The sequence below is a fragment of the Gorilla gorilla genome, chromosome 5 (genome assembly GCF_029281585.2).
Source record: "Gorilla gorilla gorilla isolate KB3781 chromosome 5, NHGRI_mGorGor1-v2.1_pri, whole genome shotgun sequence".
Classification (NCBI taxonomy): Eukaryota; Metazoa; Chordata; class Mammalia; order Primates; family Hominidae; genus Gorilla; species Gorilla gorilla.
In genome coordinates this window covers 188,700,397-188,772,485 of record NC_073229.2, presented here as the reverse complement: position 1 = coordinate 188,772,485, position 72,089 = coordinate 188,700,397, and the positions used below count along the sequence as shown (strand labels likewise).

General features: G+C 36.6%; 1 long non-coding RNA gene across 1 annotated transcript; it reads right to left on the bottom strand.

Moving 5' to 3' along the window:
• Window positions 1–34,222: 34,222 nt before the first annotated feature.
• LOC109027201 (uncharacterized) lies at window positions 34,223–60,004 on the bottom strand. The gene is made up of 3 exons (XR_002006301.3): window positions 59,854–60,004; window positions 59,666–59,744; window positions 34,223–34,404 (listed from the first exon to the last, which is right to left on the bottom strand). It is a non-coding gene; the product is annotated as an uncharacterized lncRNA (long non-coding RNA).
• Between the last annotated feature and the right edge of the window lie 12,085 nt (window positions 60,005–72,089).

Here is a 72,089-nt window from a genome sequence, read left to right as displayed (position 1 = left end):
GCACCTTGCTTCCGCATCCTCATATGAATGGGACAGAAGAGGGGTGTGAAGGCTGTGTCATCTAATGAAAGGAAGGGGAAGGAGCAAGCAGGTTCCCTCAAGCTTTTTATAAGGAAAACTAATTCCATTTGTGAGGGCAGAGCCCTCATGACCAAATTACCAAATGACCCATCTCTTAATACTATTGCATGGAGTAGCAGGTTCTAACATATGAGCCTTAGGGGGGCAAAAACATTCAGCTATACAACCTGCCAAAATATTAAAATGGATTAGGTGGAGGTGATGGGACATTGGGATCTTTATCTTTCCATTCATTCTTCTCTTTATTTTCTATATTTCTTTGAATAAACTTGCATTTTTTACAATAAGTAATGTAATTCTTACAGTCTTTCTCTATGTCCTGTAGTTAACAAAATGCAAAGGATACAAATAATATGCCGAAGAGCTAGCCCAGTGGAGCCAGTTAAGGGAGTGAACTATTTTTGTTTAGTTAAATATCAGAATTGGCCATGAGCTGGATGCACTGGGATTGAGAGGAAGAGAAATTGAAACTGCTGTGCATAATAAGCGGCCAGGACATGGTGGATTTGGGAGTTGACAGGTCTTGGGAAGTAACAGGGGGAGATCCAAAAAGGAAGAAATGGGAATTAGCCACATGGTGGGAGGCTGGGTCTGTAATGAGGAGCAATGAGCAACTTATTTCAAGCATGAAGCAAAAAAGACATCTGGGATGCAGGGCCCATTATTACTTGCCATGGTTGTGCTGAGCTGCAGTGCATACCAGCCCATCCCAAGCCAGCTCACCTCTCACCATGGCACTGGTGACACTTCAGCCACTGCAATGGTGTTCTGCTGCCGACGACTCATGAAAAATGGTCAGCATATACAGGAGATGAAATGCAAATTCCATATACGCAGAAAATCAGAAACACAGATGGCTAGGAGAAATTCAAATTCTTCCACTCCCCCATCCACTGTCAGCCCCTGTCTGTAATCATGCAAATATGAGAAGGATTTTCCTCTCTCCATCAGAGGATAATGGCAGGCTACTTGTAAAGAATAGGCATGGGGCTTACCTACCTTTTAAAGTATGCACCGACCCTGCAAAATGGATTTGGAGACCATCAAGAGATTGGTATGTCAAAAACAGTTCTTATAAATATATCCTCAGCACCAACTATGAATTAGGTCTTGTGCCAAGGACCACAGTCACAAAACGGAAGTGTAAAACATTTTCTCTGAACAAGTTACTTACAGACTAGCAAAGCCAATAAACACTACATTCTTAAAACGATTAGAACACATTTAAGTGCTCTGCTTCCACATATAAAGAATGGCTTTTCAGTTGCAGAGGCAAATCTGTAGTACTACCCACCTGGAAACAGGGACAAAAGTGTTTTAAATGCAGCAGAGTACTAGTTACATGAGCTTACTTCAGAATATATTTCTTGAAAGTCTTAAAACGTAATTTCTTTTCTTAAGGTTACCTACACCTTTCTCTTAATTTAGCTTTCTTTTTGCCACGTCTGGTAATTTGCTCACATGCTGAATTTCTGCTAGAAATATCAGTCTATTCTTTAATTTTCTATTACACAAGCTGGAGTTGGGGGCTATTTTACACATCCCCTGCAAGCTACAGATGCAAATTACATCCTCCTCTTCACCAAGGTTCTGTGGAGCTCATTGTCACTTGGGAGGCTGGAGCTGAGGAGCCACCTCAGGCTCTCCTGGGCACCTAGCTCAGAGGATGCACCATCCAGGGCCTCTGGAAAGAAGGGGAGGACACTGAGCATTCAGGGCAGCAGTAACACTTAGTCTATTTGATTGCAGCCGTCAACCCTGTGGCAGGTTTCAAATGGAAGGAGACTGATTGTAAAGATAAGGAGGACTACTTCAAATGGAAAGTCTCTTTTCATTAAAAAGTAGTACAGTGTGCGGAAGGGCCGAGCAGCAAAGGGTACTCTCGACTGGTTTAATGTGCACATCATCTATTACTCTGCTTCCTTCATTCCTAGATGGTAATAAGAAGAGAAAATGGCATCGATGAAGCAATCCTTTCCATGATAATAGAAATGGTATCTGAGAATGGTTATAAGATTAACTTTCTCGATAGGGAATAGGGAGACACATTTTGTTATTCTTACTTTACTAAAATTATGTAACATTTTAACCTGTAGTAATTTTTTTAAGTTTGGATAAAATACTTGTTCTATATTAAATTTGCAGAGTAAGAGTGAGTTAATTAATATAATCAGAGACAGAGAGAGAGAGCACCACCAGCTCTTATTACTCAGGGGCCAGCTAAGTCAGGAAAAAAGTTTCTAATAAAATTCAATCAAATGTTGCATTCACTAGTTAATTACCTAAAAATAGAGTTTCTGAGATGAAAAATCGGGTTGTTTCAATGAAATTTAGCTTCACATAGAGACAAAAAAAGACTAAAAATAGAAGAATAAAAAAGAAAAAGTTATTTTTTCTAAACATTGTGACAGTATCAGCTCAGGGGTTAGATCCAGACAGGGAGTCTTTACAGCTCTAATCAGCTTGCTACCAATTGCTGCATTTAAGTATTTCTATATTTTTTAGGAATTATTATTGAGAAGTAAAGATATTGATACTTTTTCTGGGTATTTACAAAAAGTTCTCCTCTGACGCAGAATATCAGTGTGTCTGGATCCACCGTGATGTGCCTCCAGCTCATTACAAATAATTAACTTATAAAAACAAATATTTGGGAATAATTGCTGTATTTTCCTATATATTACAGCATATTCAAATTTTAAAATTATCTCACACACATGCTGAGAAACTTCCTGAAATGGGAGAAAACAGGTAAAGTCAGTCCCAAGGTAGCCAGGAATTGCCCAGAGCCACCCCCGTCGCACCCCTGACCCTCCCTAGCTGACATTGTTTATCATTCCACATGTGATACGGACCAAAGGCTTCCTCACAAGTGCTGCTGAAGGAAGAATAGAAGCTGTTATTGCATGTAATTTATTTGTTTTGATACTGATTCTTTTCGAATTCTTTTCCCTGCATTCATCTGTAGTGACCACATGGGAAAGCTCTCTGCAATGGTAAACAGTCATATCCTAAACTTCACACTTTCTAGCAATCTAGGACACATAAAGGGGTTGCTAAATGGAAAGCCTCTCATTGCTGAAATCCACAGGACATACAAATATTTATTGAATGTGTGATATGCAATGTGTGTTATACAATCTGCTAAGCACTGGGTGTACATCAATTTTAACCAAAAAGGTGATCCCTGGCCACTTGCAACACTTTTTGTGTTGTAGCGGAGACAGACTAAAACAAGCAGGCAGACAAAAATAAAAGTATAGCCCAATTAATACATTAGCACACATTCTGATAAGTGTTAACAGAGGAACACAATGGATATGCAGAAGGGAAGGAATTTAGTGGTTTGGGCAGGCTTCTCCAGAAAGTGACTCTTTATAAAGCATGAGTTGTCTGTGAGACAATCAAAGGGAGATGTCAAGTAGAGAACTGAATTGAACACACAACTATGGAATCCTCGACATATAAATATTGACACAAAGTCATATGAACAGGACCACCAAGAGATTAAAAAATAAAAACGGCAGAGAATAAGACCATGATTAAGCTCTATGAAATTTTATCGGTATACGATAGGTAGAGAAATTAGAATTGGCAGGCAAGAATGAGATAAGAACACCGAGAACAGTAAAAGTAAAAATAGGGGACTGTGATTTCATGAAAGCCAAGATAAGATTGGGTTTCTGAGCGGAAGGACTGCTCAGCTCAATTCGGCCAAGAGAACAAATTAAAGCTGGTCAGACCACACCATTTCACTGGGTCACATGACATTGCAGTGATCCTAACAAGAATGGTATCAGTGGATGTGTGTGTGTGTGTGTGTGTGTGTGTGTGTTTGGGAGTGATGGGATGAGGGTTGAGTAGAGAAAGTAAGCATAGAAAACCATTTCTGGATGTTTAATTGTGAAAAGGTACAAAACAATGGATCGTGGCTGCATATGGACTTGGTCAGAGGGAAAAAACATTATTTAAGATGGAACATGCCACAACTTATCTATACGATAGTAATGATTCCACAGAGATGTAGAAACTGATGATGTCAGAAATACAAAGGTGCACTGAAGCTGGGAAGCCCTTTGGGAGTTCGTGGAGATGAGGGTGCGGCACAGCTGCAGGGTTGGATCTCATGTAAGAGGAGTGATGCCTCGCTTAAGGAGTGGCTGAAAGGAAAAGCTCGGTGCAGAGGCTGAGGCCGTGCCAATTTATAGGTGGAAATATGAGAGAGTTTTCATCTGCTGGCTGCTATTTGTCTACTGAACTTGTTGGGTTCTGTTGGAAGTAAGTTTTGAGGCTTGAAGATGTAGTGAGAGACGGTCATTGCAGCGTAGGGGGGCACAAAAATTTGAAGCTTATTGGATGTTTGGTGAGTGGAGTTGAGTTCCCACTTCAGATTAGGGGTCATAAGTTACAGCCATATTAAGTTGCATAAATGCCGAGTTTTCTTCACAATGATATATATGCCAAAAAAGCGAATGTTTGGTTTTATCGGTAGGAGAAAATCTTTACAAGACAAAAAGTAAAAAATAAAAAAAGGTCTGACAGGAATCTTTCAATTAACCAAAAAGTCAACATCTACATTTTACAGTCAAGAATAAAATAGAGATATTTTATTTTAAAAGACAAAATAGTAAAAAATAAAAAATGACTGACAGGAATCTTGCAATTAACTGAAAAATCAAAATACCTTTTGCAGACAAAGAATAAAATCAGTATTTTGCAGAAGTTTGCACATCCAATGAATGGCAGAAGTGCAGCTAGAGCCTAGCTTCAATCTTGCTTTGGGTGCACTGTTCATTTCAGGGACAGGGAGAGGGTCTTATCTATAAAGGAATGGGAGAGAAACAGGGAAACAGTATCAGTCATACTTAGTTGTTTGTGGAAAAAGAGTAAACATTGGATGGAGACACAAAGAGGAAAATCAGTGGAAAACTTGAGGCATTTTCTCATAAAACTGAATGAATGGGTCAAAAAGAAGCTGATTTTTAAGATGATTGAAGTAAGTTAAGAAACGAGCCCTTTCTATAGACTGGACTAGCATGTAGCTGAAAGTTTTTTTTCCCCCTGACAGGTCTCATGTAAATTCATCTTTCCCCTTATAAATTGAGCTGAAATAGCAATAGCTGGAATAGCAGTGGGGTGCAAAGTTTGATAGTTTTTTTCCACTGGATGAACAGAAGAGATTCAGAGAGATTTTACGCACCACGTTTATTCTAAGTATCTCTGGAGCTGAAGTCTACCCAGATATTTATGCTTCTAAATTCTACTTCAGGAGAAGGCAGAGTAAGTCTGTGGCTTTTAGATATGAGGCCTAAAGTTAACTGATTAGGAATGGCTACAGTGACTGATTTGACCCACTGACTAATCAGCAGGAACAGGGAGTTGAATAATTACTTGTACTGTGCTGTGAACTGAGAAGAAAATCTTCAGGCTGTGCAGAGTTGAATCTACTCAACTCAAGCCTTTCACCTGCCTAATGGACCTTTCCTCTGAAATGCCGTGTTCCCACTTAGGAATGACTCTACAGACACATGTGATACCTTCCTCTCCACACCCCACTCCCCACTTCCAGGTGCTCCTTCCTAATTTCACACTTACTGTCATCACTACCATCTTTCTCCAAGTCTCCCAAATGTGCAACTTTCAAATGTTAGCCATTGTATCCAACACCACTTCCCCAGGGGATTAGCCTAATATCACGTTACTTCTTTCTATGTCTTTTTTCCTTAACATTCTCCATTTCTTTTTTCTTCCTACAGAAAAACTTTTAATTCATGTCTGCTTAATCATCCAATTCTCTCCACCCTATCCTACATAGGTGGCAATACTGGCATTATTTTTCATTTCGTCATGCTACTTGTGTATCTCAAAAACCCTCAGGATAGCCCCAACTACACAGGGTAGAATTGAATGTTCTTAAACTAGAGTGTAAGGTCTCCTCTACTTCCATTTCCAAACTGGCATTCTACTATCTCCAAAAAGAACATTCTGATCAGGCCAGACCTGTTTTCCTATCCACAGAACATGCTGTATGCTTTTTCACTTTCATAGTGATGCCTTTCTTCTGGCAGAATTTCCTCTCCTAGTCTTCCCTGTTGACTCAAATCTTACCCAACACTTGAGGCTGGACTCAAGTTCCAACTCCTATGTGAGACCTCTTCTGAACACTACAGTCAGTAGGGTCTCTTCTGCCTCTGATTTTTTGTAGCAGATGTAGTATGTTTCTTTTATATAACATTTTCTCATCTTATGCCTTTATTAATTTTCGTTATATGTACAGCTTTTTAAACTAGATTTTGAACTAACTAGTAATTGCAATTTTATAACTTTCACAGAATTTAATGCACAAGATAAATGTTAAAAGCATGCTTATATTTTGAGAAGCCACAGGAGTCGCCCTTTGTAATATATAATTGAGATTGGAGCTTGAGTCTCAACAGGAAAAGTAACAGCAAAAACTACAGTCGCTTGCCAAAAAAAGAAAAAAAAAGAGAGAGAGATTTTAGAGGAAACTATCTCAAGTGAGATATCAACATGTTAAGTCATTTCTTGATATTGACATTTCTACAAGCTTTTGCTTTTCAGACTTACATTTTCAGTGCATCATAAGAAAGGGTAAGGTCATTTTGTTTTTTCCTGGTAGATCTGGGGGAAAACACTTTACATAAAATATGACTGGGACTTCATAAATTCTCAAAAAGTTGCAAGGGTAAGTTCACCTAAACTCTCCAAACCAGTACTGTGAGCTAAAGATGGCATATGCTATAAAGGAAAACTTTGCAAACTTTTGCAAAAAGCTCAACAGTTGCCACACACACACAAAAAAAAATACAGGAAAGAGTAAAACTTAGAAAGTTGAGAGGATGAATCCAATCATTTTGGACCTTCTGTTTCATGTTAACAATCAGAATGTTTAGCAGAACTCAGCTTTCATAAGTTAATGGAATGTCTCATGGTGATTGTGATGAAAATTACTATATCTATGAGTCTTAATTGTAGTGCACTAGAACTGAATAAATATCCTGCATAATATTATGCTTGAAATGTTATGCACACAGGCTTAATTCATGGGATGTTAAAATCTTACTGAACTAAATCTTGTGTATGAGAGTTTAAAACAAACTCAAAAACCTCAGGCAGTAGATTAATAAATGTTAGCAATATTCTTTCCACAGCTAAGTACAGAGTTTGCTATAATTAATATTTATGATCCTAAATAACTAAAAATTTTGTTTTCTTTTATTTTCCGTATGCACTCTGATTTTAAAATATAATTCTAATAATTCTTTCTCTGCTAGGAGACATTCTATGAGCATGTGTTAGTTCTCTTCAATTCTGCATCTTATATGAGTTTCTTGAATGTGTTAGTTTGGCTGACTGATGACATACACACATCATGTGTAATAACCAAACTTTTTCTTATATAGAAGATATGGCCAGAAGAGTTAAAATAGAATTTCTTAAATAACTATAAACATGAAATATCCAAAATTATTTTTATGGAGTATAGTATTTTAAATAATTAGGAGAAGAGGATATGAAAATATTTGAGTCATTCATAATTAGTTCAAACTGAATTAAATATTTGAAATATAGAATTCAAATGACCATAGCCTCACAGCTTAGACACTTCCAAAAGAGGCCTCACAAATACAAGGCAGCTTGTATAACATATTTAGGAAACATCAAGCTCTTTATAGAAGGTTCTAAAGGGAGGTGGTATGATGCAGATGGAAGTGAATCATCTAATTGATAGTAAATTATAGGAAAAGGACGTCAGAAAGGATGACTGAAAAATCTAAATTTATCGTGTTCTTCAAATCATTGCTTCAAGTCAGTGCTACTGCTCCACATTTAACAAATGTGGGAATGAAACCAACATGGCTTCGTAATATTGAGATCTTTTACTTCAACTGCAGAGTATATGGTACGAGACCTTAAAACAACCAAGTTATTGTTTTATTGCTTCCTCTGAAAGTAAATATTATATTTAGAGCTATAAATTGAAGTATATCACAAAAGGACCAAGACATTCTTCATCAACATTCAGCCTTGGCCAAGTTTTGACTGCGTTTCACCTAACAGTTGCAGTGTCTAACTTCAGCAGTCCATGGAAATTGTTTTAAAAATCTTGAAATATTTGCTATCTAATATTACCCCAGTAGATTTCAGAGATTAACTCCCTACCATCAGTAGAAGATACAGGTCAGTATATGGTAGGAAAGAGAAATGCTGGTGTCATTATATAAACATATGCTTGAAGACTTTCTGAGTGCTGAGTCCTCAAAAAATCAAAGAAGCAAGCAATACAACAACAAAAAAACCACTTGAAGAAATACAGTTATTCATCATTTGTAAAGCTTTTGAGCTGAACAAAATGTGGTTTGTTTCAGCTGCTTCTAAGTTAATTGGGGGCCCAGTACTACCACTGCTTTCCAAGGAATCTGTGGATGGCCCTCTGGCCAGGTTCTCCCTGACACTGCGGCCAAGAGATTCCGCTGCCCTCAGAAGGCTTTCTATTCCTATAAACAATGATAATTCTCTCCTATATTTCAAAAGCATTTTTCAGACTTATCAGCCTTCATTGATCTCATAATATTGATTGTAGACCATATATATGTTCTCCATGGTCCCTGGTTTGCCTTTATACTTTCAGAGTGACTTTTTTTCATACTTCTTGGCTTTTCAAATTTCTCCCACCCCAACTCCCTGTTACTACATTTTGACTTACACTTACTTGAAAAAATAGAAAATACAATATTCGGCGTTAGTCTGAATGTTTATGTCCCCTCAAAATTCGGATGGTAAAATCCTAACGCTGGCTGGACGCAGTGGCTCACACCTGTAATCCCAGCGTTTTGGGAGGCTGAGGCAGGTGGATCGCTTGAGCCCAGGAGTTTGAGACCAGCCTGACCAACATGGCAAAACCCTGTCTCTACTAAAAACACAAAAATTCGCTGCATGTGGTGGCACATGCCTGTAGTCCCAGCTACTTGGGAGGCTGAGGCACGAGAATCGCTTGAACACAGAAAGTGGATGTTGCAGTGAGCCAAGATGGCGCCACTGCACTCCAGCCTGGGTGACAGAGCAAAACCCTGTCTCAAAAAAATAATAATAATAAAAAGAAATATCCTAACCCTCAAGGTGGTGGTATTAGGAGGTATGGCCTTCAGGAAATAATTAGGTCATGAAAGCAGAGCCTTCATAAATGGAACTGGTGCCCTTACAAAAGAGGCCTGAAAGAGACCCCTTGTCTCTTCGACCATGCAAAGACTGAGTAAAAAGCCATCCATCGACTACTAAGCAGGTCCTCACTAGACATCACATTCACCAATGCCTTGATCTTGAACTTTACAGCCTCCAGAACTATGAGATGTATATTTCTATTGTTCATGAGCTACACAGTTTATGATATTTTCCTATAGTGGCTTGAATAGACTGCAACACATCCCTTCATCTTTAAATCAACAAATCATGAATTCATCTGCATCTGAAACTATTTTTTCTTCCCTTCCTCTTGGAGCTATGAAGGAATTCTTTCCATTAAAGCTTATCTTTGCAAATGCCCAGTAGATCCCATCCCCTTCACCTGATTACTGCCTTTCTTTCTTTGGTTTTGTACTCTGTTTTACGCATCATCAATTTCTATCTCTCCTCTAGATATATTTTCCTCAGTGTACATCATATAGGCTTTAATTTTCCATCTTAAAAACATTTAATAAATAATCTCTCCCTTGAGTCTAACATCTGTCAAGCTACCTACCTCCTTCTTATAACTGAACTATCCACATTTGTTGTATATACAAACTGATTCTGGTGTTTTGCTTCCTATTATTCTGCAACCCATTCCATAAAATTCCTGTTTATCATTTTTTTTTTTGCCAGCATGTTGCCAAAACAACCTGTTGATCAAACGAAGCTGCATTTATTTTTAACCATGGTAAGAAATCTGACTCACAGTCTTAATAGCTTCTCTCACACACACACACGCAAAATCAAAGTTGGGATATTTATTGACACTTCGCAGTGTGGTATATTTTAGTCTTTCAATGTGAAAGCTTTGCTAGGATTGGGTAAGTGTCATGACATAATAGGATTGGTGAACACAAGGCAAGACTTGGGAGTAAGGTGTTCAAGGGTCTTGGTGTGTAATTCATTCTATGTTTCAAGAAATTTATGAAATAAACAATACAGTTACTTGCAACTTTTATCTTTCTGGGAAAAGTTTCCTGGAATAGGAAAGTTATGTTGTTGAAGTGAGTGGATTATTAAGATCATGTAAATGCAGCCAATTAACTATGTAGAAGGTTTAAATTCTCATCATAATTGCCTTTGTTGAGATCATCATTTGACCAAGCATAGTGGCTACTTGCTCTCTTCATCCAACTCAACATCTTTACACTCAGTTAAACATTTCCTCTTCAAAATCTTTTCATCTTTGGCCTTTTATGGTGATATATTCTTATTGTCCTTTTATATCACTTGCTATTCCTTCTCATCTTTTCTTCTGGATTCTTCTCTATCTGATTTCTAAATACTGGAAATCTTCTGAGTTCAATCAGGGGACCACTTCTCTCTCCTGTCTGCATCCTTTCCTGAGTGATCTTATGTACCTCAATCATTTTAAATAAAGTCTATATGATAGTAATGCCCGAATTGGTGTCCATAAATCAGGAAAAGCAACTTAATTCTTTACATTCCTTTATTTCCAACCCAGAGGTACTAGGGACTTAATATGTTCAATTGCACCCATTCAAATCTTTTTCTTCCCCAATTTTTATTATCTCAGTACATTTGATTACAATATACTGAGTTGCACAAGCCACCATGTTCTGCCTCTCCAGGGCTGCCATTCACTTTTCATTCTTCTCTTGTGAATGGTACACGGTGCCTTTTGGGCTTAGGCCGCTCACCTGGTCCCACATGCTGGGCACCCTTGAGTTTATGCATCTGTCTCTAAATTTATTGCTAATTTTTTTGAAAAATGTTCTATCTGTCCAGTATCAAATTCCTTGCTTTTCATTTTCTTCTAATCTATTACAATCAAGTTTATATCTTTACCATTCTATAAAAATTGTATGAAAAAATCTGGTAAATATCACCAGTAAATTTCTTCTTGATAAATTCATTAGATACGTTTCATCCACTCTCATAGTTAATGAATTTGAATTATTCAGTCCTATTGAAAATTCATTATTTTTTCTATTCTGTCTTCCATGTTTGTCTTAAGCATGATGGTCTCAGGGGTTTTATCGTCTTCTAGGACTTCGACTGCATGTATCCTAAGTGTTGGTCTTTGCCCTTTCCTTTTTCTAATTCTTCACAATTTGTCTGAAATACTATTACCTCCCTCAGTTTCAACCATCATCATGCAATTCCTTGAAAATTCTTCATCTCTAGTTGTGAGAGTCTATTGAGCATTAAACCCTATAATTTCAATGTCTTGCTAGATAAACTATCCAATAGTTACAAAGACATTGCAAACCCCAAATGTCGCAAACAATATGTCTTACTCTGTGCTGCTATAACAAAATCCCTGAGACAGAGTAATATATAAAGAACAGAGATTGATTTCTTATGGTTCTGGAGGATGGCAAGTCCAAGATTAGAGGGGCACATTTGGCGAGGGCCTTCTTGCTGCATCATCCCATAAGGGAAAGTCAAGAGAGTGAACATGCATAAGAGGAGGGGGATGAACTTACTTTTTATAACAAATCACCTCCACAATAAAGACATTAATCTATTCATGGTGGCAGAGCCCTCATGATTTTTATCACCTCTCAAGGGTCCCACCAATCAACACTGTTGCTTTGGGGATTAAAGTTCCAACATATTAATTTTGGAGGAAACATTGAAAACAGCACCGAATTATTTTATTTCCTTCTTGAATTCAAAACTGACTTTATCTCCTGCTGTTCTTATCTTCTACAATGGCATTATCTTTCACCTTGTCTCTTAGTTGGGAAAAGTGATTGATAGTCATTATTAATCAACCCATCTTCTTCCTCAGCTTTCATATTTCAGCAATCATCGAGTCCCATAAAATACTTCAGAATTATTTCAAAGTATTTTCTTCTCCTCTAACGAATTATCAATTCCAATTATTAACTGTTTCATCTCTTACCTGAGTAATTTTAATCACCTTTAATTAATCTTTTGGATTTTCAGTTAATGCTTTTTCTGGTCAGTTTCTATTTTACTCAATATTTTATTTTATAAAACATGAATGTCTTCTGACCATGACATTTCTCAACTAAAACATTTTTGACAGCTCTCAGTATGGGATTTTTCTCTGTCTAGTTTTAATGTTCTCCTACAGTTGTATTTCTGACCACATCTCTCCTTGACACACTTGAAAAAATAGCCATACTTGGGACCATTTTCGGAACTTGGTATATAAATTAATGGTTTCATATTGTGTTCACTTTTCTCTTTTCTTCTTACATACCCTTTTGCCCATTGTTGACTTGATAAACTCCTACCCATTGCTAGCAGTTCAACTAATAGGTGTTCCCTAGAAAGTTATCTTCCACTCACGTAGGCGTTCTCTTTCTTAATGCACTCATGTAACTTTTTCCTCCATGACGGTACCCATTTCATTGTATTGAAATATTTATTTGCATGCCACTATTCCTTATTGATTGTGAGCTCTTATGTTCACTAATGGGTTTTGTAATTTTTCACATGAATATATTGGTGTTAATAAATGCAACATCAATGAATTACTGTATAAAAATAGATAATAGTTAGGAAACAAAAGTTCAGAAAGTCACAAGGCAGAATGCCTGAAAATCATGCTGGGTGTTATTATAATATTACTGTAAGCAATAGTGAGACATTGAATGTCTTTGAGCAGAAAAATAATCATTGTTGTAGCAATTACAGTATATGACTGATGGGCTGGAAGGGAGAGATTTGGAAAACAGAAAGCCACCTTAATGGATATGTAAGCAAAAAATTTTAATCCTTGAAAATACAAAAGAAAAAACAAATTGCTTCATGGAAAATATTTTTCTAAACATATTCATATCAGCAACTGGACTACCCAGGGAACTTTTATGGTCTGGAACGTGCTGTTCCTGTGATCAGCAGAGTGGAATAAATGAATGACTACATGTGTGGGTCACATCCAGGTATATTTCATTGTCTAAAATTTGCCTGTTACCATGTTAAGCACAGTAGAATAAATAGACAACGGATTAGTAAAATGTTTGAAGTTTTTTGAGAGTATCAAAAGAGGCATCTAAATATAATTATGGGTGCATAGTAGGCAGCTGGACACCAAACTACTCATTTTATTCAATGGCTATTTGCTTACATTTTAAAAGCAAAACTTTAAATGCAAACCAAACAAAAACAAGAAGTCTCAAATATGCACCTCATGATAATCCAAATGGAAGTTTAAAGAGGCACTTTCTGTATGCATCTTTCTGGTAGGAAAGGCGTTAGAGAAATGTACTCAAGTAATAACAGATGATCAGTTTTAGTGTATCTGGAACTGCCATTTATGAAATTCAGATTCTTTATAAAAATACGCTGATTTTGTACTCTCTGTTTAAAATGTGCATCTCTTCTTTTATTGGGGACCCATTACATTTTTCTGAATTCCCTTTGGCTTTGAAACTTAAGACGTGACCACGATGTTTATGAATGCAGGTATGTGTATACTAGTTATATAGACTCAAAATCACACTCCTTGTTTACATAGGGTATGCAAATGAAAACACTAGATTCATAGGTATATATTGTTTTAATAGCCTTTACAAATGATCAAGTCCTCACGTTAGCTGTTCTTCAGAAAAATAAAGCTATAGGTATAAAATAACTAAAAACCACAGGAGAAGATGTTGATGTTATTACACTTAAATGGGGAAGAGTATATCTACAGTGGATTGTAAGTGGGTCTCCTGAAAACCTATATCAGGGGGTTTTTGGGCTAGAGATAGGTAAGGAGTTAGAAGAGTGAAATAGGAACAAAAAGAATTTTAAAAGCATTTTTTGGAAGAAAATATAATTTTAACATCTAGATATTACATTTTTTCCTTTACCCTGTATTTATTTTCAACCTGACATTTTTGTGTTTAAATGTTTTTTCTGCCATATTCTGCATCACAATCAGTGGCATGCATATGACTGGGTAAGGCCAGGTCTAGGTACCTCCCTGAAATTCATCTGCCATCTTCTGATCTGCTCTCAATCAGAGTGAAAGGCATGCAGAGAGGAAAACTTGGGATGAATCAACCAGCCTCTCCACTGACAGAAGTTCATAACTCACAGGAACCACCTTGAATTATGACTGAAACCAAATGGGAAGTGGGTGCATAAAAAGCCTTGAACGCAACGGCCCTCCCTCAGCCTTATTGGATTATTGATTTTGTTTGTCATCTTAGTTTATTTTGGGAATGTGTCTTAAGCCAATGATCTCATGGGAGAGAGTAGGGAGTGCTATTTATTTTAAATAATGAAAAAGAAATATGAAAATGCTTTAATCTGTTATATTAGAGTAGGGCTTATTCCAGTATAACAAGTACCAAGAAGACTTGTCACACTGAACTTTATTTGAACCTCAAAGAGTGTGGAATTAATTTACATTTCATTATAGTCTGGTAATTCCCTCAGCACTGCATAAGGGGGTTCTAGAATGAACAAACTGTGTACTTCCTTGCTGCTGTAAGATCTTGTGAGTACCAATCCTACAATCCCAGCCAGAAAGGTCAAACGTGCATTGTTTAATCAATAACAATCTTACTCTGTACCTTTGGAGAGTGATCATTCTGCAAATAGGAATATTTTAAAATCAAATTATTGAATACTTATTGCAATCACCAAGTTCACCCGAGATCCAATAACAAATACAACAATAGGTTAGAATATGCACTAATTCACCATCTAGCAATTCTTTCATTAGCAAAGTAAAACAAAAATAGAGGTGGCAGTGAAATACTAATAATATTTATACTATTTAAAAAATTTTGTAACAATAATTATTTATTATTATGTTTTTTATAAACAACTCACATGCCACTTATGCTCCTTACCACCCTGATGTTAGATGTTACAAGAGAACTGCTGTATCCCTAGTCTTACTTGGTAAGCTTCCTTTAAGAATTTGCTGTGTGTTTAAAGATTTTCAATAGCTTCTTATATTTCCTCAGTATTTCTAGGGTTAGTGTTTTCTTTTTCTCCATAGATTCTTCAAAATAGGTTATGATATTTTAAATCATAGGTAGCAATAACTAATAAGATATCATTTTTCTGAGATAGGAGCAGAGGTTAAATTATAGTTTAAGGAAATGACCTGACAAGATGTTTGCATATGCCTCCATATCTCAAGTGCCCTGGAGTTCATGAGCCTTGACCTTGCTTTAAGCATTCTAACACATCTTTTTGAGCCATTTGCCTAGGATATTTGTAAATATCTTTGTATTTTTACGAATGTCTCAATTCAGAGGGTTAGCACTCTCCAATATGAACTGGAATTGTATTATACACTGAAAGATATTCTACTAAAAGCAACAGTTGCACCTCTGCTAAATTCAATTTATTTGCGAGAATCAGTTCTAAGTCCCAAAGGAGCAACACTTTAGCCACCAGCAATGGTGCTTGTGAGGCCAATGTAACAAGTTAATCAATATTATATTACTTCATGGGGAAAGCTGTTTTTTCTAAAGGCAGCCAACAATAAATCCCATCCCATAAACTATTCAACAATGCAAACATAATCTCCTCCCATTCAGAGGTGGTGTCTATGTCCTTTCTCCTTGAATCTTGGCTTCTGACTTATTTGAACTAATAAGAAGTACCCAAAATGTTGCTGTGTGAATCTGAGGCTATGTCAGAAAAGGGGCTGCAACATCTACCTAGATGTTTGGAGTGCTCATTATGGTGCCCTGAACCAAATGGTAAGTAGTCCTATTGCTGTGAGGTTACTAGGCTACAAGTTAACCCAAACATGCTTATGCAGAGAAACCAGAAGAAAAAGTCCTAAGTCTCCTGAAAAGAAAGATATCTGGCCAGATCCCAGCTATTCTAGCTCCCCTTTGTCAGACGGTAACCACAGGAAAGAGCCCAGATCACTATACATTAGAAGCAAGGTGAGGAAAATCACTCAGTTACTTTCATGGAAAAGAAGAAAGACCCAGAAGGAGAAACTAAAGGCCCAGAGAACCAAACCCAGAGCACAGTAACGGACCCTAACCAACTCTCCAAACCGTGTAAGATAACTTTGTGCCGAAACTCAATCCTTTGACCAATGCTTCAGTCACAGAATTTGGTTTTTACTCTGTTGCCTTTCCCTGCAAGAAAACAGAGGGCTAGGATAGTCTCTAAAGTTAGTGCCCACTCAGCTGGGCACGGTGGCTCATGCCTGTAATCCCAGCACTTTGGGAGGCTGAGGTGGGTGGATCACGAGGTCAGGAGTTCAAGACCAGCCTGACCAAAATGGTGAAACTCCGTCTCTACTAAAAATACAAAAGGTAGCCAGGCATGGTGGCATGCGCCTGCAATCCCAGCTACTTGGGGCTGAGGCAGGAGAGCCACTTGAACCCGGGAGGCGGAGCTTGCAGTGAGCTGAGATCGCACCACTGCACTCCAGCCTGGGTGACAGAGCAAGACTCCGTCTCAAAAAAAAAAAAAAAAAAGTTAGTCCCCACTCAACAATGAGAGGTATGAGAGGTGAGATCCAGGGTAAAGGGAATTATTTGAGAGTCCAGGCAATCAAAGCATATGTAGCAAAACCTCTTAAAATCTTACTATCTTGCCCAGATAATGAACATACATTTATTATACAATAAAATAGAAAATAAAACATATAAAACAATCTTATTTTGATTCTACAATGGAGATAGACATTTATAAATAGGGGTCTCAGTTGTTGACAGCATAATCAACTATAGGTAGTTTAAGCAAAGTTTTTCAAAAATAAGACACAGTTTGGCGAGTAAAGAAATATTGCTTTTGGTTTATTATCTTGATGGGTTGAAGAGCTATAGAGATGCTCACTTGACATTTCTTTTTAAATCATCTTTACTACCTAGGTCAAGGATCCAATATGGGCTTTCTACTAGTTGCTTAGTGTATTTACTGCAATTAAACTCAGAAACTGGAGAAGTAATCAGATTCTCTGTAGTACATTTTGAAATTGGGAAGTATTAGTCTTCCAATTTTGTCTTTTTCAAGGTTGTTTTGGCTATTCTGGGTCACTGCATTTCCATAAAGGACTAGTTTGTCAAATTCTGCAAAATAAACAACAAAAAAACAAAAAGACTAGGATTTCAATAGGAAGAGCACTGAATTATGGGTCAATTTGGGGAGAACTGCTATTTAATAATACTAACTCTTCTGATCCATGAACAGATGATGTCTTTTTATTCATTTTATTTAAGTCTTTTTATTTCTTTTAACCATGTTTTGTAGTTGTTAGTGCACAAGAATGACTTTTTTTTTGGTTAAATTTGTCATTCCACAGGTCTCCCTTTTTAAAGTTTTTGGCCAGGTTTTTTGGCTCTTGTTTGCCCTGACTGGCATTGCAGCCCCAGGCAGCAGGATGATGAATGATCACTACTGATTGTTTCCCCCAAAGCTTTGAGGATAAAGGTTTCCCTGAAAAAACAGCACTGAGGCAAGTTGTGTAAAACAACAGAATTTTTCCAGGGAACTGTGAGACAGGTCAAATAGTAACATTGCACTTCGTATGAGATTTTCTGGGGACCTTCAAACTCAACTTGTCCCCTTTGGTTGCTGTGAGATTGCTGGGCTTCAACACTAATGAGCACAGTTGGGGGAAACAGGGCTGGGAGTCGATGGAGATGAACTGTCACAGACTGTGCTGTTCTTACCAAGGTTCAGCAGATTTTCTTGAATAAACACTCCTTACACTGTTTTAAGTCTTTAGTTAATTTACAGAGTTCTAAAAATGCTCCTTTAGAGTAGCATTGCCAATGTGTTTGTTGCCTTTGCTGGGGAGTATTATTTGCCAAGGTCCTCACCCCACTATTCTGGAAGTGTTGCTTTCCTTCCTGGTTTTAAAGCAAATTTATTTATTAATCATTGGAACATAGTGCACATGCTATATTGAACCTTATTTTTTTCACTTAACAGAATATGATAGAAAATTATTAAAAATATTTTCCATATCAATAAATATAAATACAAATGATAATTTTACATGGTTTTTCCTTTGAGTGAATGCCATATTCAACTATAATCATAGCTCTGTCCGTTAATAACTACTAAGATTGCTTTCTTTTATAAGCACTATAGTTTAATAAGCAGTTAAGCAAAAATTGATGATGAAACATTAGGAAATTTAAAGTAATCATAGCAATACATAGCAGGGAACATTATATTAGGGTGAGGATAAAGAGCTGTTAAGCTTCGCTTATAAAAAAAGTCATTTAAACAAATTTTGAAGAATAATTACTGTATTAGTCTATTTTCACACTGCTATAAAGAACTACCTGAGTCTGGGTAATTTATAAAGAAAAGAGGTTTAATTGACTCACAGTTTCACAAGCTGTATAGGAGGCATGGCTGAGGAGGCTTCAGGAAACTTACAATCATGGTCGAAGCACAAGGGGAAGCAAGCATGTCTTCTTATGGTGGTGAGAGAGAGAACATGAAGGGGTAAGTCCCACATACTTTCAAAATCCAGATCTTTGAAACTTATAATCATGGTGGAAGGAGAAGGGCAAGCAAGCATGTCCTCTTATGGTGATAAGAGAGAGAGAGAGAGCATGAATGGGGAAGTGCTACACACTTTCAAAATCCAGACCTTGTGAGAACTCACTACCATGAGAACAGTAAGGGAGAAGTCCATCCCAGTGATCCAATCACTTCCCACCAGGTCCTTCCAACATTCAGGAACACAATTCAACATGAGATATGGGAAGGGACACAGAGCCAAACCATATCATTTCTCCCCTAGTCCCTCTAAAATGTCATGTTCTTCCCACATTTCAAAACACAATCATGCCTTCCCAACAGTCTCCTAGAGCCTTCACTCATTCCAGCACTAACACAAAAGTCCAAGTCCAAAGTTACATGTGAGACACAAGTCCCTTCTGCCGACGAGTCTGTAAAGTAAAAAACAAGTTAGTTGGGCCAGACATGGTGGCTCATGCCTGTAATCCCAGCACTTTGGGAGGCCAAGGCAGGCAGATCACGAGGTCAGGAGATCGAGACCATCCTGGCTAACATGGTGAAACCCCGTCTCTACTAAAAATACAAAAAATTAGCCAGGTGTGGTGGCATGCACCTGTAGTCCCAGCTACTTGGGAGGCTGAGGCAGGAGAATGGCATGAACCCGGGAGGTGGAGCTTGCAGTGAGCTGAGATCATGCCACTGCACTCCAGCCTGGGTGACAGAGCCAGAATCCGTCTCAAAAAAAAAAAAATTAGTTATCTCCAAGATACAATGGGGAAACATGCTTTGGGTAAATGCCCCCATTCCATAAGTGAGAAATCAGCTAACAGAAAGGGGCTACAGGCCCTGTGCAAGTCTGTAAAACACAGCAGGTCAGTCATTAAATCTTAAAGATCCAAAATAATCTCCTTTGACTACATGTCTCACATTCAGGTCACACTGACACAATGGGTGGGCTGCCAAGGCCTTGAGCAGCTCTGTCCCTGTGGTACTTCAGGGTACAATTCTGGCAGCTACTTTCACAGGCTGGCATTGAGTGCCTGCAGCTTTTCCAGGTACGCGGTGCAAGTTGTTGGTGGATCTACCATTCTGGGGTCTGGAATACGGTGGCCCTCTTCTCACAGCCCCACTAGGCAGTGCTCCAGTGGTGACTCTGTTTGCGGGTTCCAACCCCACATTTTCCTTCTGCATTGCCCTAGTAGAGGTTCTCTATAAGGGCCCTGCCCCTGCAACAGACTGCTGCCTGGACACCCAGGCATTTACATACATCTCTGAAAACTAGGCAAATGTTCCTAAACCTCAGCTCTTGCATTCTACACACTCACAGGCCCAACACCACATGGAAGCCACAAAGGCCTGGTGCTTACACACTCTGAAGCAGTGGCCCAAGCTATAGCTTAGCCTCTTTTAACCATGGCTAGAGCTAAAGCAGCTGGGATGCAGGGCAAGGGCACCATGTCCCAAGGATACACAGAACATCTGGGCCCAGGGCCTGGCCCACAAAATCATTTTTCCCTCCTAGGCCTCCAGGCCTGTGATGGGAGGGGCTGCTGTGAAGGTCTCTGAAATGCCCTGGAGGCATTTTCTTATTGTCTTGGCTACTAACATTCAGCTCCTCTTTACTTATGCAAATTTATGCAGCCTTGAACTTCTCCCCAGAAAATGGGTTTTTCTTTTCTACCACATGGTTAGGCTGCAAATTTTCCAAATGTTTATGCCCTGCTTCCTCTTCAAATATAAGTTTCAATTTTAGACCATCTCTTTGTGAATTCTTATGAGCGTACACTGTTAGAAGCAGCCAGGCCAATTCTTGAATGCTTTGCTGCTTAGAAATTTCTTCCAACAGATATCCTAAATCATCTCTCTCAACTTCAAAATTCCACACATCTCCAGAGCACAGACACACAGTCTCTTTGCTAAAGCACAGCAAGAGTGACCTTTACTCAAATTCTCAATAAGTTTCTCATCTCCATCTGAGACCTCTTCAGCCACTTCACTGTCCATATTACTATCAGCATTTTGGCCACGACCATTCAAAAAGTCTCTAGAAAATTCCAAACTTTCTCTCATCTTCCTGTCTTCTTCTGAGTCCTCTAAACTGTTCCAACCTCTGCCCATTACCCAGTTCCAAAGTCACTTCCACATTTTCAGGTATCTTTATAGCAATGTCCCACTATTCTGGTACCAATTTTCTGTATTTTCCATTCTCACACTGCTATAAAGAACTACCTGAGACTGAGTAATTTACAAAGAGGTGTAATTGACTCATAGTTTCATAGGCTGTACAGGAGTCATGGCTGGGGAGGCCTAAGGAAACTTACAATCATGGTGGAAGATGAAGGGGAAGCAGGCACATCTTCACATGTTGGCAAGAGAAATAGAAAGAGTGAAGGGGGGGAAGTGCTACACACTTTTAAACAACCAGATCTCATGGGAACTCACTGTCATGAGAACAGCAAAGGAGAAATCTGCTCCAATGATCCAATCACCTCCCACCAGGTCCCTCCAACACCGAAGATCGCAAATCAACCTGAGATTTAGGTCGGGACACAGAGCCAAACCACATTGAGTAGAAATAATATTGGCAAAGTAGAGGAAAAATATCTTTAAGACAGAATGTAAAGGCCCAATTTTTAAAGAGTATCCATTATGAGTCGAAAGTTGAAATCATAGGGAAGTGGCCAGAGATTGGGCTAGAATGGCAGGAGAGAGCAGAGGAACCATGCAGGGACACAGGCAGGTGACCATTTTAGAGAAGTAATGGATGCAGAGGGTAAAATGAGGGCAAGCCTGCTTATGGAAAAGTGAAAGGGGAGATCATCACTGAAATGCTGATGGAGAATAATGTTGGCTTTGTCCAAAGAAATAAAGCTGCAATGAGGACAAAAAAAAAATACACTCAGTTCAGAGACATACAATGGTAAAAAGTGTTGATGAGTGGAGAGTTGAGGACACAGTGAAGTAAACACTGAGACCCAGAATTTTGATTTGTATAACTGATTTGAAGTTCAGTTCAGTCATTGGGAGGGGGAATTATTTTGTAGAAGAAGACTGTGTTTACTCTCTGACATGTTTACATTTACCTTTACCTGTACCATAGTACAGGTGAGATATGCTTTTCAGTTACCCAGTGACGCTTTTAACGTATGAGCTGGGATCTTAGAAAAGAGATCTTGGCTGGCAATATGAAGATTTAAAAATCATCAGCATAATACTGATAATTGAAACCATGGATGTGAATATGATGAAGCAGAGAGGAAGAAGAGAACTCTCAGAGCTTAATGCTGATGTTCAGCAAAAGATCCAGGGTGAGAATCCTGCAAAGGAAACTGAAGGTGTGGCCAGAGATGAGTGAAGCCAGCCAGGAGAGCGAGGCATGTGGAAGCCAAAGTTTAGCAGGAAAAACTGAGTGTTGGCTGCTGCTAAGGATAAGGAGGAAACAGATTAAACACTGCCCTTTGCATTTAACAACAGGGTCATTGGCAGTTTTGTTGAACACTTTTGATGGAACCGTAGGCATAGAAAACAAATTTCAGGGTGAGTGGCTTATAAAGATGTAGAGGGAACAACTAGACATGTCTTTTAAGAAGCTTGGCTGTGAAGAGGAGAAGGAGAAGGCTACGAGCAGCTAAAGAGGAAAGATCGGCATTAGACCAACTCATGGGGTATTTTCTTTCTTCCTCTCTCTCTTTTACTTTTGGACATATATTGTTTTTGGTTTTGGTTTTTATTAAGCTGCAGAGTTACAAACATATTTAAATATTGACAAGAAATAGCTAATAGAGAGGGAGAATTGAAAATAAAAAATACTGAAAAAAAGTAAGTTGATTCAGGGAAGACACCAGCCATGCAGCCACCGTGTCCTCCATCTAAGCTGGTATATATTTGGTTGTCAAAAACGAAGAAAAAATAGGACATAAACTGTCCATAGCCTTCCTCATGACAATTAAAACTAATTTAATCAAATCTAGTTCTTTAAGTCACCAAAAATCTGAGTTTTCTTTAATTCAGAGTATCCTTTAAAAAAGAAAAATAAATATGCAATTCTGGGACTCCCAGAAGCACCAAGTGATTCCTCTAAACGACATCTGTGGTGAGCAACCAGGTGCTTTGTTCTTTCTGCTCTGCCTCCCACAGATCTTTTACTCAGGACACATTTAGAACCAGCCAAGGCCAACAGATCCCTGATATCAATTCTGAGCTTTCCTAGAATCCAATTCTCTACCTCAGGACTGAATTAGCCCCCAGGGGTGAGAAGGAGCAGGTGTCTGTCATTTTTCTTGTATTCATAGGGAGTCTGGCTCATTTTCTGAAGCCAGTCCTTTCAGGTGTAATCAATTCTTACTTTTCTTACCTCCCCTTCAAGATTTGCCTTGTCATACATGGCAGCTCTTTACTGCATACGGCTACCAAAGGTAATAGCATGCACTGGCAACTATGCCAGTGGGTGCTGCAGCTATATCTTTTTGCAAAAGGACTATGAGCCAGCCAAGGAAATCCTGTTCTACTTTTCTCCTCCTACCTCCCTCTGAGTCAATATGTGACTCTTCTAGTCTGTCAGATCTTAATCTTCCAGGCTCCAAAGTAAAGTGACTAAAAAGCTATCCCTGTGAGAACCTCTAATGAGCAGTTTCTAACCCCACTAGCAGCACATCACTGATGAAAGCAACACTCAGTGTAGGGCCTGCCGTCATCAGGAGCACAGATGGGAAAGAAACCCTGTGGAAGCCATGGATTCCCCGTGGGCTCTAGCATCATCAACAACTGTTTTCTTCTGCAGAAGTCATTCTGCTGGCTCTGCAGACAACAAAGTAGAAAAGAAAGAAGGAAATTAGATAGCAAGGAGAAAGAAGAGAGACATTAGCTCTGCTTAAAAGCACACCGGGGATGATGGCTTCCAGCAAACACCTCATGTTCTCACTCATAAGTGGGAGTCGAACAATGAGAACACATGGACACAGGGAGGGGAACATCACCGCCTGTTGGGGGTGGAGGGTAAGGGGAGGGAGAGCATTAGTACAAATACCTAATGCATGCGGAGCTTAAAAACTAGATGATGGGTTGATAGGTCCAGCTAGCCACCATGGCACATGTATACCTATGGAACAAACCTGCACGTCCTGCACATGTATCCCGGAACTTAAAGTAAAATAATTTTTTAAAAAGCACACTGAGAGAACATATTTAAAATTTTTTTCAGGAATAAAGCTGAAACTTATGAAGTAACTTGCTTGAATTGCCTAAATGGAGTGTCAGTAAAGGCTTGAAAATGTTTGTAGCAGTGTCAAAATAAGCAGTGAATAGTGGGAATACCAAGAACAGGACTGAATTTCTGAAATTGATGTAGCTACTCTGCCTCTTCCTGTAATCATTAGAACTTGCAAGAGATTGCTGAGGAAAAAATAGTGACACCCTTAGTGTCTTGCTTTGAAATCACTCAGCATAGGAGATAATTGTGATAATGTATACAACATCTTTCCTTCTGCCAATGATCCTTTTCATCAATCTCTCTATTGTTTTTCCCAACAACATGATGGGTAGTAATAGGAGGCTCCAATTCTCTCTCTTTTTTAAATACCATTAATGCTCGCTGAACCACATTTAATTAAGGGAACATATATTGATACGCATAGCATAATCGGGTCAGGGACTGGAGCTGAAATTGATTGAGGACAGCTCTTTCACACTTATTTCAATTTATGAATGCTCAGACGCAGACAGATAGTGAAAAGGATTTAATTTCCATTTGTGTTGTTTGCACATTCTTTATAATGTAAGCATTAATTGAACATGCTCAGTGTCAGTGCAGAGCACTCAAGCATATCCATTTTTCATAAATGAAGGTCACAGGTCAAACTTGAGCAAGTTTCAAGCAATCTAGCTATAGAAATGTGTTTATATCGGATCAACCATAATGTGAAAGACTAGAGATCCAGAACATTAGCACTAGGAGAGGGATGCCACTTCAGCTATAGAATAGCACCTCCTGGAAAGCACACACTAAGGATTTGCAGCCCTTCACCTTGCAATGTTGCTTCGGCACTTGGAGCGCACTTCTGAAGGGTCCCTCCACTTTGCTTCTTGATGCCACTCTCCTCAAAGGATGAATTCCAGCTGCTGAACCAGGGGGTGCTATTGTTAGCTAAGATTTAATTTGGTGAGGAGAGAGGTGATGATTTAAATCCACAAAGTGTTCTGTCCATTCACTCCACAAACACTTTTGAAGGGCTTACTATTTGCTGAATACTGTGTCAGACACTCTTTGTGCAACTGAATAATGTATTTTCCAGATGAATGTAGGGCTATTTTTTAAAATGTATGAAGATATCAGCTTTCCAGGTAAAATGGAAAATTTATAATAGCTTTTTTCTCATAGTGTATTTTCCCAATTTGATGTTAATACCTTTATATTTTAAACATTGATACTGGATTAGACTATTTTGCACATTTCTTGATTTTAGCATGAATTCAACTTAAAATTGACTTGTATATTTCCTATAACACAATCCAAGTTCCCCGTATTTTGATCTAATAATTCTGTAATAAAAAGGAGTTGCACTTGTTACTCTTGTCTAAAAATGTGCAAAATTTCTCACATTTACAGTAATATTCTCCACATATCAAACTCACAGTAACATAAAAAGAAAGTAGGGAAAGCTTTCAGAAATTCATCTTCTCTCCTGAGAGTAAGCATTTTACCCACATAAACAGTCTTACCTGTTTATGTCTTCATCAACAAATATAATTTGACTCACTGCCTCAGAGATGTTGGAATCGTCACTGCATCCTGCCTCTTCCTACTGTGCCCCTAGAATTTTCAAGAGTTTATGTCCAAGAATCTTGTAAACTTATTTTCTATTTCATCCTTATGAAGTATATAGTAAGTTCACTAAGTCAGTCAGCTATACCACTAAAATTTGCATCTGATTTGACATTTTAATCTTCATAAAGACATTGTCGAAAAGTTAAAAGAAATGATCATTGTAATCAGGTGAGCTATTCTGTGTCACAACCAACTTCTGTATCTTGCTTCACTCAGAGAAACAACAGCAAAAATTTAAGAAATATTAGGGTCAGACAAATATTTTTAAAGTTACCTTTTAAGGTAGACTAGAAAAGTCAGTGAAAGGGAAATTAAAAAGGTAAGTAACATGTTAAAGAAACCATATTGAAAAAAGCAAAAATGTGACTTACACTTTTGTAACACATATTCCTAGTTTATTTCTTTCCTTAATTTATGAAAGATGATTTGAACAAAAACTTGCCTCTAAAAAGGGATCCAAAAAGAAAATATTAGGGCCCATGGGAAATTTTTATTAAATAGTGTATTTCTGGGAATTAAAGAGGTTTTTTCCCGGATTCCCTAGCCTAAAACGTAACAAGAAAGAGGGCAAGCATCTTATTATTTAAAAACAAAAACTACTATTAGAGGGAGCAGTTTGATGTTTTTACCAGAGGAAGACACTGGGATTGTCCCATCCCCCATGCTTCCTGTCCCCTCTGATAAACATCAAACATTTTTATATTTAGTCATATGAGTGACATGGTAATTCTCTGTCCTCTTTTCCTCATGTGGATTAATTTAATAAATTGATCTTTGTTCAAGGTCTCGAAACTTTGAGGGGAAAGATATTGCAGCACATACTAGAGAAAATATGAATATAGTTATTGTTAGCAGATTAGGAAGGAAAAAAAAGCCTTAGAGACAGGAAAAAATAGATGACCTAAATGTCCAGGCTCGGAGAGGAACAAAAATGCATGTTGTGCGGCTCTATTGTCTGTCGGCATGAGACTTTCACTCTTGAGAAAGAAGATATTCTTAAACCGGCAGATTCCAGGGGAAAGAGAGTGACAAATTCTAATTGGAAGGTCATTGATGGTGAACAACATGCACAATGCCTCTAAACACTGCACATGGAAGAAGAAATGTCGTAGATGGTATCTTCTTGGAAAAATGAAAGGAAATTATTTGAAGACAGTGTGTGAGGGCTGCTCTAAGAAGAGTTATTAAGTGGCTTCTAACACTCTATAGAAAAGTCCCCATAGGCTGCTTTTTGATCTGGAAAAGTGCTGTGTCTTATCACATATATTCTGTGAAACAGTTGAAGAAGCATAGGTCTCCAATCCCAGAGTTTGGCAGGTAAACAATCTTTCCTCAGACAGAAAGGAAAACAGAAAAGACATTAAATGAAAAACGATACATATAAGTAGCAGAATAGGGTGGCATGTCTAGAGATTAAAGTTTTTTGAACTCTTATTATTGTTTTCTTTCCCTTTTCATGGCAAAGTAAGCAGGAAAAAAACACACAGAACAGACTTAGTGTTTATTTGTGGAAGGTGATGTTCTACTAAATTAACAGGGAGGGTTACTGGATGTTTCTTATTAAATTTAGTAGCAGTTGATCCATGTGAAGTATTTGCTTTTCCAGGTTATGAAAATATTGGAATTTGCTTATCTCTTATTTCCTTTGCAGCCATTAGGTTCCCAGAGAAAAAACGATTATCAGTCAAAACTGGAATTGTATTTTCCTAACATACATGACTTTAATTTTTATTCATTTTTAATGAGTTCCAGTTTGTGATTGCCCTTAAAACAAAAGACAGTGATCTTTATAGTAATCTCTTAAACTCATAGTTCTGTCTAGAACTACACTAAAAGAGCATGTAACCTTACTTCCAAAATACAGAAGTTAACCAATTTGAAAAAAATGAAAAATAAGATGCTAGCTTATGTTAAATCAACAAAAAAAGAAACGTATGAATTTCTCTTTCAAAAAGTCTAACTCACCAAAACATTATATTGCACATCTTAAATATGTACAAATTTTGTCAATTATACCTCAATAAAGCGAAGCAGGGATTCATATTTGTACCTTGTGATCTACTAAATGGGGAGTTTGTAAACTATGGCCTGTGGGCCAAATCCAGCTCCTGGCCTAGATAAAGTTTTGTGTACCACACAGCCACGCCTATTCGTTCACACCCTGGCTGGGTTTGCACAATCACAAGAGTGGAATAATTATGATAGTGGCCATATGGCCTTATTAGTATGTTAATATTATTAAGAATTCTGAGAAATATTATCTCAACATCCCTAATTATGTAACAATGCCTCATTGTTATCAAATGATACAACAGTGTGAAGGAATATTTATGAAGTTACTGAGCGCCTAGCATGTATGAAACACCTCGCTAAGGACTCGGGATAAAAGAGTACTTCTCCTTGAGGAGGGCACAGTCTGATGGGGAAACAGGAGTGTACACAGGTGATTTTCCACAGCGTGCAGGAGTGCTCTGATGAAACTAGGCACAAGATCCAATGGGACCTCAAAGATTGCGAGCCCTGCCTCCTGGGGGCTGTTGTACTGGGGTTGGGGGAGTGTTCTTGGAGGAGTAAGAGCCAAGTTTATTTTTCAAAAAGGAGGAAAAGTTATTGGGGCAGTGGAGGGAAATGCCGATGATGACAGTGGTGGGGACAGGGATGCAGGGATCGAAAACTAGTTTGGCATTGGGGAGCATATTGGTGAACCAGAGAGTCTCAAAATATGAGGCTGGCATGGAAGGAAGAGATGAGTCGTGGCGTCTTCTGTGTTGTACCTGAGGTTTAGGCTTCGTCCTGTGAGTAACTAATGCTTCTAGTATCAGGGAGCAGCAGAATGGAGGGCCCTATTTTGCTGTTTGTATGTGAAGGGCGTGTACAAAGGAGGATGGAAGAGAAGACTGGGTCAGACACTATTAATGCAGTTAGGAGAAAGATTATTTGTGACTGAGCTAGGAAGGGTGACAATAAGGGTGGGAAAAGGAGAATACATTGGGGAAATATAGTCACAGAATGTAATATCTGGTTTAACGTAAATGATGCTGTGTTAATGTGTGAAGGAAATCATGTCTAAAACATAACAAGAAAGAGGGCAACCACCTTATCGTTGTTTAAAAACAAAAACTACTCTTAAAGGGAGGAGTTCGATGTTTTTACTGGAGGAAGAGACTGGGGATTGTCCCATCCCCCGTGCTTCCTGAGCAAAAATTCTCTCAGTTTTTTGCTGCAGATATTGAGGGTTCCAGTGTGACCAAAGTAAATAAGAAATGGGTTAGAAGAATCTGGCATAAAGGGAATGATGGAGAGACCTATTTAAATATGTTGTGTTTGCCATGCTTACGAGTAAGTACATCTAAGTGAGTGTGCTCCATGGGCATTTGGATGTATGATCTGAAACTAAATAATTACCATAAAGGCATAATTAATATCACCTTGGTCTTGGAGGGCATGGTGAAAGGGAACAGTGAAGGAAAGAAGATAAAACCCTATGGTAAAAAAAATAGTATGAAGAGACAGCTCAAGACTTCCATGGAAGGGATGAGGAGAAAGTGGGAGCAGGATAGCATGGAGCAGCAGATGTGAGAAAGAAGGGGCGCGACCAGCGCCAGAATAACAGAAAATCAATGAGATCAAGAAGGGAGAAATAAAAACGTGCATTCAACTGGCAATTAGGAGATCACAGGTGGCTCTAGAAAAAGGAATTTCAGTGGAGAGAGGGGAGGAGGGAACCCCGGTTGCAGCAAGGGGAGACAGTAGATGCAAACCAATCTTCTAAGATGTTTGACTGAGCAGGACAGTGGGGAAACTGGTCATTATCCTTTGGGGGTGACCACCACCAGAGATCCCCACACCCACCAAGGACAATAGCGATCTGAAGAGGTGTTTTCATTATTGGCTGCTGGAAAATAGCCAGGAGACCAAGAAAGGATGAGGATCTCAACTAAAAAGAGAATAATTCGTGAAACAATGTTTTGGCAAAAATGGAATCAAAATAATGGAGGAAAAGGATCCTTTCCCTTTCCTTTTGTCTAAAACCTTGTACCACCTCCCTTCCCAAGGCAGGCAGCCAAGGCAATATTTCATTAACCCAGCCTTCAGCTGTCCCTTCATACTATTTTTTTTACCATAGGGTTTCATCTTCTTTCCTTCACTGTTCCCTTTCACCATGCCCTCCATGACCAAGGTGATGTTAATTATGCCTTTATGGTAATAACTTAGTTCCAGATCATACATCCAAATGCCCGCAGGGCACTCTCACTCAGATGTACTTACTCATAAGCATGGGACAGCCGAATTTCAGGTTTGGGGAGCCCATGTCTGACCTGGTTGGTTTTCTCAATGATGAAGGAGTGGGTTAGAAGTGGATTATGAGTGAGTTCATGAGATGCATTTGAAGCAAATGTTAAGTCTCTGAAAGTAATTGGATGCGACCTGGCTAAGGACAAGTAGAAGTATTTTTGAATGGCAAGAATGGATTTTTTGAAAAAGTCTTAACAAACAATTTGAAATATTTTCTTTCCAAAGAAAGAAAATTTGCTTTCATTCCCATGGAAAGAAACTATTTGGAAATGTTAATGGTGGTCTCCTGAATTTCCTTGTACCAATTCCCTTCCCAAGGCAGGCAGACAAGGCAATATTTCATAAACTTTAGTTACTTCCTCCCCCCTACATGATTTTCACCATCTCAGTGAAGAACCTGCATGCTTTCATTGCTTTCTTTTTTTCCTCTTAATTCATTTATTTCATGAAAAATTATTTCAAAAGGAAACTTAACAACACAAAACTAAAAGGGAAGGTGCATCTCACTCTGTTTTAAATAGAAGCACAAACTACATGAAATTTTTAAAAGGAGGCTATTAATTTGTACCTAAATACTATTGTCAGTGAAAGTGTGAGTCTGTGCCCCTACTCTATGTTAAAGAGAGAGATAGTGAGTGTACTCGGGTGATTTTATGAACATGGGTATCCTAGCAGCATATTTCTCTTTGGCCTAATCAGGAGTGATAGAGAATTAAAAAGCGAATCACTTTATCACAATGTGATTCAACACCATTTAATGCATGGAGCCTGAATTCCTCCTAAAGCCACTCAGTATCACCTGTGATGCTTGTCTTACAATTTGTAAAAACTGGGGTGGGGGATTCTACATTCATTTCCTTGGGAGAAGGAAGATGCAGAGAAAAACGCAGAGCACATAATGGAGATGCGACTGGAGCTCAGGTTTGGGGCTGCAGAGGCAGGCCTTAGGAGCAGGTGTGCAGCTCAGAGCAAGGCTGCCCCACTCCTGGGCTCAGGTTTGGGGCTGCAGAGGCAGGTTTTAGGAGCAAGTGCGCAGCTCAGAGCAAGGCTGCCTCACTCCTGGTGGCCGGAGTCACAGACACACAAGAGAAATGGCATGGGGTCCTCGGGACTGGGAAGGGGGATGTGAGAAATGTGTGGACGCTGCATACCCTGAGAAACGGGCTCAGCACCTGGTGCTCCTGCCCACGCTGCGGGGAGGGAGGGCAGTGAGGGAAGCCCTGGAGCAGGTAAAAAATCCTAGAACAGAGGGAAGCGGGGGCCCTTCCTCAAGTAGAGTCTGAACTCGTGGCAAGACCCCAGAGTAGAAATGGCTCCATTGTCACAAGGTCCCAGCGTGCCTGGCTTCAGTCCCTGGTACAAATCTAGTCTGAGGGGATGTTTTATGTAACCAGTAGGGTTTATAGAAATGTTGGATTTCAATCCCTTCAGTCTGTACTTCCCAGGTGACTCTGACCCCTCCACAACTCATTCTTACCTGCTCCTACTTTCTCACACGTTGTCTCGGCCTCTCTCTCTCCCTGTCCAGAAGATAGCTGTGTTTGTAGCCCATGACTAAGTGATCAAGCCTGAAAGATCCCTGGGTGATTCCTGGGGTCCCAGTGTGCCTGGGAAACAGGAAAACGACTCCTTCAGTCTCCAGAGATTAGATAAAACCCCAAGAAAAGGGACTGAATCAAAATTATGCTCCAGCCACCAAGCTGAGTGCATACTTGAAATAAGAATGAAGTTTAGTTCTGGAAGAATGGAATGCTATTTCCATATAGTTTGGGGTAGGCTAAGTTAGCTATGAATATGAAAGTGAGCAGTCACTAATTGCAGAGCAGATGTCAAAGACCTGGTTTGAAATATTTGGCTGATTGAGATAGAACCAAAAGACAAAGTGGGTCCTGTACCCAGGTGCACCAGCACTAGAGCAAGACCAGACAAAGGCTGTGTAGCCGCCATGGGATGGTTTTATGCAATCAAAAATTAATTCCTGAGAACCAGATGCTGATGGGGACATACCCTGCCAGAAGTGCCTCCTTAAGAGAGTAGAGATTAGAAACAGGACCCAGCCAGCCTGCTGGGGGAAGCCTCCATGAAGGAAGCTGTACCAGCAACCGATCCTAAGCTATGAGCCCAGAATTCCTGTCTGTCTCATCCATCGTGGTATCACCAGTGTCTTGCACCTTCAGAGTAGTTAAAAATGTTCAATGTGTGTTTGACTAGGATGAAAAGAATAGCCAAATATAAGAAAACATATAGACTACCTAGTGTACTGAAATGTGATGTTGTTAACAACAATTTTGGAGGGAAAACAAAAGTTCAATTTAAAGCCTAAAAGAAATACTGTTTTTCTTGAATGTGACTTCCTCACAGAGATCTACCATAATTGTCACTTTATTTGAAATTGTACTCTCCTCTCCCCTCCTGTCTCATTCCTAAGCCCCTTACCTTGATCTGCTTCTTTTAAATTCATATCTGCCTTTTACTTTTCTTACTTGTTGTGTCTGTTCTCACTAAAATGTCATCTCTGCTTTGGGAGTGTATCAGCCCAGAGCGGCTCTGCAGACTAGCATGGACATCTCAGCAACTCCCTACTCAGAGTTCCTTTTCCTGCAGGAATCAAACAAGGAGACTTTGCTCATCAAAGTCACTCTGAGATCCAAGCTAGTGGGGGCTCAATCTTGACATACGCTACTGTGACTTCAGATGCCATGGATCAAAGGTCACATGAACCACTCCCTGAAGAGACTGAAGGGAAACGGATGGTTGGTCCCTAGGGAAGGACAGCCAATGTGGATGAGGAAGAACCGCAATCTACTCCACCACGGGGCTCTGCTGTCTCTCCTGCACTCATGTCTCCCACGCACACAGAACAATAACTAGCATGAGGCAGGTGCTCAGTAATTGTTTTGTTTTCCAATTTCTTCCAAATTTCCAGGTTTTACAGCTATCAGTGCCAAAGCACACAGTGTTTCATGTACTCTGGGGAAGCATGTGAGCTTGCTGTGGTAATGCTGCCATGGAAAAGCTATGATGAAAGAAGTTGCATTGTGCTGCAGAACATGCATCCCAGGCTTCACCCAGCCAGGGGGAAAAAAGAAACAGTCACTTCTTTCTGAAAACACAACATATTCTGATAATAGTTTCCATCTTATAAATGAACTAGAAGCCAATTTTTTTTTCTTTTCTGGGCTTCTCCTCCCTGAAATTCCAAGGACTGCCTCTATGTGTTCAAGAATTCATTTTTAAGCACCAATTGAAGGCTCTCAGTGAAGTGGGCTCGTGGAGAACTCCTACATTGCTGACTCAGCAAGCCCAGCGCTGGCTTCCTCAATCACTTCTAGCACTCTCAGGACGCTGACTGTGGGCTCTGGTGCCAGGAGAGCCATGATGTCCTGTGTTTTCCTTAGACAGGGTCTGGCCAGCTAATGGGTCTTGCTGACAAGACCTCCCTGTTCTTTGACCACTGCTGCAGATGCTGACTGTTCACTCAATAGATCATGTTCCTTTCAAGTTCATGTTCGGTCAAGAACACCCCACAGCAAAGCGACAGGAATCATTTCCACCAAGTTTGGTGCTCACAGGCGACTTCAGCACACTTGCATACAGCATTTTCTCTGGGACATGTCCAAACACCACAAACAGGTGGCTGAAAAAACCTGGGGTCTGGCACCAGCAAGACAGAAGTGCAAAGATCCAGTTTCTACTTGCCTGAGATGGAAGTCCAAATTCAGACTCCCCTTTCCCTTAGGGTGTCTTTCCTCTAGGGCCCTCAGACATGTCCCGATAACTTTTAACCACAAGTGGATGACATCACTGTCACCATCATCACTCTGACCCTACAAGAGCTCATTGCTCCCAAGTATGTGAAACGAAATAAGAACACTGGGCTGGAGGTCCACTTACCCTATGCCCTGATAGTTTATAAGCATCAGGCTCTGAACAAATTTAACATCCTTAAATTGTCACAGCCAAAAGGGACCGATCCAGTCTTTCCAGAACAAAAAGACTCTCCTCCTTAAAGTAAAATGCCAATCTATGAACCAGAAGGCAGAAACTGCTCAGAAATTTTTTTAAAAAGCAGTTTTCTAGCTTTAAAACTCTGAAGGTCCAGAGCATTATAGTTAATTAACTTTATTAATGAGAGCATTTTTAGAATATTTTCACCTGGTCCTATTTTTGGCAAGTCATACAGATTTGGCAAGTCTCAACAGATTTGTAATCTGTTGAGAATCATAGAATATGGCTTTTGAAAAGCTATATGTTGAGAGGACAGAGACCAGGCAATAATTTGGAACACCTTTTTACAGACAGGCTGAGTGACGTCAGAAAGTGCACTTAACTACCTGGGCTTTCAACTCCTTTCTTATCAAATAAAAGACGAAAATCAGGGTATCTCTGAGGATCTCTCTCTTTTATTATGTAATTCTAGGGTTCATTAACCTGTGTTGGCGTGGACCTTGAAACACACGGTCTGAGTGCTGCCATTCTTTTTTAGATGTTTCTTCATGCTCTTGTGGAAAGTCTTCTTTGAGTATGGCATTTCAGCTGAAGATGATGGGCCTTCCGTGAAGCAACTGTACAATTGCAAAGAAGAAAATGAAAACTCCTGTGATGATATTAGAAGACATGGAAAGAGCATTTTCAGTGTCCTATAAGAAGATCTTCCGGTGATACTGGTAATTCAAAGGAATGGAAAAATTACTAGATATGCAACGTGCAGGCCATTTTTATATTACAGCAGATAGCTCATCTTTTAATCAATCTGTTTTTCATGAGTAGTGGGCACCACTTGTAATGACTACAATTGAATTCCAAATGGAGAAGTCTAAGTTAATTAACTAAAGGCTTTGAAAATGTCTGAAAACTATTATTTTCTGGTAATTGTCCCTTGCCAAAAAGAAATACAGAAAAAAATTAGATGTTGAAACTATTGATAAAGTATGTGCCATTGAATTTTCTCATTAGTGCCTGCATTCCTTTTGAGAAGAAGAAGGCTGAGTGGTCCATTGTTTAGCTCTCTTTTGCAGTGAAAAAGAGGTTCACCTATTTTAAAGATTGGATTTAAGGTTTGGTGTATTTGATTCAATTATTGTCAGATATTTGGGGAATACTTTATTTTTATTTAATTTCCCAGGATAGAATCATTTATATATAGTTGTAAAAATCAGGGCTTTGATCTATTTCTCATAAGTTTTTAAATATGATACAGCTCACAAAGTGAGCTGCCCAAAATTTACACGCAAAATTAGTTATTTATGTGATATGATAATTAAAATAACAGAATCCATTGCATAGTATAGCAGTCCTAGTTTCCAATAATTAGAGTTAAATGCCAAAAAAGGCGCAAATAAATTGCAATAAATTTTAAGTATTTTCAAATTTTAAATAAGATTAATATTTTAAAAAATTGGCCCTTTAATTTGTTTTCCATGTCTAACTAAACAGAAAGTGTTTAATTTATATAAACAAAATATAGATGTCCATTAAGAAAATAATGCAGTTTGAAGAGAAAAGTAAATCATATTTTTATACAGTTTTAATAATGTTTTTAACAACTTTATGTCTATTTTATATTTGTTATTTTATTTGATTAAATTTAAAAATAAGCACAGTGACAGCAGCTAAATAAATTATAGATTTTATATTAAAGATTATGAGCTTAAAACATATATATATTTCCCAAAACCTCTAAAATAACAGGAAGTATATATTTTAAGCCATCAATCTATAAAAACAGAAAGAACCTAGTTTTGAAACCTGGAACACAAGTTTATGAGTTGCAACTGAAATAGCAGAGCCAGGAAGGAAAATAAAAACTGGCCTTGGGAAAAGCTAAAAAGTCATCTAATTTACACTGTAAATGAATACTCCCCACCCCATAAAAACACACAAATTAGTGGGCTCAAGTGCCTTGGGAATTAAAAGTGAATTTCAGAGATAAAAGTTGTATTTTTTGAAAATGCTCTTAAGAACTTGTTCAAAACCTTTTCCAAATCCCACACAACTAAGAAACCACTGTGTATGGGTGACAGCAAAACAGAGAGTCTCTGGGACGGTTGGAGACAGAAGTGTCACATTGAAAGAAGGGTAGTTCATGAATGTTTACATTTGGAATGCTGACAATTTTAAATGACGACAACAATCTTTTTTGTCTTCTTCCTCTCAGATCCCAGAATGTTAACAGCCAGAACACTAATTTTCTGGCAGTAAGTCAAAATACTCATATCAGGAATTATGACCAGCCCAAGAAGAACTTCTTGGGGTATCAACTCCTGGTATAACAGCATTAGGGAGCTACAATGACTAACTCCCTAGCCCTAGTGAAGCTGGTAAAAAGCATAAAACACACATACACACACACACACACACACACACACACAACCATTTAATGCGTCTGGAAGTGGTCCTAAGGGCAAATATCTACTCAAGAATGTCTATGAGATTTTGGTAAGAAAGATAAGAGACTCTGTGAACAAAGACAGCTTCATTGCTCCTCACTCCCAGCCCCACAAGGCAGAGACTCCACTCTAGAATGCTATATCCAAAAATACAGGGTTGCCTGTCCTCCCAGTACTCACGTGAAGGGCTTTCTTCCTAGGAAGAGCAGGACAGTAGCATCTCTTATCCTTTCCCCACATCCTGTTGTTGAGTCTAAGTCCTGGGAAAGTTTAGTCCTCTCTTTCACCCAGTTTCTACTTATGGAATGGAAGCCCTACCTTGGCCATCAAATGCTGCGACTACAGGGATCCTGATCACTCTTGCCCAAGTTCATGTTGTAATGTATCCATGCCAAGAGAGGCAAGCCAAGAGTACTCCCAGCCTCCTGCATTTAGTATCTAAACTAAATAGCTACCATTTAGTTTAGATACCTCTTATGTACTGAGAAGAAACAAAACAATAAAAATTCTCAAACTCCACCAAATTTCCAATTATATTAATACAAATTCCACACACTGAAGGAATAGTAGAAGAAAAAGAGCACTCATTTTTAAATACAAACTATATTTATCTGTTTCTACACGGGAATGTTCATCTTCTAAAAGCAGTAACAATAAAATGAGTCATTAAAATTTTAAAAGGCAAACAAACGAACAAAAAAATTCCAAAAGGCAAAGCAATCAACAAAGCCAGACTCAAATAATACAATCATGTTGGAACTATTTGATAGGTACTTTAAAATAACTATAATTAATGTCTTAAAGTTTCTAGTGGAAAAGGTGAATAAAATGCAAGATCAGATGAAAAATTTCAGCAGAGATATGAATATTATTAAAAGAAACTAAATGCAAATGTTGGAGAGAAAAACAATAACATAAAGGAAGAATATCTTTGATAAGATCATAGACTCCAATGTTATAATTTTTATAGTGTCTTAGGAACTGTAGCAGTATTTTGTCTTGAGGTCTCTCTCTTGAAGACAACCATAAACCAAGACAGGCACTCTCTAAGAGAGCTCTGATGAGAGATTTAGGTTCAGAGTGTGTGTCACGTGAGACACAATGAGAAAGTAAAATCAAAATGCATGAAGCAGACAAAATTTATTACTCGTGGGTCTCAGAGTGGTAGGAGTACTGACAGGCGGCCAATAGAAAGGCTGAGGCTGGCAGAGAGCTCAGCCAGTGAGTGAGGAGACAGAAAATGAGTGAGAGCCAGAGAGAGAGAGGACCTATGGGACTGTGTCTGTATTAAGGTCCATGGGTGTTTTCCCTTAGGCTTTCCAGCAGCAGTTGTGAATTGGGTAATTTAAGAAAAACGTTAATGAAGGAGGAAACTAATTTACATAACCCTGGTGTTGAGCATCATGCTTGATCATAGTCAGCAGCTTTGGGGTGTGTTGGGTTTTGTGTCAGTGAGATAAGGAACAAACAGACTGCATGGAAAACAAAGGGAGGGAAGTTTAAACTAGACCAAAGTTGATGGGGTATGACTGAGTTTCAAGTAACATGTCAGGCCTCAAAATGGATGCTAAGGCAGCAACTATATTAAATAAATTTATGACATCAGTAAAAATGAGAAAAAAAAAAGTCAGTGAACTTGAAATAGATGAATACAATTTACCCAAACTCAATTTTAAAGGTTAGAAAGGATAGAAAAAATTACATAGCATATAAAAATTGTGGGACAATATGGAATGACTCAATAAATGGTTAACTGAAATCTTAAAATAGAGAGAACAGATAGATGATAGACAGATAGACACATAGATAGATAGATAGTGTACACACTATATATGAAGTAGTAAAATATAATTTGGAGATAGAATTTTATTAGTTAAAAACATATGTTAACAACCTCAAGGAAACCAGGAAATATATTTTTTAAAAGGTATAAAAATTAAGTTCTTATAGAAGAAAAAAGTAATTATAAAAAATAATCAATTGAAACAAAAGAAGACAAATATAAAAATAAAACAACATAGAAAATAGAAAACAGTAAGCAAGGTAACATATCTCAATACAGATCTATCTATCTATCTATCTATCTATCTATCTATCTATCTATCTATCTGTCTATGAAAGCACCAAAATTAATGGCAGGCATCAATCTATAGAACCACGAATACCAGAGAACACCAAGTAAGATAAACACCAAATAAACAAAAAACAAATAAATAAACAAACTAATATCCCACTCAGGAACGATATATTCAGAAATATTATATTTTATGAATATTTTGTTTCTGAAAATTAAACACAAAGAAAAATTTCTGAAGACAAAAATGACAAAAGAGACACATTACATAAAGAGGAACAAATTATAGGATACTACTTAAAAGAAACCATGAAGGCCGGGGGCAGTGGCTCACGCCTGTAATCCCAGCACTTTGGGAGGCCGAGGTGGATGGATCACGAGGTCAGGAAATCAAGACCATCCTGGCTAACATGGTGAAACCCCGTCTCTACTAAAAATACAAAAAATTAGCCAGGCTTGGTGGCGGGCACCTGTAGTCCCAGCTACTCAGGAGGCTGAGGCAGGAGAATGGCATGAACCCAGGAGGCAGAGCTTGCAGTGAGCGGAGATCACGCCACTGCACTCCAGCCTGGGTGACAGAGCAAGACTTCACCTCAAAAAAAAAAAAAAAAAAAAAAAAGAAACCATGAAATCCAGAAAGTAATTGAGTGATAATTTTTAAGTAGTAAAAGAAAAAACAAGTCAACATATAATTCTATACTCAGCAAAAATGTTCCTCAACAATAAAGGAAAATGAAGACTTTCTCAGAATTTAAAAATCAAGATAATGAATTTCCCACAGATGTACACTGCTAATATATTAAAAGAATGTTTTGAAAAAACACTGTAATACCAGAGTGAACTTTGGATTTATGCAAAAAAAAAGTGATGAAAATGTAATAAATAGAGGTTAATTTTTTATTTTATTATTTTAATGTTTTTCCTACTTTCACTTGTTCTAAAAGGTATTTCGCTATCAAAACTAAATACATAGCTATCATTACGTATTGTGTGTTTAAAGCAGATTTAAAACTAAAATATAAGACAATCATAACACAAAAGATGAGAGAAAACTACATAATGAGGCATATATGAAACAGTAAAAAAGATTTGAAGGTAGCATTTTATTAGTTAAAAATCTATATTATCAACCTCAAGGCAATCATGAGATACATTTTACAAAAAGATATACAAAATAAGTTAATATAGAAGAAAAAAGTAATTATAAAAGATGATCAATTGAATCAAATTAAGACAGAAATATAAAAACAAAACAAAGAACATAGAAAATAGAAAACAGTAAAGTAATATATCTTAATAAAAACACATAAATATTCATTTGTGAATAATTTAAACACAACTAATAGATAAAGATTGTCAAATTGGATTAAAAAGCAATACTCATGTGTCTAAAAGAAACTTACTTTAAATATAAAGACATAGGCTAAAATTAAAAGTCTAGGAAAATGCATACCATGCAAATACTAACCTAATAAATGTAGCTTTAAGTTGACATCAGACCACGAAATATTATCAGGAAAAAAATTACCATTGCATAATTTTAAAAATATAGAATTTATTATAATCCTGAATGTGTATGCATCTAAAAACAAAGTTTCATGATTCACGAAAAAATTGATTAAAGGAATAGGCAAGTCCGGGTACAATGGCTCACTCCCGTAATCCTAACACTTTGGGAGGCTGAAGTGAGCAGATGGCTTGAGCCTAGGAGTTGGAGACTAGCCTGGGCAACACCATAAAACTCTGTCTCCACAAAAAATCAAAAAGATTAGCCAGGCATGGTGGCGTGCACCTGTAGTCCCAGCTACCTGGGAGGCTGAGGTGGGAGGATTGCTGAGGCTGGTGGTCAAGGCTGCAGTGAGCTGGATTGCACTACTCCACTCCAGCCTGGATGACAGAGTGAGACTCTGTCTCAAAAAAGAAAAAGAAAATAAAAGAAATAGGCAAGCCTTCAATTATAGTTACAGATTTGAATATCATCTCTCAATAATTAATAGAACAAATAAAAACTCAGTATTATAGAAAAGAAAAAAAAATACTGTCAACAAAATTGACCAATGACACTTATAGAACTCACTACCCCAAAATGATAGAATGCACATACTTTCTGAGGATATATGGAGCATTCTCTTGAAGACAACCATAAGCTAAGATAGGCACTACGTAAGAGAGCTCTGTTGAGAGATTTAGGTTCAGAGTGTGTGTCACGTGAGACACAATGAGAAAGTAAAATCAAAATGCATGAAGCAGACAAAATTTATTACTCATGGGTCTCACAGAGGTAGGAGTACTGACAGGAGGCCAATAGAAAGGCTGAGGCTGGCAGAGAGCTCAGTGAGTGAGTGAGGAGAGAGAAAATGAGAGAGTGAGAGCCAGAGAGAGAGAGGACCTATGGGACTGTGGCTGTATTAAGGTCCATGGGTGTTTTCCCTTAGGTTTTCCAGCAAGAGTTGCGAATTGGGTAGTATAAAGAAAACATTAATGAAGGAGGAAACTAATTTACATAACCCTGGTGTTGAGCATTATGCTTGATCATGGTCAGCAGCTTTAGGGTGTGTTGGGTTTTGGATCTGCACTCTGTACAGTGCCATAAAACATGCCACAGACAATTTAAAAGTCTAGAAACAATGTAAAGTGTCTTCTTGGATCATTAGAGAATTAAACAAAAAATTAATAACAAGAGATAGCAAAAAAAAAATCCCCAAATAGTTGGTGATTAAAGTAAAACATACTTGCATACTTCTAAGTGAAACTTAAATTAAAAAGGAAATATGGAACAAAACTTTGAAATATTTTGAACTTAACACACTGAACACAACACATTGAAATGTGTGATATATAGCTAAAGCAGCCCTTCAAGAGAAATGTATAGCATTAATTGCTTATGTCAGAAACAAAGGCCTCCAATAAGAAATCTGTGCTTCTACTATATGACACTAGAAACAAAAAGGCAAATCAAATCCAAAGTAAGTGGACAAAAGGAAATAATAAACATAACTGGAAATTAATAAAAGGAAAACAGAAACACAATAAAAAAGAATGAAAGCAAAAGCTGAATCTGAAATTATGTACCAATTGGGAAAACTAGACAGATTGACTATGAAATAAAGGTAGATACAAATTACCATTAACAAAAATAAAAGTGGAAACAAAACTACAGACACCATAGATATCAAAAGAATGATAAAAGAATTTTAATAGGGCAAAGGCAAATGACCAAAACTCACTCAAAAAGAAATAGATTAATAGTCTTATATATTCTAAGGAATTACAAATTTTACCTTAGAACATTCCAATAAAGAAAGCCCTAAGCCCAGATTGTTTCACTGTTTAATTCTCTCAAATATTTAAACCCAAATTTACACAATTTCTATCAGTGTGTAAGAAGGGAGAGAATACTTCCCAAGCCATTTTTTAGATCATAGCAAAACTAAAAGCAAAGACATTATAAGGAAAGGTTACTGCAAACCAATGACACTCATAAATGTAGACATGCAAAAATTCAACAAAATATTAGCAAATTGAATTCAGTGATATATAAGAATATTAATCTTAACCAACTACATTTATCCCAGGTGTTCAAGTCTTAATTCATATTTTAAAAAACCAATCAATGAAATTCACCATGGTAAGAGAATACAGCATAAAGGGAAAACAAATGATCATCTCAATTAAGATATGAAAAGCATTTGGCAAAATTTATTCTCCTTTAATACTAAAAAACAAAATCTCAGCAAACAAAGATTAAAAGGAAACTTCCTTAATCTGACAGGTATCTCCAAAAACTATAGTTAACATCACACTCAGGTGAAAGATTGTTTCCTAAGACAGCACGAGGCTACTAATCTCACCATTCCTATTCAACAGACTGCAAATCATAGCCAGTGCCCTAAGGCAAGTAAAAAAAATAAAAAAATAAAAGGCATATCAATTACGAAGGGGAAAATAAAACTGTTTCTGTTTCTAGATTATAACGGCCTATTTCAAATTCAACGGAATAGCTACAAAAGAAGCCAAAGTTTTTCGAGGATTTAGGATGCATGGTCAGTACACAAAAAGAAATTGCTAGAGACTAGTAATGAATAATAGAAATTTGAATTCAAAAACAACCATTTAAAATAACTTTAAAAATAAAATAAATATTTGAGGTAAAAAATATGAGCAGTATTTATATTGTAAAATATAAAACTGTAGAAAAAAAATTTTTTAACTAAATAAATGGAGCTAGATACTAAGTGTCCATGTATTGAAAGACTAAATTTTCTTCAATGTTAATTGAGATATAGATTGATCAACTTCAATGCAATACCAGGAAAACCTCAGCAGCCTGACTTGAACATATCAACAAGCAAATGCTAAGATCTCTGTATAAAAAAAAAAGAGGACCCCAAAAAATTTTGAGAAAACAAAATTAGAGAACTTCTATCATCAGATTTCAAAGCTATTTGAATGTTACAATAATCAAGACAGTATGATATTGGGGGTAAGAATAGATTTTAGATCATTTAGACAGAATGGGGAGTCCACAAAGAAAGATACAGAAATAGTCAATTGATTTTTACAAATGTCCAAAGACAGTTCCGTGGAGAAGTAATAACTCTTTCAAAAAGTAATGCTGGAAAATTAGAAGTCCAGAAGCCCAAAAAACAGAAAGCAAGCAAACAAACAAAGCCTCTTAATTTTTGCCTCATATTAATACAATTTTTAAAATGAATTATAAGCCTAAATGTAAAACATAAAACTACAAAACTTTTAGAAGAAAATACAGGAGAAATATTAGATAACCCTGGGCAAGGGAAAGGGGTTTCAAATATGACTGCATAAGTGCTTAGCATAACTTTTTAAAAAACGTATTAGCTGTTTTTTAACAAAATTTAAAGTGTTGGTTTTGCAAAAGAGACATAATGGCATGAGTAAACTAGCCACAGACTAAGAAAACATTTGCAAATCACATCTCTAATCTAGAATTCATATCTAAAATCTATACAGAACTCTCAAAACTCAACAACAGAAAGCCAAACAACCCAATTAAAAAATATTTAACCAAATAAAGTATATTAATTGTAAGCAATAATATAAAAAGATGTCTCACATCATTAGTCACTAAGGATATGCAATCAAAATCAAAATAAAATATCACTAAGCATTGATTAGAATGTTTAATTTAAAAACAAAAAGCAAAACAAATTACAAAAGAAGAAGCTGCCAAACCAATTCACTGGAGAGGATACAAAGCAACGGAAAACGGAACACATTGCTAATAGTATATAAGAAGTCACCGTACTATTTTTGCAAATTTTTGTTAACTTAAATGCATTTCAATATAAACCTTTAAAACAAGGAAAGAAAATTTGCTTAACTAATAGCTGATATGGAAAGGATTGCCACATTATAAATTTTAAGGAGTAATGTCAAAGCTAATGATAATAAAACAAACCCAAACAGGAAACCAAACTGCTTCAAAATGATATCCCCTTTAACATAGGAAGAGAGGTCAGAAAAATGTCTTAGTGCTCAAAAGCAGGATGTTTTCTAGTACATTCTTGCTTGCATACAAACTCTCACTCAGGGTAGAGAATACATTGATCGTAGAGAAAAGAGTGATAGTCACTTTATGTACATGTAAGTAAAACAGGGTTGAGATTATAAGCCAAAAAATGCATATCTTTTTCAATAGTGTCAGTTTACATGCTTTTGTTAACTTTATGATTCAAGTCTTTATCCAAAGAGCTGTGTCACTAATAATTCAAGTTCACATGATTTATCAAATATGGTATTAAGTTTTTATAAATCATCATGGCCCAAATGAGATATTATTCAGAGATCTTTATGTTTAATTAAATCTCACATAATGTTGAATTGCCTAAACTGTTTTAATTCATATATCTCACAAAAATGTACTTTGTCATCTAAAACAATAAGGAAATTTCCAGAAATAGAATGCTTCCATGCAAACATATAAGAAAATTAATATTCACAATAATTTTCTATGTGAGTGCTCATTATTTTAAAAAATAGTATTAATAAAAAATATCCTTATTGTTTTCACATCCACACACCCTGAAAAAATGAAAGTAAATAAAAACTTAAAAAATAAAATAAATGATTGCTTTTATAAAACTTCCAAGATATTTCCTAATATTCTGTGCTATATTTTTGTAAACAAGTTTATAAAACACCTAAGAAACAAGAAAGAATTTACTATACCAGAAGTGTTTTTTTTTTTTTTTAAAGAAAAAAGAGAGCTTAAAAAATAGCTCAACTCCTAAAAATTCAAGTACTGTTGTTGGATCTTCATGTATTATTTAAAAGTACCAGTGAATGCATTTATAAATTATGTTTCTAATGGTAGGCTAATGGAACAAAATGAAAAAAACAGTCAAGAATTGTGTTTTTACAAATAACCTTTAGCTGACATCAATTTAGGCGTGACTAAATACTAAATACACACAAAGTTCGAGTCATAATGACAAGATGCCACTTTATTTTTAAAAATTCTCACCTCCTTTTCAAAATTAAGAAAAACACAAAAAAAATGCCCCTGCAAGTTGCAGATTCCAATGCTTCTTGTTATCAAGAAACTGCAAACCCCGTAGTAAATTTTGAAAATACATTGTTATATTATATTATGCATTTCCTCACCAACTCCATGCATCTTTTGCATTGCATGTGAGAGAATGTACATATTGCCTTTGAATCTAACAACACTGGTTCACTCCATTCCTCCCTTTGATGTTATACAGTAACTTTTATTTTTTAATCTTGTTTGAGTTGCCAAATGTTAATTTATAGTATAGAAATATCAATGTTTTCTTTCGTTTTTAGAAACAGGGTCCCACTATGTTGCCCAGGCTGACCTTAAACTCCTGGGCTCAAGCAATCCTCCCATCTCAGCCTCCCAATTTCTCAGCCTCCTAAGTAGCTGGGACTACATGTGTGTACCACTGAGCCCAGCCAGTTCGTTTTTGTGTGCTCTTTCCAAAATGAACATTTCTATACCATTTTTAACATATGGCACTAACAATGAAAATCGTCATTGGATCTCATGCCCCCAACCTTTTCAAAATCAATCAGGAGCTTTAAGTGGAACATAATACATTATGTCTCTTTATATTTACTTTGAGTTTGTTCCCATGAGAAGCTGTGGCATTCATCTACAGTAATTTGTACATGCTAAAGGATTTGATTCAATACAATTAGAAGATATATGGTAATACACTGATGTGAATGGGTGGTTGAAAGTTGAAATTTAGACAAAAAGAAAGAAGACCAGTAGAGAAGTTAAGAGAACAGATTTAAAAATCAAAAATTCCAGGTATGTAATAAATCAAACTAAAGGAAGTTTTAAAAGGTTGGTCATATTCAACTCAAAAGAAATTTAACTTGAGGTGCGTCGCAGAGAACAATTCTTTTGCCTGATTTATTCTGAAGAGACAAAAAATGTGGAACTGTGTCAAAGCCATCACTTTTAATGTAAATCAGTTTCCTTAGAATAGTGCTATTTAGGCATTCTTGTGCTCATACCTTCTAAAAGTGAGATTGCATGGTTTCAGTTTCACTTTGGATGTAGAAAACTGCAGTAGAACTTTGCTCCCACTCTAACAATGAGTAGCAGCCAGAAAAACTATAAAATTATAACTATTTCAGCCCATCAGAGAGCCAAAGCAATCAAGTGAACTGAATTCCAATATGTGACAAGCCCCTCAGAGGGCAGAGGGGCACATAAATTGTTTCCTCTTTTGGAGCAGCAGAGGAAGTGGTAGCAGCAAGCATGATACCAGGCAAGAAAAATGTCTTCAGCAAATGGTTAAAGGAAGAGTGTGCTCCTAAAGGAGTCAGCAACCATTCACCGGCTCCTTTGTGCCTGCAGCTACCACTGGATGCTTATGGGGAAGACTGAAGCCCAGAGCCATCCCAGACACACAGATGGTGAGCAGCTACTGCAGGAGACAGACACCGAACTGTCAACACCGTGGACTCTTCTCTCATAGGAAGCAAATGCCATGTGCTGCTTGGGGACAGCCAGGAAATGCTGCTGCCATCTAGTCTTAGGCCAAGGCCAGGAGCTTCAGGGGAGGGTGGAAAACCTGCACGTCTCCATCTGTCATTCACAATGTAATGCTGATCTGCTAACAGGAGAGATGTGGGGAAAACACACTCATGGACACAGCCCTGCTCTGAAACAAAGGAGAGCTCAGCTGACACTAGACAAGAACAAAAAGACACTTGTGCTCAAGCACCCCCACTGACATGCCGCAGAGACTGGCACCTTGTCGGGGAGGCAGGATGGCGAGAGAGCCCCACCTCTGAAGTTCAGATGCACAAGGCCTGACGATGACTAAGGATGGACCGGACAACAGCACCTTCCCCCTCCCCCAAAAGACTTCCCCCCAGAAGCCTCTCATGGAGTAACAAACAACAGCAGTCTACTGTTGGGGAAATAATTAGGAACAAATAGGCACTCTGAGCATTGAGAGAAGGGCGATTAAAATGTGTCCATTGAATATGCTAAGAAAGAAAAGACAATGTCAGAAATAAAGAATTCCTTTGACAGGCACGCCAGAAAGCTAGACACAAAATTGATGTGCCTAGAGGAAGAAAATGGAGGAAGCTGAAGACAGGTCAATAGAAATTTTTCAAATTGAAACTCAGAGAGAAAGAAGGAATAAAATGGAACAAAAATCCAAGAGCCCTGTCAAAAGGTCTTATATACATGTAACTGGAATTTCAAAAGGAGAAGAGAAAGTGGGACAAAAGAAACATTGAAGATATAGTGACCAAGAAACAGACAAATGCAATGAAAGGAAACCAACCACAGATCCAAAAATCTCAAGTAACCACTAGCAGGATTAAAGAAAAACTCTAAATTTATCATTATCAGACTATTAGAAATCAAAGAGAAGAAACATTCTGAAGGCATCCAGGGATCAAAGAAGAACAAAAAAGTACCAACAGAGAGAGACAAAGATGAGAAGACATCAGGCTGTCATCAGAACCGATGCAAATCACAAAAGAATAGAGTCACGTGTTTAAAGTACCAAATGAAAAACCTGAAAATCTACAAATTCATATAACATGTGAAAATATCCTCTAAAAGTTGAAGCAAAGAGTTTTGTTTTTTTTTCTTTTTTCAGAAAATCAAATCATGAGTGATACTGTGGCCAGCATATCTAAATTAAAAAATATTTTAATGAAGTCCATAAGAGGATAATATAAGATGGAAATTTGGAAATACAGAAAGAAAGAGAAACAGAAATACGAAAAATGTGAGCAAATATGAATGACCTTTTTTTATTTATAATACCTTTAAAAGAAAAATGTCTAAAGATTAATAATAATGCTTTGCAGGATTTACAATATGTAGAGTTCAAATGTATGACAAAAACAAGGAAGTGGGGAGGAAATGAAACCATATATTGGGAAGTTTCTTAGAAATTATGTGAAGAGGTTTTTTTTATATGTGACTGTGATCATTTAAAAATGTATATAAGCCCCGCCGGGCGCAGTGGCTCACGCTTGTAATCCCAGCACTTTGGGAGGCCGAGGCGGGCGAATCACGAGGTCAGGAGATGGAGACCATCCTGGCTAACATGGTGAAACCCCGTCTCTAGTAAAAACACAAAAAATTAGCCAGCCGTGGTGGCGGGCATCTGTAGTCCCAGCTACTTGGGAGGCTGAGGCAGGAGAATGGCGTGAACCCGGGAGGCGGCGCTTGCAGTGAGTCGAGATCGCGTGACTGCACTCCAGCCTGGGTGACAGAGCGAGACTCCATCTCAAAAAAAAAAAAAAAGTATATAAGCCCTAGAGATAAACAATTGAAAAATAATACAACAAAAAGTTCTATCAATAAGCCAATAAAATAAATAAAAATGAATCATAAAATATATTTAATTATTTCAAAATGAGGCAGGAAAAAAGGCAAAAGGAATAAATTACATTTAGAGAAAATAGAAAATGAATAGCAAGATGGAGGGTCAATTCTCAACCATCATGAAGAATTAGATTAATACAAAAGGTCTAAATGCCCCATCTAGAAGACAAGATAGTAATATTGGATATAGAAGCAATATCCAACTATATTTTTCTATAAGAAATATACTTTAAATAGAAAGGTATACATGAGTTACAAGTTAAAGGATAGAAGAAGTTACATTGTGCAAATCCTAAGCAAAAGAAATTCGCAGAGGCTCTGTTAGTATCAGACAAGCTAAATATCAGAATGAGAAATATTACCAGGGATGAAGAGGGAAATTCTACATGTCCAGACATCAATTTCCCAACCAGACATAACAATTCTAAATATGAATGCAGCAAAAATTCAAAATTCAAAATATACAATGTAAAAGCTGATAGAACTAAAAAGAGAAACAGAAAAATCTACAATTACAGATGAGAACATCAATCTCCCCTCTCAGTAATTGTGAGAGGAATGAAGGAGGTGGCTAACTGCATGTGCTACAGACATTACAAGGATAAAAGAACGTTATGATGAACTCTTTGACAGTAAACTTGATAATTTTGATGAAGTGAACAAATACTTGAAAAACACAAATCATCAAACCTTACTCAAAAAAGAATATAAAACTTTATATCCTGTACAGAAATTAATTTCTTAGTTAAAATCCTCTGACAAGTATCTTGGCCAAGGTTACTTCACTGATTAGTTCTACCAAATATTTAAGGAAGGAATAATACCAACCCTACACAAACTCTTCCAAAAAATAAAAAAGGAGGAAAAAATCTTCCTTATAAATTTTAGGCGTCCTTCAATTACCCTAATACCGAAGCAAAACAAAGTGTTTGCAAAAAAAAAGTATTGACTAATATGTCTCATGCACATAAAAATTACCATATTAGGAAATAAAAAGCCATATGTAAACAGGATAATTTACCATGACCATACTGGATATATGCCATGAATGAAAGTTAATTTCAATATCCAAATGTCAGTTAGTATAATAAACCATAACATACAACAAGTTAATCAAGAATTTTTAAAAATCTTCTTAATGGGGGCAGAAAAAGCATTTTGCAAAATTCAACACCAATTCATGATAATCAGTTTTTGCAAACTAGGAATGGAGACAACCTCTCCATCCTGATGAAAGTCTTCTATAAGGAACCAATATCTAACATTATACTTCATGATAAAAGACTGAATATTTTCCACCTAAGAGTGTGAACAAGGCAAGAATGCTGTCCTCATTACAGCAATTTAACCTTGTACTAGACTTAGCCAGTTGCTGAAAGGTAAGAAATATTAAATTATAAGAAATAATGGGTATGCAGTTTGGAAATAAAATAAAAATCTATATATTCTCAGGAAACATGATAATTTATGAAGAACTCCCAAAGGAATTTCTAGAAATAACCTGCTAAAACTTTTAAGTATGTTTAGCAAGGTCACAAAAAACAAATTTAATAAACAAAGTTTCACTATATTCCTATATATTAGTAAAGCGGTTCTGAAAATAGAAATATAAAACATACCAATTATAATAGCATCAAACCCAGAAAATATTTAAGAATATATTTAACAAAATATGCACAAGACTTCTAAACATTATAAAATATTGCTGAGAGAAACTAAAGTACTAGATAAATTATGAACTATCCTGTGTTCCAGGGATCAGAAGAATCAAATTTGTGAAGATGTCAACTTACCTCAAATATACCAATAGATTTAACATAATACTGATCAAAATCACAGCATGCTTTCTTAAAATAGAAAGTAAATGAGGTGACTTCAAAATTTTATATGAAAGATTAAGGAATATATAGCCAAAAGCATTTTGAAAAAGAAGAATGAAGGCTGGGCACGATGGCTGATGCCTGCAATCCCGATGCTTTGGAAAGTGAGTCTGGTGGATCACTTAAGGTCAGGAGTTTGAGACCAGCCTGGCCAACACGGTGAAACCCCGTCTCTAATCAAAATACAAAAATTAGACAGGCATGGTGGTGCATGCCTGTAATCCCAGGTACTAGGGAGGCTGAGGCACAAGAATCACTTGAACCCAGGAGGCAGAGGTTGCAGTGAGCCGAGATTGCGCCATTGCACTCCAGCCTGGACAACAGAGCGAGACTCTGTCTCAAAAAAAGAGAAGAATGAGGTTTGAGGACTTATATTACATGATTTTGAGAATTACTAGAAAGCTACAGTATTAAAAAGAATGTTGACTAAGAATAGACATATGGAAAAATGGAATAGAACAGAAGTACCAGGAACAGGCACATCTATACAGGGCCAACTGATTTTTTATAACCATGCCAACTGAATTCAAAGGGAAAATGATAACCTTTTCCACAAATGTTGCAATATGCAAACATTTGCATTTAGTTGGAAAATTAGAAGGCTATATGCAAAAACAAAACACCCTGACCTTTATCTCATACCATACTAAAATTATCTTAAAACGGGTTAGATATTTGAAGTTACCAGATAAAACTACAAATTGTCTAAAAGTAAACACGGGAGGAAATATCTGTGACAATATGGTAAGCAAAGGTTTGTCATGTCATTCATAAGTTGGCTGGCTTCAGAATTAAAAAGTAGTACTTATCTAAAAACAGTTAAGAAAATGAAACAAACCAGAGACTGGGAGAAAATATTTTCAAAACACATACCTGGCACAGAAGTTTTATCTATTATACATTTAAAAACTCTTATAAGTCAACAATAAGACAGACAATCTGATAAAGAGATGGCAAAATATTTGAATTGCTATTTCACCAAAGAAGATACATGAATGGGAATTTGCACATGAAAATATGCTCAATATCTTCAGTTACAAGTGAAATGCCATTAGGATCAAAGGAAGATACCACTATACAGACACTAGAAAGGCTAAAATTAAAATTCTGAGAGTACCACACGCTGGCAGGGATGTGTAGGAATTGGGGTGCAAAATGGTGCAGCTGTTTTTTTAAAAAACAGATTGGCAGATTTTTGTGAAAATCAACATACACTTACCATATGACCCACCAATTTTATTCCTTGATATAGGATTTCCCAGGGGGAAATAAAAACATATTTCCCTACAAAATAATCTGTGCACAAATATTTGTAGTAGCTTTGTTAACACTGTCCCAAATCTAGAAACAACACAAATGTTCAATAGGTGAACAGATAAGCAAATTGAGTAAATCCGTACAATGAAATACTATCCAGACACTTAAAGTGCTGAACCATTGATACATTCAACAATATTAATGAGTCTCAAGATCACATGAAAGACGCTGGACACAGAAGACAACATGATAAATATAAATATGATCTCTATGTATATGATATTGGAAAAGGCAAAATTATAAGGGCAGAAAACATCCATGTTGGAAGTGACTACTAGTGGTAAGAAGGGATTGACTTCATAAAGGCACAAGATAACTTTTTATAGTGATGGCAATGTTCTATTTCTTGATTGTGGGGATGGTCCCATGACTGCATATGTTTGTCAGAGTGATTCCATGACACACTCAAAATTGCTGACCTTTATTGAGTTTAAAGTATATCCCAATAAACATGACTTTAAAATGATGGAACTACAAAAATGTATAAATGTTTGAGTATATTTGGAAATTGTTATTTAATGTCCTAAACATATTGTAAAGCTTGATTTTTAAGTTTACCATTAGTCCCCATTAATATATCCACTCAACTTAGTAATGGAATGTAAAACAAATGATTTTCCATTTAAAGTGATTATCTTTAACAATTTCTAAAAATCTTCTTAGGCACTTTTGAAAATAATTATTTAAATTGAGACTAAAACAACTGCATGAAATCAGACATTGAAGAAAAATTAAAATATTGTTAGAATAATATTTTGCCGTGTACACTTAAAAACTAATATAGGAACACTGATAACCCAGCATTAGAATAATGCCTAATCCAGTATTATAGTCATGTCTGTCATGTTTTCTATTTATGCAGAAATGAATATAGATATTAGCCTGACACTTTAACAAATTGTTTTAAATCTGAAAACTCTATTGTAAAAAGTTTACTTAACAAAAGTCACAAATATGAAATAACCATAAGTAGCAATATTGTGCAATGAGTATTCTTAGTATGGTGACTTAGCTAGAAATGAACAGTGGTAGAATTTGAAGTCCAGTCTGATTCCAGTCCTTTTCAATAAGTGACATTGCCTGATACAACCAGTTGTTAGAAGATCTGAGCTTGAACTCACGAACTGTTTGATTCAGCCAGTTCCTTAATTTCTTTTGACTCACGTTTACAAAACTTCTAACTGGAGATGTTAAGAACCTACCATGTGGCCAGGCGCGGTGGCTCACACCTGTAATCCCAGCACTTTGGGAGGAGGAGGCGGGCGGATCACGAGGTCAGGAGATCCAGACCATCCTGGCTAACACGGTGAAACCCCGTCTCTACTAAAAATACAAAAAAATTAGCCGGGCGTGGTGGTGGGCGCCTGTAGTCCCACATGCTCTGGAGGCTGAGGCAGCAGAATGGCGTGAACCCAGGAGGCGGAGCTTGCAGTGAGCCGACATCGCGCCACTGCACTCCAGCCTGGGCGACAGAGTGAGACTCCGTCTCAAAAAAAAAAAAAAAAAAAAAAGAACCTACCATGTGCAAGGTTCTTGTGAGTGTTACAGAAATAAACTGTGTAGCATAACTACTGGCACAAAATAAACCTCCATAAATGGTTCCTGTTATGAATTAGGACATGCCCCCTGTAAGTATAGAATCAAATTGTTCAACAAATTATACGGATTAAAAATAGCATTTAGAAATAGTTTATAACCAATCTTTGTTTTCAGTGAATATAAATAATTTTAATCTTTATGAAGAAGTGAATGTTTAATTTGCAGCTGAATATTAAATTTATAACAGTTTTTAAGACTGAAAACATTAGTATCATTTTGATGAAGATGATGTAAGGTGACTACCTCTATCACTCACTTATTCTTATAAAAAGGACTTAAAGGGCAAGTGGGGAGGATATTTACCTGGTATTAAACTGTATGGCTTAAAGTTGTTTCAGGCCTGCTTCCATTCTGATTGGTCTGTGCTGGTTTTTAAATGTTATCAGTTTTATTCCTGAAATAATGTTGATAATTCTAAAGTTTCACAATGGCCTTCCACTCACAACAATATAACAAACCTCAGATTCACGCATTTTTCCTCTCCAACCTACTGAAAATTTTGTATATAATTCAATAAAACTCATGTATATCAGTGCTCACAAGAAAGAAAATAAATTCCAGGGGCTACAGACAAAAGCACTGGAAACTGGAATCCACAGTGACAAGCTGGCAATGACACCCTCGTTTGTTATCTGAAGACCTTTGGCTAAAGAGAGGACCATGATCAGAATACTTGACGCCAATGAGACAAGATGCTGGGCTCACTCCAAACAGTGAAATAAAAGAGGATGAACCCAGGAGGCGGAGCTTGCAGTGAGCCGAGATTGCACCACTGCACTCCAGCCTGGGCGACAGAGCGAGACTCCGTCTCAAAAAAAAAAAAAAAAAAAGAGGTTCTGCTGACCAAAGCCAGGAGCCTTCAATGAAAAAGTGAGCTAGCAAGTGTCTTCCCACCGGAAAAGGACTCTACAGCGTAACTTACAAGCCACAGGCATTACAGTCAAGTGAGAAGAAAAGAAATAGGATGTTTTCTTGAGAAATTGTAGCCCTAAACCTGACATCACTGGGTCACAGGGTTCAAATTTACACAAAAATTCAATAAAATCATTTAAAGTGATCACATATTCCTGGCATCTTAAGCACATGGTAGAAGCAAAAGCAAATCTTTTCTAGAGAAAGGTTTCCTCAAGAAAGTCAATGTACACATTCTTCAAGTGTACTACAAACCTGGGTAATCTGGAAGATGTATTCAAAATTTTTTAAAATTATAAATGCGTAACAAACAATTCGCCACGAATAAGGGTCAGATGAAACAATGAATAGCCACAGATCTGGATATAAACTAAATTGGGTTTTAAAATATGAAGAAGTACATGAGAACATTAACAAGATAAACAAGCAATAAGGTTCAATAAAAATTAAAAAGCAGACTGATTTGAAAAATGACTGCTTAGAAAATCTTGTAATACCTAATTCTATTGAAATAAAATCTGTCTTTAAGTTGAACATAAAATTAGAATTGAAAGAATATTAGAGAAACAGAAACAAGACTTGAAAAAGAGACATAAAAAATCCAAGCAATATAAATTTTAAAAAAATTCTATACTAAACCACAGTGTAATGAAACTGCAAGACATCAAAGTCAAAAATCTTGAGAGTAAAAGAAAAATTGAGCCACAGAGAGAAGGAGAGTGACAAGCCACAAAAAGAATAGTTGGCCTAACAGCAGATTTACCAGCAGAAGAGAAGAAGTCAGAAGATAAGAAATAACACATCCCAATTACTTAAAGAAAATAACTATAAACATAAAATTGTACACAATGCCAAGTAATCATTTAAAACCAAGTAAAAATAAATAAATTTTTGAATAAAACCTTCGGGCTTACCCCTAACAGATGCACATTAAGGAAACTTAAAAGATATGCTTCAAAAAGAAGGAAAATGATACTAGAATGATGATCTGAAATGGGAGAAATAATGAACAGAAACAAATTAGCAAATAGATTTTGAATAAAAAATAATTGACTCTTTATAGCAATCATAATATCTGAATTCTGGAATTAAAAGATATATTGGCCTGAAATGTCAGAAAACTTGTGAGATAGACGAGCATAGAGTTACAGTGGTCTAAGGTATTTAGATTGCTTGGGAGGAGAAAGAAACAATGATTAATGTTTGATTTTATGCACACATAACAAAAACTTAAGAACAAACACTGACGAAATTGAATTAGCAATGTAGTTCTCAAAGATTAGGAGAGAAAACAAAATAAATGAAGAATAAAATAAAATTCAGGCCAAAAAAAACACAAAAAGAAACACAGGAAAAGTAAGAAAAACACCATGCATAAAATAAAATAATAGAAGGTATTTTTAAAATCTTATTAATGACAATAAATGTAAAAGGAACAAACCACATTTTCTCAACATAGTAAATTTAATATTGAATTAAGGAAAACCTCCATATATGGGAAATACTTTTTAGAAAGCTAAATAGCTCATAGATTGAGATGTAGCATTAATAGAAATTTTGAAAATAGAGAGAGAAAGCAATAATGATAAAAATGACACTAAATTCAAGGTTGGTAAAAGAAAATTTTAGCAGTACCTAAAATATCCTTAAAATTATATATGTAATATAGATAGATAGCTGTTTTCCTAAATGTTTATATTAGAACTTAAAGAAATAATATATGAGCTAAACATCCAACAAAAAATATTTTTAAAAGAACAACATAACAAAATTTGGTAAATACGCAATATCTGGCATGATTAAATTTTTAAAAAAGACAAAAGTAATGTCTTTAAAATTTAAGGTGACAGAAGTAACTAATAACATGAGTTATTTTTTAAGAGCAAGTAAATATTAAAATATTTGTGATAAATTTGAAATTTGATCAATATAGACATATTTCTGAAAAAGATAACAAAGAAACTGATATATAAGAAAAATATCACTGACTGTTCCCATAATCATTAAAGAAATTTATTATCCAAAAGCTCAATCATTGAAAGTGCAAATCAACACTAAATTTAGACGGTTTTACAAGTTCTACTCAACTCCCATGAGAAATAAAATATCAATAGTTCTACTCAAGTCCCATGAGAAATAAAATATCAATATTACAAAAATTCCCCTGGAAAACAGGGGAAAAAGAATACTTTCTAAATAACTTAAAAAATCAAGACTAGTTTTAGTACCATAATTGGACAATGGCAGTTAAAAATAATATTCCACAAAATTTTATTTTCACATAGATATAAATATTTAAAACAATAATTTCTGGAAAAAATCCAGTAAAGTGTTAAAAAATATTACTACCAAATTGAATTCCTGCTCATGTTTAACAAAATGTTGGCAGTATTAGCAACTACAGAGAAACAAAAGAATGAAACGAAAAGTATTGGTATTGCAGAGGTCAAAATAAAATGCCATTAGGAGTAGACAATATGATTGCCTATTGTTCAAATACAAAATCCAAACACTTTTGAATTGATTATTTTAGGTTTAAGATTTAAACGCCCAGGAACAGGCTCATTCATGGATGGAAACTCTATATACGACAAAATAGTACTACAGATCAGTGGGGAGAGGATGGACTATTCAACAAATTATATTGGGATGACTTGTATCAATATGGAAAGAAAGAAAAATATATTGACATATTCAAGATATAAAAATCAATTCAAGATTTAAAAATCATTACCAACATAAGCACGAAATTAACTTTTAAGCAAAAATATAGAATTACATCTATACGTCTTCAGAATAGGGAAAATTCTCTTCAACAAGATGAAAAAAAGTACAAAACGTAACAAATAAGAATGATTATTTTGACCACACAAAAACTAATAGTATACATTCACCAAGAAATGCACTCCTCAAGAAAATGTAAAACTAAGAAAGAAACCAGAAAATGTCTGCCACACATAAAATAGACATTAGCTACTACCTAAAATAGGTAAAGAATTTTTTAAAAAAGAACATTCATAATAGTATTGACTGTAATAATAATGACTGTAAACTACACAAATATTGATCATGAATTGAGCGTAGGACTATATTGTGTTGTATTCATACCTTAAAATAGTATGTTGCATTAAAAAGTAATGAACTAGTGCAACACTACATTTTTTTCAACAAAGATGGATCTCATAATCCTAGTATAATAAAAAAATCTAGATTCAAAAGAATGCACACAGTTTATTTGCATATAATTGAAACATTAAAAATAATACTATATATTCATCAAAGAAACCCACATACATAGTAAGTACAGACAGAACTATGTGGAAACTAAGTCTAAATTTAAGTTACTGTTTAACCCAAAACAAACAGAAAGATTTTTGGTAAAGTGCTTAAGTGTTTTCAATTGTATTGGTAATGTTTCATTACTTAGTATAGATAGGGACTATATAATATTTACTATATTGTTTGTACGTTAGTATTTTCATTAAGATTTTAATTATGTTATAATAAATTATAAACACAAAACTCATTTATTTACTCACAGCTACTACTTATTTTGGAGAAATTCTGTCAAAGGGAAAACAAACTACCAGGTTCCAAAAGGCTGGACATTTCTGGTGATATGGAAATCTAGATGATGAGCTTGGCCAATGTGGTAACTGCTTTTCTTGTCAGAAGCTTCTTATTTAATCAGTAAAATATTTAAATATTTATATTTGTCATTTTAATTTCCTAATTGTAATATCACCATGTAGAAATTTATGCAGTTATATTTTATTATGCAAATTGGATTTAAAAAAAAAACTACAAAGCAATTAAAGTTCAAAAAACCAGAAAATTTAAATGTTATTTCTCCATGGTTCCCAGCATAGAATCTGATTCCTTCAGAATTTATCCACGTTGATTATAATTGGTGTTTAAAAATTTTTTTTGTTATTTTAAAAAACCAAGAGAAGAATGCAAATTTATCAACATTAAGGTTGCATACACTAATTAAAATTCTTTATTTCTTTGTTTTGTCTATTACTATATCAATTCAATGAGAGTAACTCATGATGTTCATGCTAATTAGGAACTTTAATTGAAAATTTATAAATGTCTCTTTGACAATGAATGATTATTTCATAAATGTAGTCTGTTTAGTAATCAGCATATTTTATATCAAAAGGTCCAGGAAATAATATTAACTAAAATTTTGCTTGCTAATATCAGTTTTGAGAATCACCGAACCATCAATCATCATATGCAACTCCATTCTTAATTTTGTAATGATCAAAACAATTTAAAAAATATTACCAGCTTCCAGCAAGATCAACTTATAAGTTATTTAAGAATTTTTCTGCCTTTTCACAGGGAAACCATGTATGATAATGAGGGAAAACCACACAGTGAATAGTAAACCACAAACTGCTTGATTGGCCAAATTACAGAACAGAAAAAAACAAAAACTACGAACTATATGAAAATGCTATATAACGCTATTAAGGCCATCAGGGCTGGGTAAGAACTCATAAAGCAATAAACCAAAGCAGTGATATTGAGTCAGAAAAGAATTTGAAGAAGAGAAAGGGTCTAGTAGAGGAAGATGTCGTAAGTTTCCAGAAAATGTACACTCTAAAATAAGAGCGCTCCACTTTATTTAGAGCTGCTATGAGTTGGGCTGAGATTGAAAAAAGGGAAAATACTTAGAGACATGAGAGGAAAAGTAATACAACGTTCAGCATCTCACAGGTGACAGATCTCAAAAGGCGAACAAAAACAGTTTCTGAAGCAAATGGATCACTTTGGAAGACAGGAGCCACTCTGCTTGGTAACAGTGGCCAGTGAAAGAATGAGCACACAGGGCTGATTAAGAAGGCTCTGAAATGCGTAAAGGTCTGAAATATGAAATACACAATTATGCACAGAGGTTTCACATTTTTAAAAACAATAGTTTATCTTCATAGCAACTGAGAAGAGAGCACTTGAACTAAAAAATCAACAAAGCTAACCTGCCTCTTCCAACATTGGAATTGCCTACTAATTTCTATAGATCATTTATTCTAAAATAAATAAAAAGGGTTGTGTGGCATCCATACACGGAAAATATATGAGAAAAGAGCAATGAAATTTTCCTACAGGTGAGGGTCAGCAAATTTCTCTGTAAAAGACCTAAATAAAGTAAAAACTAAACAGAAATAATAAGAGATAAAAAGGATCAGTGAGCAAAGCTGAGGAACACATGCAAGCCATAGGAAAAAAAAACTGCAATAGTTGGACAATAAAGAAATACACATGTTAAACGAGCACATCAACATACCACAAAAAATACAACAAATGCACCAGCAGAATAGACTGCAGTATAGTATAGTATATTGTATATTATTTACATATATTATTACATATATTATTGTGTATTATATGCTACATGTATATATGTTTTATATACTACACTATATTATATAGTAGTATACTAGCATATACTCCCACACAAACCAAAATAAAAAGCTGTATAATCTACAGAATGATAACTTTTCTTCAACGTATCAGAAAGCGGATGTAATAGGGTAGCCACCCACATCTAAGGAAAGATATGTACCTCCAGGGAGAAACAGAACTTCAGTAATCACCTATGGAAGAAGGTGGAACACCAGGTCTCAATACATGTGGGTAGGAATAATTCAGCTAAAAATTGTATTCGATTGCTTAAGGAGTGAGAGTCAGATAAAGCGATTGTATGGAACACCAATGAGCTATAGACCCAAGGAAAGTTGATATTCCACTGTAGGTTTTCCTCCAGCAACCTACTGTGTGCCCATGAGAAGGAGCAGCATCAAAGAGAGGAGAATACTTGTTGTTGCAGTCCTGGAGGATGGTGAAGCTGCTGCTGGAGAGAATGAAACAGCACCCAGTTACTTCTCCCGTGAGTAACAAAAGCTTCTGCCTCTGAAGAAAGGCAACAAGCACCATCAACCAGAGAGTAGATGAAGACTCACAATGATTGGTGGGAGGGTAAAAGTAAATGTTCTCTACTCCTCAGAGAGTTGCAGAAAACCATCCTGGACCCAGGAAATTAAAGCTCCCCTACTGCTGGGATGAGCAGGGTCACTTGGAAACTCTACCTCTGAAACCATGACACGGAGCCTAAGAAAGTGACTAAACAAGGAAAACAGAATCCCCCCACCTTTGTCGCCCAGGCTACCAAGCACCAAGTAACAAGGAATTTCTACTTTGGTGGGAAGAAAAGGAACCTGAAACTAGATCCTCTCTTAGGTCTAAATATGAAGGCAAACTTGGAGCTGTGGTTGGGGAGGAACATTGAGAAAAATGCTCAGGAAAGTTATCCAGAATCCAAGCACAAGTTAACGCTGGAGGAATTTGAAGACAGCAGTACACTGACGGCAGACATGGAAACAGCTAATTGCAAACCCAGACTGACTTTAACTAGATTGACTTAATCCTCCCTACCTCATCACTAATAGCATAACAGAGAATAAGCATGCCCATTTCCAGGCATAAATGCTACTTACTACAATGTCTAATATATTGTCATGTACACTATGAACATCAATCAAAAATTATAAAATTTAAAAAGACAGAAAGTACTTCCAATAGAAAAAAGCAATCAACAGAATTAGACACAGAGATGATATAGATATTGAAACTATCCCTAAAAGAATACAAAATAACTATGAACAACATGTAACTGTAATAAATTACTATCAAATTGGTAAAAACACAAATGTGTTCTCTTATAGTTCTGCATGTCAGATCCAAAATGTGTCTTTCTGGGCTAAAATCAAGGTATTGGCAGGATAATAGTGCTTTCTAGGGGCTCTCGGCGAAGAATAACTGTTCCTGCCTTTTCCGACTTCTAGAGGTTGACTTCATTCTTTTGCTCCATGCCTTCTTTTATCATGGAAGCCAGGAATGACTTGGCTTATAGTGCTCTGACTCTTCTACCTCCCTCTTTTGCACTGAAGAACCCTTATATTGGGCCCACCCAGATAATCCAGGATAATCTTCCTATTTTGAATTCATTGGTTTAGCTGCCTTAATTCCATCTGCAAACTTAATTCCTATTAACTGTATAACACATTTGAAGGCTCCAGAGATTAGGATATGGATTTCTTCAGGGGTCATTGTTTTTCTTACCACATAGGAAATAAAAAATATGCTAAGAGAGATGAAGAATGCCTCTAACAACTTCATCAGTCAACATGACACAACTGAGGAATGAATCAGTGAACTTTAAAACTGTTTAATAGAAATTACCCAAACTGAGTGATATAATAGACTTTGGAGACTCAGAAGCACAGGTGTAGGAGGGAGGTAAAGAATAAAAAACTACATATTGGGTACAATGTATAATAGTCAGGTGATGAGTGCACTAAAATCTCAGAATTCAGCACTGCAGAATTCATGCATGTAACCAAAAACCACTTGTACCCCCAAAGCTACTGAAATAAAAACAAGAAATTACCCAAATTGAAATACAATGGAAAAAATAAAAAGAGTGGTTGGGGGTGGGGACACAGAGTGTCTACAAGCTGTGAAACATCACCCAAAGGTGTAACTTATATGTAATAACAATTCTAGAAGGCAAAGAGAGAGAACATGGGCCAAAACAAATATGTGAAGAGATAGTAGCTGAGAATTTTTCAAATAAAATGAAAATATCAAAGCATGAATTCAAGAAGTTTAGCAAACATCAAGCCAGATAAATACAAAAAAAAAGGAAAGAACAACACTGGGATACTTGATATTCAAATTGCCAAGTTTGCCAAAGCAGAAAGCATTACAAAAGAATAAAGGTAAGAATTAGAGGAAACTCCTCATAAGAAATTATGCAACCTAGAAGACAATGGTGTGGCATCTTTAAATTGTGAAAGAAAAAATAATTGTTATTCCAAAATTCTACAGTCACAAATTGTATTTTAAAAATTAAGAATAAGGAAAATATTTTTCAGACAAGCAAAATCAAAGAAAATTCATCAATTAAACATTCATTACAAGACAAATAAATTTCTTGAAGCAGAAGGATAATACCAAAGTTTGATCTACAAAGATATTATTCCCACAAACGATAAAGTAAAGGTATACATAATTTTTTTCCTTCTTTTAAATAGCAATAAAAAATTATTGGCTGTCAGGCCAGGCACAGTGACCCACAACTATAATCCCAGCACTTTAGGAAGCCAAGGCAGGAGGCTCCCTTGAGACAAGGAGTTCAAAACCTGTAATCCCTGCACTTTGGGAGACAGAGGCGGGCAGATCACTTGAGGTCAGGAGTTCGAGATCAGCCTGGCCAACATGGTGAAACCCCAACTCTACTAAAAACAAAAATTATCTGGGCCTAGTGGCACATGCCTGTAATTGTAGCTACTCGGGAGGCTGAGGTGGGAGAATCACTTGAACCCGGGAGGCGGAGGTGGCAGTGAGCTGAGATTATGCTACTACACACCAGCCTGGGCAACAGACTGAGAATCTGTCTCAAAAAAATAAATAAATAAAATCAGCCAGGCATGGTGGTTCATACTTGTCATCTTAGCTACCTGGGAGGCTGAGGTGAGAGGATTACTTTATCCAGAAATTTGAGGCTGCAATGAGCTACAAGACAGGCTTTTAAGTCTGCACTCTGTTTTTGAGTCTTCTTGCCTAGGCTATGAGCTCTTCCGCTGTTAATATTTGTATCTCAGCACCTAGTATAGTGTCTGGCTCATAGAACACATCTGATGAACTAATGAGCTGTGAAACTCCAAAATTTAACATCTTCAAGCTTTTCTCCTCATCTTACCATATGATATGTTCCTTCCAGAGTCCCTCACATTTTACTATATGCTTGTAGATTTTCTCCGTATTGAAGAACCATCATTTAGGGCTTGGTTCATTGAGTCATACTCTGTCATTACTCATTATTAAATATTTCCAAGAAGGAGATTACTAATGCAGAAAAAATTTGATTTATCTTTCCAGGAATAAAAGGGCATAAGCCATGGTGGAACAATCAATAAAACATTCTTTCAGATAATTCATAACACTAAAAGAAGGCATAAAAAGTGTTTACATTTTGCATTGTAAAATATAACACTAGTGTTGAAAATATCCATCCACGAAGATGATTTATTGAATAAAGGTTTACATGTAAATTCTGTATCATTATTTAAAGAAGCAGTTAGTTGTATAAAAAAAAAATTGTTGGGAATCTCATTATAGGAAAAAATATCCTGGCACTGCTGCATCTAAGAACCATAACTCTTGCTGGGAATGCATATTAATCAGAATTCCCATAAGTTTTAAACTATTTAAAAAATATTTCTCAGACTGTTTGTCTCAAAAACATTTGAGAAGTATCGTGTAGCCATGGAAGGTGACTTCAAAAGAATGGACCAGAGAACAAGTGAGCAGATTGCAGATCTGTGCTAAGGACCTCGCAGATATTCGAGTTAATCCAAGAGTTTATTAGTGGGGACATTTTGAACGTTGATTAGTATATCCCTTAGAAAGCTTCCGTTGAAACAAATAAAAACCACTTAAAGATCATTTACACCCACATGGGGATTTTATTGTCAGGTTACCCTGTGTCTCTCCGAAACCAAGGCAAGAATGCCTTGAGAGTTCAGGAAAGTAGAAAATGGATGGACTCAGCTGTTCTTTCTCCATCTCTCAATTCTACTTCTCTTTGCACCTGCTCCTTTTTCTCTCACTGTTCCCCAGTCTGCACGGCCATTCGTAGCCCAGAGTATACCACAGACAGCCCAAGTCACATAAAAAAACTCCTTTAGGTGTGATTTCAGATGTCTGAATGTGGGGTGCAATTTGCCTCAGTCTTAATGGGCTTCCCCCTCTTGGCAGAAGGCCTGCTAGTGAAAAGGGAGTGATGAGAGGGCAGCCACATTTTACAAAGTGGCCCCGGGATAAGTGAGAGGGAATGCTAACTGTCTCAATCAACAAACTCTTAGCATACGGCGGCACTACTTCCTAGCAGATGTGGAGTAACTTGTTCTGCAGTGTAGTGGATCAGGCTGACCATTCTCCGTGGAAGGGATGAGTGAGAAGAGGCGGCGAAGCCCACAGAGGTGGTAGAAAGAGCATCCAGGAGGCAGGGGTCTTTCCCTCAACTTCCTGTCCTCTTTTCATTTTCCCCCAAGAACATATCCAAATAAATAATCCCAGAAAGGATGGCCCTGGAACTCCAAACGATTTATTTATTTTCAAAAGTTTAATCTAGGAGTAGGTACTATGGCACAGTGATCAAAATTAGACAGACCCAACTACAAAGGTTTAATTTACCACTTACCGCTTACGTGAACAAAGGGCTCAACCTCTGTCAGCTTCAGTTTCTGATGTGTTTAATGGGGACTGCCCAGGACTGAATGATATGATCTGTTTAAAGCCCCTGCCTAGGGCCTGGTGCATGGCAAATGCTCCCACACAGCTTACTCTAATGAGCACTAGACTAGCAATTTAGGAAAATTGTGGCTTTTATTTCTCTGTGTATTGTTGTGCCCTATTAATTATGGTTTGGAAAATTGCTCACATTTACATTACCCCTAATTATATTAACAACTGAACCTGGATAATTATGCCAATAACTGAATGACCCATTTTGGATGACCTGTTTTGTGAATTAGTAAATTGTGTGAACAAGCATAGGAGAATGAAGGCATCTACAATTGCTTTGTGTATCTATTCTAAGGAATGGAGATGTTTAAACATTTGCAAGGAGCGCTTATAGCCTCAAAACTAAATATACTCTGCTAGTGTTGATGTTTTTTTTTTTTCTGGGGACAATAGCTGTAGAGGCTTAGTTATTACATTTTAATGACTTGTAAGGTGAGACATAGCAGCTTTGTAGGCATAGTGTGTTCACAGTTGCAACGGCAAAGGAGAGAAGCTGGAGAGTGTTTTATTTCATTTAATGTGCAAATAATATTTTTAAAAGATTTGATTAAAACAGGAGTCTTCTCCAAACACAGAGGGCATCACCGTGGTTGCCAGCATGGAAAGTAAACTTTTCATGTATGGAGAAAAAACTCAAATGATATCTGTATCTGTAGCTGACGTTACCCCTCTCAAAGTGGAGAAAATGCATTGCCCTAGAAACTGCATTTCATGGATAAGAAGAAAGTGATGTTAAGGTTTTATGCAAGAAATGAAAGAGCAGTTTGGATTAGCCCAGGGCTGCGAGGCCACGTAGACAGGAAATATTTTCATGTCAATGATGGGCACATGACCTTCCAGAAGAAAGTTAATGGCTTAGAATCTGAATTAGAACAGCTTTCTTCAGTTTGGAGGCTTGACGGTTACTTGAAACAGAGCTTCTGCTTGGACAATTATCTCCCAGATTTCAAAACAGATGTGGAAGGGGTTTCCATTATCAGTGTAGCAAATGCTTTCACAGATGTCTTAGTTTCGACAACCTTTCCCCTAAACCATAGTCATAAAATAATGCCACTTTGAAGTTTCTGTTGGCATCTCAGGAGCTTCCCACACTAATCCCTTAAAATGTAGGCAGAGTGACTTATTTGTGAGCATCTCACTCAGGAGATAATGAGTAGAGAAACTGCTGACTTTTAAGCGAACCTCTTTGAAAGGTCTTGATTAACCCTTGCTTTATATCAGTTTCTAAAAGGAGGAAAAACAAAGCAGTATTCTTCAACTCCTGCCTTGTTTCTTTCAAATTTTGGGTGAATCTATTTTGTATCGACAAACTCAAAGAAAGACCAAATAGAATAGGGCCTTTCATTTTGTTCCCAAATTAAATCCAACTTTTGCTTGGTTTTAGAATAGTGTTATATATCAGGGACTGTTGGTGACGCTTCACATGCCCCTGTCAAAACAAAATGCAAACCAATAAAGGTAACCAGAATATATTGCCCCAAAATATGCCTCTTTGGCATAAGAATTATTTTGAGCTGAAGGCAATTAAGAAGCAGCAACCTCAGGAAAAGCTCTCTGGTCTCCTCCTATCTGGCAAAAACAGGACATAAATTTACAAAGTTATCCCTCTCTACCAGGAAGGACAAGAGTCAATCAGCAGAGATCATTCTAGACCCTTCTTAGCCTGGAATCTGCACCAGAAGACTCTATATAACAAGCTTTACTAGCTAGCCCTTATCTTTCATTCCTTTCTCGTATATTTGCCTTCTGAAAATTTAATACCCCTGGAGACTCAAGGCCTTTTTCCTTTGTCTGGTCCCTTCTCTTTCCTGTTCCTTTGCTAAAATATTATATAAGTCCAAGATATAACCAAACATTCAAGTTACTCATCCCACGTTAACAAACGTTTGTTCTCTTGTCAGTTTGTCTCTTGCCAGTCTAATTTATGGGGCCCCAGCTGGACAACCTAAGATGGGTAGAGAAATAGATTATTCCACCCTTAGACCTGCTTTTCACTTCTGACATGTTTTCTTCAAAGAATGAATGCAGTTTATAACAATCACTAGGTTAGAGGTTACTTCTCGAGGACACGCTGTTGCGTGAACAGTGACTGCTGGTTGTCTACCTGTTGCAGTGAGTAAAGTTTTATTGGCATTTTGTGTGGCTCTTTTCACATCACCTTGGTGAAGTTGAATAGTTGCAACAGAAACTACATAGCTCTTTAACGAAACGTTTGCCAACTCCTGCACAGCTGAGATAATTTTTTTAATTTCACATCCTTATAATATTATTAGAATTTTCAATGAACATTTGAATACTCATTGGGTCTATAGCTTTGTCCTTGGAACCCTAAGTCAGATGAGTATCTATTGCGATAAACGACATCGAAACATCTCCTTAACAGCGTTTCAGTCAACAGTGCCTCAGCACTTGCTATCACACTACTTGATGAGTGACCACAGTAACAACATCGCTTTACTTCTTCATTACTCAATTAATTGCAATGATGTCTAATCTAGTACTAAAAAAGTTCAAACCACTATCAAGTAGTGAAAAATATAGTTTTTCTTTACTCTTTTTTTTCTTAGCACCTTCTGTGAGTGTGTTATAAGTTTAATTGGTTTAATTATATCAAACAAAATCTATAAGGAATATGGTAAATGCAATTAAAATATAATCAGTTTATGTAGAACAGATACAATCCAGGTTTCTTCCAGCCAAATAAGCTCATAATAATACACTTGACTTATTCAGGACATAAAAGAGTTTCTAAATAATGTGAGTGATTATATTCTCAGTTTGATATACATAAACGTGAAAATAGGAAATAGTGTGCTGATTAAATCATTCAATTCAACTTGCCTTTGTAGCTCAGGGAAATCATTAAAAATGGAGCTGGCTGTTGAATAATGGCATACATTTGGCAATCTTAGGGGACTTAAAATTTTTTTCACATTATTGCATGATTTGGTGAAGCTTATTAACTTATCTGTGCAGCAAGCAATTTTAAATATATTTCTTTCTAAAAGATTAAGATTTCACCTGCCTATTTATTTACATACTGATGATCATAGAGTCAAACTATATTTTTGATTTTGCCTGAGTTGAATGTGGTTATTTGTTAAACTTTAGATTATATAAATCAATGAAACATTTATCCAAAGTACAAAATATATAATTGGAAAGCACAATTATAGATTCCTTAGCATTTTTCTAAGCATCAGTTGAATGAGTATTAGACATCTATTTTAAAAATAGAGGTCACATTAAGGCAGATATCAGAATAGTTGAGATAAAATTATGTTTTGACCTGGGCTAAATTGCTTTTGCTGATTATGATGGTGATTTTTAAAATTATTTCTCCTAATTGAGTTTTACAAAATAATTTATAAAAGTAACATATGAGTGGAAACAATTAAAAATACAAAGAGAGAGGTGAATAGATTGATTCCTTCTTACTACTAATTCCACCACCATGAGGGGATAGCAGTTTCTTCCATAGCTTTAGCTAAACTTAGTAATTAAAAGGATCCATAGATTCCTGAGGTTCCCTGAGACCATCTCCAAAGTACATAAAGTCAAAACTGTTTGTACAACAATATTGAGATATTAGTTGTTGTGCTGACATTTGCAAATGATGATGCAAAAGCAATGAGTAAAACAGCTGAGGGCTTAGCACAAATCAAGGCAATGTCACCAATCTGAACTAACAGTCATTGTACTCTTCATAGCAATTCAGTGGGGAAAGATGCCAGTTTCACTTAAGAATATCCTCCTGCAGCAATAAAAAGTGTTAACTTTATTAAAATCAACCCTTGGGTACATGTCTTTTTTAATATCCTGTTTGATGAAATGTGAAGTACATAAAGGATTTCTGGTACCTACCAAAGTGGGATGGTTGTCTCCAGGAAAATCACGCGTCATTGTTACATTTGCAAACGACTGCTTCTTTCATTTAACGTCATTTTTACTTGAGAAACTGACAAACTGGTTATTTTGACTTGAGAGTTTCGCAGATTATTTTGTCAAAAAAAATAAGGGAAGTGAACCTGTCACATACAGGAAAACAACTGACATTTGTTGCTAATGATAAAATTCAAGCGTTCACATGAAAAATTCAAATTTTGGAAAAATCATATCCACTATTCTGAGACCAACAACTTCCCATCATTTAAAGACTTTCTGGATAAGGCTGTGGTGATATTAATGAATGTGATCTCTTTGATACTGGATTATGAAATTTGGCAACTTTTAGAAGATCTGCATAACTCGGTAAACCAATAATTTGCAAATTACCATTGCATGATGTTGCAAAATTATCCTCGGGTAAAGTATCCTTTGAAAATGTGAGAGCAATGGGTTTTAATGTAACAGAGCATAATAAAAAACATCGATGTGAGAAGTTGATTTAACAGAAGTTTGAAGAACATATATCATGAAAAGAATTAACAGAGAATTGAATAAATAGATTTATTTTAAATAAATTATTTTAAAATGTGATGTTCATCATTAAAAAATGACTTCAAGAAAGTAGGATAATGGTATGAGAATGAAAAGTAAACCAGCAGAAATGAGAAAATAATAGAGGCAAGATACATTAAATTATTACAGAAGTAAGAGCTGCTGTAGAAGAAAAAATATATAATGAATCTGTCAAGAATACGGTAAAGTGAGAAGTAGTTGATTTGAAATGGAAATGAACATAAATATAATTTTCAATAAGGTGACTGAACATTAAGAAGACAAGTTTACAAGTAATACATAGAAGTATCGTGAATGTAAAAGCAGGGAACTTTTCTGGTATAAAAAGAGAAAAATCTGTACAAATTTGTATAGTCAGTACTGGGGAGGGAATGACACAAAAAACGTTAGTGCCAATATAATCTAGAAAAGTTCTGAACTCCCTTAATCAAGAATTATATGAATCACTGTACAAAAATGTCTCATAAACAAAGAGATTTGAGAAATTTATACCAACAAAATTATACTTAAAAATAAAAGGCAACATTTAAAAATTCAGGGTATAGTATACCCACGAGCAATTTTGGAGAAAATAATCTTGAATATGATATTCAGCCAAAGAAAACATGAAATACAAGTTAAGAATTCTTTTTTAAGAAATATCATAAAAGGGACTGATACTGAAAATTGAATGCATTAAACAGCAAAACAAAACAAAAAGGCTAAACAAAAGCCAGACAGCCTTCAGGATTGGTGATGAGAGGAAAATGCAGTGTGCACATTTCCTCTGCTTACCCCATTTTAGATCAATACATATTGAACAAATTGGATTCATATGGCTACAATAACATGATAATGTCGAGCTTTTAATTTATCACCTTAGCTTCTGAGAGCTCTCTCAGAGGCTAATAATCTCTTTTATTTCAGTAATATGTAAGTTCTTTTAGTCAGTGCCTATTTAGTCTATAATCCACTTTAAATTCAAGTAGAATTACATTTAAAATGTTATTTTAAGAATCATGTATATTATGTGTAATTTTTGTAAAAGTGTTTCATCTATCAAGCCTTCAACTGCATGTAAGCTTAGAGCTATATCTGAAATCAAGTTCACCAGATATTGGCAATTTCATTTTCTAAGTGAAATGATTTAGAAAGATATTTCCTTTTCCTTTCTTTTTCTATTTTTAACTTAACTCTTCTATGTTGGCTGAGTTATTTTCATAATTGTTTTATTAAAAGTTAATACTCTTTTCAAAAAGAAATTTATTTCCTGGGAAGAAAGCTCTTATAAACTTCATTATTTAGCGTGCCTCTATAGAGAAGAAAAAAATATGTGTCTTTACCCATTTCTAGGTTCATGACCTAGACCCCTATAGCAAAATACAGATTAACAAGAGAAAAGCATAACAAATGTACTTAATTAAAGTTTTATGTCGCAAGGGATCTTTTGGAAATGAAGACCAGGGAAACACCTTATGTCTGTGAACAGTCATGCAGAAGTTTGGTTGACTGCCAAAGAGTAAGATCTGATAGCAATAAACTTTGGGGGTGGACTTAGAGGGCCAGTTTGTTCAGATTCTTCTTGCCATGTCTTCTCTGCGTCTTCATTCCTTTCCTCCATGTATAGAGAACATAAGGGTCTTAAGACCTACTTTCATGGAAGGTAGATCAGATCACTCTTTTATGGCCTGCTTCAGAGGAGAAAGGCCAGAAGGTAACCTCTGTGTTTACATGATGTTGTCTATTTCCTTTTTAAAATACTCAGTATGCCAACATGCCATATGGTTGCATTTCCTGCACCTCATCACCCCACTCATAGCACACTGTTTTATTGAATAGTAGTGAAGTTTCAAGATAACATTTCCCCATTTATAACCTCGGTGAAGAAGGGGACTAAGTAGTCAGCATCATCTGGAAGATTCTTTGTGGGCAGCTTTGCCATTCCAGATTGCTTAATGTTTTAATAATGGCTTTGATAACAACTAACATTTATCAGTATGATATGGTATGACATTATATTTCACTGGATATGACTTATTATATGACAGACGTTGCCCTTAACTTTTCAAATAAAGAAACTCATTTAAACTTCACAGAATCCACATGATGTAGGTACTTCCACCGTTTCCACAATATGGATGAAGACAGGATAATACTAGAAGGCAATGCAGATGGAGTACCAATACAGGTCACATCGTATGGCTGAAAAAATAACAAATCAGGCATTTGAACCAAGACCACTGATGATAGAAGCCAAGATGTAACCACTTTGTTATTCTGCATTATCTTATGAGGTATCTTTCCAGTTGTTTTAGAATTTGTTTTATAATGAACTATCTTGTTCCAGATGTCAGCATCTTTAGGTCAAGATGGATTTACCTCTGGGAACTTACACTTAGATCCAGAGACACAGACTGAGTTTCACCTCCGTGGACTGGCACATGACAGTGAGCTGCTCTCAAGGCCAGTATTTCTCCAACAGAGCTGCCATGACTCCTGTGAATATGACGTGAGCCTCCGGAATCAATTAATATTTAGCCAGTTTGAAATAAGCCACCCCAATGCATGGGAAATATATGTGCTGGCATCTGTGTGATGATCCTTTATATCCTTGAAGATGCCAAATACACCCTTGATTCAGACATTCATCAGCTCTCAAAAAGTATTCATTAATTGCCTACTTTTCCTGGAGTGTTTCTAGAATCTAGGAAAAAAGTGCTGAATGACACAGGAATGGCTACTCATGAACTCACATTCTACCTGCATTATTTCTTGTAGACACCACTTTTCTCTCACATTAAACTATGTGATCTTAACAAACAAATGGTGACTAGATTATAAAATCCATCACTGTGGAGCATGGACCTGAAATAGTGGGCATGGAATATGTCTAAACATGTGCAGATATGCATGGAGTATGTATGTCTAACATGTGCAGACATACATGGGAAAACTAGGACAGCTGGTCATCCCAGCAAGCATTTGTACCTCTGTATTAGTCAGCTGCTGGCTATAGGCAGCCACCCCCCCACCCCAAGGATGGGGCATATCACTTCCTGGGAGAAGCAGATCCCATCAGTTAAGGGTACAGGACAGGGGTTACAGCTGTGAGTCATTAGCAGCCAACACCCACAGCAGCTGGAAGACGGGTGCCTTGGCCCCATGAGTGGAATTTGGGCAGGGCAAATTCCCAAGAGAGAAAGTAATTTCAGCATCATTGTTTTCTTTGTTTCTTAGATGAGAAAGTTGAGATGTAAACAAAAAGATTGTCATTTGCTGGAAAGCACAGCTTTGGCCTTCTGTGGTTTTCAACATCAGCCCAATTTTCCTTGGGGAGTCTGTTAAAAAGCAATCTCAGTATTTCCAGTGGTAAATGATGGAGATCTAG